The sequence below is a fragment of the Homalodisca vitripennis genome, chromosome 3 (assembly GCF_021130785.1).
Source record: "Homalodisca vitripennis isolate AUS2020 chromosome 3, UT_GWSS_2.1, whole genome shotgun sequence".
In the NCBI taxonomy this organism is placed as follows: Eukaryota; Metazoa; Arthropoda; class Insecta; order Hemiptera; family Cicadellidae; genus Homalodisca; species Homalodisca vitripennis.
In genome coordinates, this window is record NC_060209.1 from 84,408,663 (window position 1) to 84,480,751 (window position 72,089).

The 72,089-nt window shown below is 33.5% G+C and overlaps 1 protein-coding gene across 2 annotated transcripts; it reads left to right on the forward strand.

The window, feature by feature from the left end:
• Positions 1-38,525: 38,525 nt before the first annotated feature.
• LOC124357132 lies at positions 38,526-58,263 on the forward strand. 2 transcript variants are annotated; one of them, XM_046808612.1, is made up of 2 exons: positions 38,526-38,721; positions 55,558-58,263. In XM_046808612.1, the coding sequence occupies exons 1-2, from the start codon at positions 38,706-38,708 to the stop codon at positions 56,832-56,834; spliced, it is 1,293 nt and encodes a 430-aa protein (XP_046664568.1). In that variant the 5' UTR covers positions 38,526-38,705; the 3' UTR covers positions 56,835-58,263. The 2 variants fall into 2 exon arrangements, with proteins under 2 accessions (XP_046664568.1, XP_046664569.1); XM_046808613.1 differs by having other exon boundaries at positions 38,575-38,594.
• The last annotated feature ends 13,826 nt before the right edge of the window (positions 58,264-72,089 follow it).

The following is a 72,089-nucleotide window of genomic DNA, read 5'->3' on the forward strand; positions in this document are numbered from 1 at the left end:
TTTCTAGCGTTCACTCGACAAAAATGAAATATTAGTTTCTGCATCAGGAAAGTACATGGGATATTGTTTGATTTTGCAACTTAGTTACTTGATAATAAAGTGAAATATTACTTTGAAATGCCTTTCTTGAGTTGTAATTTTAATGTTCAAAATATATTTATGGTTTTTAACTTTTATACTATAAATATATTATAATATAAATATTTATTGACGTTCCTTAAAATACGACTTCTAATTTTTGTTATATTACACTGTTCAGTCGTTTAAAAGGCGCTACTTCAGAAAAAGAGTATAATTGAAAAGTAATCCTAAAAGAAACGATGACAGTCTTCGTTTAATTTATACTAAACCAAGACGCATAAAACAACGAAAGCGGTCGTTTGTCTGGCGTCAGTCCCAGCCCGTGAACTGGTAATGGCTTGTTTCGTCCTCAGTGATTTTATTATTTTTCGTGTCAGGAAAAGAAATATGCAATTTGTAGTTCTAGTTTACATTAAATTATAGAATCTATGCATTCATCAAACCTGTTCATGGGGTTTACTGACGATGTTAGTTATGAGTGTAACACAAATGCTACTGACATTTTCAGTGGAAACACGTAGAACCATTAACTTCCACAAATTTTGGAAGAGCAATGTTTGCTGCTCTGGGAGAATAAGTGGCGAGTTACACGTAAAAGTATTTTTATACTCTAATTGGCACATCTACTGTTGTGTTGTATAATATTAATGCACATCACAGAACCAAATATCTTACTAGTTTACCAACATTTTTAAAAGTTACTTGCCAGTAACTCAATGCCTTGATTTGATTTGATTTTTTTTATCACCATATTCAGTAAATCAGGGACGTGAAAGTTGTGTTAAAATGTTACGTATTTCAAAGTTTAACATGCACTTTCCACTCCGTTTAAAGATAAGGCAAGTTTTTAATCTGTCCATAGCTCTTCATATAAGGTGAAAATATAACTATGCTATAATGTGATATAAATTATATTCAAATGATTGAGAAGTTTTTATATATTAGAGCGTTTTGAAGATTTAGAAGAGCGTTGAGATGATTGTCAGGAAACATTTTTAAGTACCCTATTTTAAATAAAGGTTTCTGAAGAAACAGTGAATTTGATTAGAGAAATGAGATTATAAAAATGTATACAAACTATCTGTGAGGGATCAGTGAATAATGTAGTTGGGCAAAGCATCTTAAAGCATAGAAAGTGCAGAGATTTGTGTGTTTCCGTAAACGAGAATGGGCAAAAGCGAGATCATTTCTCATTGAGTGGAATCCTCTCAATAACATCAGTAGTATTGGTGAGTGGGCATACATGAGATGTCCAATTACTTCGAGTGCCCTCAGGGTTTAACTCTATTGGCACTCTAGAGGAATTATGAATGCAACCAAAGTATTTGAAAGATCAAACCAAATATAATGTCTTGTACTTTAAATGTGTCATTAAAAAGACTCGACAATACAAACTGATTAAGAAATATACTTGAAACTGCATGAATTTGTGGTGTAGTAATCATTTTTCATCAAGGTATTAAGTATTACCAAAACTCTAAAGACTAAGGCAGGCAATATGTGCTTTATACTATCATATTGAGACACGTGATGTTTACATACCACACCACGTGTTGCGTAACAGGCTTCGCTGAGGATGCATACTAAATTTCAAGTCCTACAGCCAGAATTACAAATACACAACCTGACGAGACAATGAGAATAAATGTCCATCTGTATTAAACTATATCCGCATGAATCCTTCAACAATCTCATATAAGTTCATACATAAGTAAAATTGGACAGTTTTTACCTTAGATGTTCTACTACGCGGTGTTTCTAAGCTGTATTATGCTTCGGCAAGTATTATATTTTCAAATAAAAATTTCAAAAATTTTGATCTAAAACCTGGTGAGAATTTTGAAGCCACTGAAACATCTCGAAAAAAGGGAATTCGTAAATGTGAAAAGCAGCTTCGGAACTTATAAATATCAGCTTAGTCAAGTTCACTGGCTAAAAGGAAGCTGAAAGGTTCGTGTTAGGATGATGAGGATACAGGCAACTCATAATTTGTTGTCGTCGTTATTAAAGGAAAGTATTTTAAATTTAACTATATTAATGTTTTTCTTTATTTAATTCATTTTTTATTTGACCAATAACGAAAAATTAATGTTGATAAATAGATCAACACGCTAAACTAAAACCCAACAATATGTACAACAGGAGATGTCATTAGGAATCAAGATTAAACGTATATCTTGCGAAAATAAATATCTACCTAATTACTATTAATGGTATATGGTAATAGGCTGTTGCTGCTATTAAGTAGATTGTTATATTTGATTATTTATTAGTTGATCATAGATTCTTAGATTTTCGATATTTTAAAATTTAGACACAGTTGATCATGTATCGCAAGTGCTAGTTCTGTACACATGTCTTCTCAGTTTTACATTTCTCTCTCAACCAATAAGACACAAGATCGGCAGCTATATAAAATTCTACAGATAAATAAATAACAACCAGAGCTACAGGAGCTACGTATGCAGAGTAGTACGTCCACCTTTCCTACATCTGTGAAACGTATGATTTATCCGATGAGACGGTATTAACGTCTTAACATGTAAAAGTTGCAACTGGCCAGATTAAGATCGTATGCTTTTTACGCCTGTTTCACCTAATCTAGGCTTCACTCAAGGTTCTGTGCATGTGCAGCGCCAAGTGCAGGTGGCGGGTACAACATTATGAACGTCTCTTTCTGTTAAGAAGTTACATAGTTCGTAACATTTACAAGTAACAGATGTTCTAAGCATCCTAAGAGTACAGAGAATCTGTGTGGGATAGTACACCATAAGCTTAAAACTAAATAGAAGTTCTAGAAAGACTTTGGCTAGTCGACAAACTTCTGTTATTTAAAAAAAGAAGATAATATAACCACACATAACAATACGACTAAAAAAATGGTACTAAATTATTGCAATGGTATGTAAAATGTAATAATATCTATATTCACACATGAATAATAAATTATAAATTATTTTGATATCTAGTTGCATAATAAAACAGCATGTGAACATAACGCTTTTGCTGAATTCAGAAAATCGTTGTAGTATAGTAAACAAGTGATGTATTAAACAAGAAAACAACAATCTATTCATGTTAATGTTTTAAGTCGTATTTTATTTTCGATTTGAACTTTTTGTCGAGGATTTCAGTGCTTTTTACTGTTAATGGCGCAGACAAAATTAGTAAACTAATAGATCACTTATTTCAGTCTGCAGGTCACGTCCAATCTAGTGTTAGTTGAGGGGTACTATTTTGACAATCAGCTTTGTTCTACTGCCCGTGCACGCTGATTATTAACTTAATTTGCTTCAGTTGCATGCCTTTATTTCTTAACGAAGTGTGTACAGTTGTGTCGTGTGTAATCATCAGTATGTAATGAAAAATGAACAAAGAAAACACGCAAAAAGTAAGATTTTAAAAGTAAAAACTTGCACTTTTATTTTTATAAGATGATACCTTTTACAAAACTATTAACGTTTCATTTTTGATTAAAAACAATAGTATTTTATTTAAAGATTCAGTTCACGCCAATTCGTTGCTGTAAATGTTGAATTCAAAACATGAAGTAAAGTTCCATGAAACGAATTTATCTAAAAAAACTGGGATGATTGAGTAAGAAATCAAAACTTTCACAAATAAAGATGATTGGGATTTCGGCCAGATGTTTAGTTTGTAGATTGAATTAGATATAAAAGCAAACACACACACACACACACACACACACACACACACACACACACACACACACACACACACACACACATATATGTATATTATTAAAAACAGTTATTACAGGGAAACATAAAAAACCCTCTCGGGAAACGCCGTTTTTATATCAAATGTGTCATACAGAAAAGGTTTTCTAGTAGGTATACGAGTAAATAGTAAATACGCATCACATGGGATTAACAAATAGTAATTAAACCCAATGATAATATGAAATAATACACATTCGTCTTCATTTAGTTCAAAATTAATTAGTTAACATTCAACCTACATGTTCTGACACAGAACCATGTAATAATTGGACCTTAATTGTGTTATCATATATATTCGTACAACACGTTGCGCAATGCTGTATTGCCGCCGGCTAAACATCAATCACCGCGACTGTGTTATTGCGTTTGTCCATGATTTATGTACACAATTAAAGTACAATTAATTGTTAGATATCAATATTTCGGTGTTATATAATTTATTATAATCCTTAGTATTGGATGAGTTTCTAATTTAAATATCATAAAAGTCTGAATATTCCCATACAAAAGCCCATATATCACGTTTATGTTTGTGGGTGCGCATCCGGTAGGAGTTATGTCAACATCGGAAGAGTTTAACCGGCACTTTGCATACTATAACTCTTATTCAAATAAAGATATCTTTAAAAACTCATTTGTGTTTTTCTGAGAAGGAGACAATTTACAATGATGTGCCTCATGTCCCACTTCCCATTTTAAAAATAATACTCAATCCCATGTTGGATTTTAAGATGGCCATCGCTGAGGCCATAGCTATTAAAAAAGTGTCTTCGCCTACACTCAACACATACCAGAGGTTATTATTGCTTGCAAAATTGAACATTTATAGGGATGTATCCTGAGTTTTGCCTGTCGGTTTAGACTTGAACACGTCACAACTCCTATAAAGAGAAAGGTCTTAAAACAGACAACATTATAATGAGAATTTTTAACATGAATGGGCTCATGAATCCCTTCCCTTTTTGAGAAATTCTATCCACATTCAAGATGGCCTTTTTCAGGTGGCCACTACTGTGCCATAGCTCCTAATAGTAGCGTCTCCATCTACTGACTACACATACCAGTCGCAATCATTATTGCTTGCACCTTTCGATATTTAAAGGATTTATTTTATTATCAGACAAGCCTATTACTCCTTGTTGGATCACGGTTTTTATCGCAGGATATCATCTTACACGTTAATAAGTAAATGAATGGCGAGGAAGATTTCATGGCATCTAGAAATGGTAGAATATAAGATCACATACTTTTATTTAATAAAATTCATTGAAACATCTCCTGCATTTTTGAAAAAAAAAATTAAACACCTTCTATCTATAATGTATTCTATTAAATAAGGAACGTTGATATGAAATCTCTTCTTTCATAAAATATGACATGCTATGTTCATCCCCCCTTATTGGTATTTAAATACACAATAATCTTAATTCCTCACGAAATATTTTAAAACGCAATGGTTTTATAAAACGACAGGAGCACGTGACACCTACTTGTATTGATGATTCCAATTTTCAAGCGCTTAAAGTTCAAATTGGTTAAAGAAACCTCATAATTTGTCTACAAAAGTCTTTATTAATAACAATAATGGTAAAACGCAAGTACTCCATATTTACTTGTTAGAAGTATCCCTCACTACGTGTCATAACAGGCTTCGCTAAGGTTGCGTTCAAAATTTCAACTCTATCGCTCATTTCTTTGTCCTGATGTCCTGCGGACATATCATACTTTGATACGAAAATGAGGCATCATATAACTCATTCTCGTATAAATAAAGTTCATGCCAAATTTAAAGTTTACACCTGAAGACCTGTGTCCCACCAAACATATTACAATTTTAAATATGCAATATTTCTCAACATATATTGCCACATCATTTTTTGTTCTCGTAGGACAAGAAGCTTATATCCATGAGGAAGAATTAGGTTACTAATCTCAAAGCCATGTCCCCCCCGGAAGAAGGGGAGGCCAGCTCTGAACCAGCCTCTCCAGTCAAAGCAGGTAGGGGGTTGATGCTACCCTAGTGATGTGCCGCTCCTGGACAACCTTATGGATGTCCAGATTTAAGTGACACATCGGTTTTTGCTGTGCTCAGTGGTAGGTTCAACTGGAAGGTATAAACTAGCCAGAAATTATCCCTGCTGGGGTCTTGCCACATTATACATACATTCATAGCAGTTTTTAAATAATAGTCTACACACCGAGTCCCAGAAATATGATAGTGTATGTGTTGGGATAGTTCAGATACATATGTCACTATGTCACACGTTTGAATCTGTTATTGGTGTACTCGTATTCAATTTGTTTACAAATTGATTTATTCTGATTTTTCTCTTTGTCAATATGGTTATCCATAAGAGCAACGTAAAGATATTCGTTAATGCTCAGCCAAATCCCATGGAGTGACATGAACCATCACAAATATTGTTCCTCAAATAGAAATGAAGCCTCAAGCAAAAGCCACAGCCTTTATGTTAATCCGTTTTCGAGATATCTTGCGGATAGACAGATAGACAGACAAACTGAAATGAAATATTTCAAGCCCCACAAATGTTAGGTTTTGCTAACCCTTAGCTACTATAAGTTATTTTATTGTAAGTGATTAAAAAATATTAAATATAAAAAGTTAAATTTTGTAGTAAATAAATATTAAAATATAATACACTTTTGCTACTTTTCACTAACGATAACATAATTTTACATGGCCACGTGATTTTTTCTAACTCTCTAACATTTTCTTTATTTTAATGAATATACTATTATTGTAGAAAATATTTGGTATTGAAACATCGCGTTTGTTCTTCTTTAAAAAATAGTAATTATTTGTTTAGTATTTCATCGCATGAAATCAAGTAATGATCCCAGTTGATGCATTAGGAGCGTAGCACGTTATTTGCAACTGACAGTAAGCTAGAACAATGACATATCCAGGCTGAAGTTGTGGTAGCGACACGCTGACTGCTATCATACAGCCCGTGTTTGCAAGCCTTGAATATCACAGATAACAGTACATTTAATCGCTCCAATACACAAATACAGCAGTTGAAACTCAGAGTAGATGATTCTTTCTTAACAAATGTATTTGATTATATCGAATTTGTATGGTTAAGGTTGCTACAGACTTGGACACCTTTAAGTGCTAGAAAAAAGGTGCATTGCGTTTTTCAGAAGGGTAACCCCATTTCTTATTCTCAGAACGACGAAATGCTACTATAAGAAATGTTATAAAAAAGTCACATGTAGACAGTTGCTATTTTTGAAATCGAAGTAATTCTTTCAAAAAACGTACTGGGCCGAAAAAGAAAATAGGTAACTTCCTTAAACTTATACAGGCATGTGCAAGCGTTCACTTTAGGGTGGTGAAGTCCCCAGTGAACATTGAGGATTGATACCAAACGGACGAATCGAGCATGTTGAGTGCAAGGAGTAACAACGTCTGTAAGATGAGGGCAACGTGACTCATATACTTAAGTGTTTGAATCTATTTTTTTATTGTGACAGCTACTTCAGTGAACAATTCTTGAAACTTTGATTAGATCTGAACGACTTATTGTTTATTATCGAAACTCCATTACTTACAAATTAAATTATCTTATAGCTAATCCGTTCTTATATAAATGAATCAAATATCAACAGGAAATGTTATGAAGTTCACCTACCATAAAAAGTGATCCCTTGAACTTTAAACTTAGTGTAAATCGTTCACAGCCTTCGTTTAGTAATAGTTGGAGGAAGTAGATAGATTTTGAGATAAATGAAACATTGTTAATTAATTCTCACGGGATGTAAATGTACTAAAAAATTCCAAAACTGTTCGAGAAACGAAACAATTGCTCATAACAGAAAGTCTATGAAATGTTTTAAGCGTTCTCGAACACGGTTTAATTTAATTTGTTTTATAAATAAAGTAGTTTTTATTTTTTTAAAGTTTGTAAGACCGCTGTAATAAAACAAAATAGCGTATCAAACTGGCCTTCGAACTAATTCCAGATATTTACAAGATACATCTTTTCTAAGTTAGTACTTGTTTCAGCATTTGTTTTGTACGGTTCTTGGTGATATAAAAATATGTATTGATGAAATATACATGTAGTCGATATTTCAAAAGTATTCGAGATAGAAAGAGATTATTAATTAGTAAATGGTTTGGAAATGTTATAAACAATCCAGAAGAATTTTTGGATTTCCTCTTGGTTAAAGGATAAATAACGGAGTTGTAAATACATAATCTGCCTAAAACGTATACAATTTAAATTCAAACAATTTTAACCGAAACAAAATTGTTAACAAAAACAGAACCGAAGGTGAGGTTTGTATTTTGTTCAGTATGTTATAAAGGGCCTTAACTTTCAAAACGATATTTAATTTTTGCAACCTATTTTTTAACTTTCTGTAGGAACATATTTAAAATTATATGCAAATAAATCACCTTATATGTCAACTAACAACTACAACATTTTCCTGAACTTTTCTATTTCTCTGTGATTAGTAATTCTTTTCAATGTTTTGAGGTTTGAGTATATTAGTATAACAGATCCAAGCTACTCACTTAAGTGTAGACTTGGCGGAAACCAAAATATATCAGGTTAAAATTATCAGAACAGAATAGAGAGACAAAGTTTGGATTGGTGTAACTTCCAGTCCAGTTTTAAAATTCATTGATTTAGAACAGATAATATAACCACTTACACAATGATACCACATGATGCTTTGAACAGGTTAAACAAAACCATTCACTTTTGTAACAACTAATTAAATGTAATCAAACGTTGATCTAAACCAAGCGTCTATTAGAGTCAATGAGTTAAATGCTGCAACTTCAATTAAACGTCACATAATGAAAGTCAAGGGTACAATGCTGGGACGGGAGCCTATACAAAATACATCCATTAGGTGAATGTAACATATGTGACTTTGTGATCAAAGCCGATCTAGAAGTGTTGTCAGAACATAAGCATTACGGTTTCGCTAATCAGACAACCTTAGGGTGCATGGGTACAGTGTGATGATTGTTATGAATGTCGTGGTCTAACAAGACGTTTCATTCTACGGATATTAAATCAGGAGTAGTTGTTTATTAAATAAAATATATTGCAACGTATATTCAAAATTGTATGTTAATGTTAAGTGTATTGATAAGTTTTACGGAATACTTTAGCAGTAATTATGATATTAGAATCTTATGTCAAGATTAACATTTGCATATAAATTACTTTAAACTTTAACTTTTAAATATGTAAAAACATGATTATTAGATTAATATTAAAGAATACAGTATCTGTCAATGAATATGACACTCAGTATTTATTTTGTAGTGAAATGAATGTTGTAAATAACTTTTAATATTTATTCTTATACACAAACAAATTTAAACCCATCTAAAATATATTTTGCTACCAAAAATACATTTAGTTACATCTAAATATTTATTTTATATCGAAAAATGTTTAATTTTTAAAATATTTTATGTATTGAAAGATAATATGAAATCAACTACAAAAATCCTTGTATTCGTTTTATTTGGAAACAAAACTTAGTTAACTAACCATATTTATCTGATAAAGGAAATTCGTATATATTTTAGTTTTATAAATATATATTATTTATTGAAATAATAATAAAAGAGTTTTCTACATATTTGGTATTTATTGAAAGAATAACATTATTGTAATGTTTTTATTAAATGCACATTAAATTTGCAGCAAATACTTATATTTCAATATAAGTGGCCTAAATATTATGTATTATCTCCAGAAAAGTGTAAAAATGCAGTACATCTTTATTTGCATTAAAATAAATATTTGAAAGTATAGTTTATTAAAAAAATTAAATGCTACAAAATATATAGTTTTTATTGAAATAAAAATGTTAATGTCTACTATAAGTAGGGATATACAGAGTGTAAAAAATAACATAGGATAGACTTTTATATTCGGAACATAATTTTACATGTCATTTTTATATTTTCATCAGTAAAAATTAATGAATCTTTGGTAAATGTTATTGATTTGTCAGTAAGTAGCCCTTCATAATATTTTATTGAAAGTGATAGTCGATCTTACTAAACAAAAAGTATATGCTATTTCTGACAGATGGGTGTATGTGGTTACTATAATATTATAAACAGAGAGCTGGTCGTAATGACCATTATTTTATTGCTTGATATTTGTTCCTTACTTGAGACTAAATAATACAAATTTAATTGTAGGGAGTTGAAATCTCATTTACTAACCTAATTTGACGAGAAACCCATAACACTACTCCAAGTAATCAAAATGCAACTGAAAATGGTGCGAAATCTATATTATTGAATTTTTAGCTAACAGTATGTACAGTTAGCTAAATTCTAAAATCTTGTTTTGTAATTTCTATTTTAAATATGAAATACAAAGTCAAAAGTGTTTCAACGTTTAGATCTGTATTTTTCACAATCAGTCTAAAATTATTTCAATAAATTGCAAATACTACCTTATACAGGTTTTTTATTATTACAAGAAGAGTCTTCTCTGTTATTGTCTGACGCTGTGTTATTAGAAAGTATTTTATAACCAATAACAGTGAATTGAAAAGCTTATAAGCCTCTTAAAGAACGGAATTACATCAAAATTACTTGTTGCAAGAGAGCTAATAATCTTCATTCTGTGGCGTGTTATTGTACGAGTATTCAGCTATTTGTTGTCAGAACTAGTATGAGGTAACGATATATTAAAATTAATTAGAGGTTTGTACGTCGAACCAACTTAATGCTTAATAACGTAGTTATTGAGTTTTTTAATGACTTAAACAACGTTTTAAACTTTAAAAATGACTACACAAATATAAAATCCATATGAAAGGCAGACGTATCAATTATACCGGTCCTCGAGTGTAAAATTATATTCGTGGATCTTATTACTTGCTAATAAAATAAATACACTTGATATTGAAAATAAAGGACTATATTAAAATAAAATGAAACTAAAATTTTAACACTTCCCTATAAGAACGTTTAATGAATGAAATAAATTGAAATTAAAAGTCACTTGTAATATCTCTATTCAAATCTAATAATTAAAATAAAACACATTCCACAAAGCAATAATATACTTAAATATATTGTTTGCTATAATATATTTATTTATTGCTACTTTACTGGCTGGAATAAAAATTTGTAGTTATTTAAAAACTGCTTGAGATTACCTATGGGCAAAAACAACAAATTATGAAAGGTTTCGACAATCTTACGCGATTTTAAAAGAGGAAAACTAGAGCTTTGTTTTAACTAATTCAAATAATATATTTGGGGCACCTAAAAATAATCAAAAGGTGAGAATCAATATACAAATTAATAATAAAAATCAGTAGTTTACTTACTCGGTAAGGTTCAGTACCGGTCAAGTCACCAGTCAACAAAGTAGCAGCGCGTCACGTAGTCACGTGACTCTTTCATTAAGTTCAAGTCTGATTGACCCCCGAGGCGCAGTTCCTCACAAGGAAGCTTTTCAATCAAACTGCAGCTTTGAAAATGTATAACTCGTAAAATCTTAAGCCGATAAAAACCTAAATTGATGTACACGATATGTACAACTTTACTTTTTTGAGTATGAAATTTTAGAATTTGATGAAAGTAGATTCTAAACTATCGTTTTAACTGTTATTATTTACAGGTTGGTTCAACAAGATTCAGTACTAGCCACGTTACGCAGCTCGTAATGACAATATCTTGGGCGTGAAATTTGTTTAGCCACTAATTAACCCGTTTAATTGTTAAAACAGATTTAATTGAGTCGGTTTTGCTCATTTACTGCTGCCGGCCCGACCCTTGCTCATTTGAACGCTCAAACCACCGGACTGTCCAGGGCGGTGTTGTTTATACAATGATGTTTCTGTTTTATACAATCATAAAATTACGTAATAAAAACAGTACACCTCTAGTGTATACATTTTTTTTTTAATCGGAAACAATTTTGGAGTTAAGAATTTTTAAAGTTACACTTTGGTTGAAAACAAATTTGTACCTTTTTACGATATATGACTATGGAAAACATTCCCTACTGCCGAACTACTGAACCTGTATACATATACTGTATAATAGGAAAAATAAAAGCTTGGTCTAATCGTTAGGTAAAGTGTTTAATGTATGTTTTCAATATTTAAGACAACTACAAGTATTCATAGATTTATGGTGCACCCAACAACTGAAATAATATAAAATAACGTATTATTGATGTAATGTTTTTTAAGTGCACAAATGGAAAGAAATAACTCTTTTCAAATCATGCCTGTCGAAAATGTAATCAAGTAATATTTATCCCATGAAGTAATCTAAGTACGCTAAATGTGAAGAAAACGTTTAAAGTAAAAGACATTAATCTCCTCCTTCTGACATTTTATTTCTTAACCTATACATATAACGATAAATTTGCAGGAAACATACTAATTAATCTTCTTCTTAAGATGATTTTTATATTAAAGAAAATAACACAATTGTTTTGAGTTTTGCTGTTTTTGTGGTAAAATATTTGCAAAGTATGGTGTCTGTAGATTTACTAGTTCTTTACCGTCTATTCCTCCTAATTCTTCATTCATCTAGATAACGACTACTGACTGTCGCTGATCTTTGTTAAGTAGCAAGTACTTCATTTTGTCTAAGTGTATATTTTTAAATGCTATCTCCATTCTACCATATAGAATTAGATAAAATTTATCTAATGCAAAAGTCTTTTCGTATTGATGTACACGAGTCACATTGTCGAGTCACAAATTGCTCAGTTTTTGAGTTCGAACTAAATTTTAGTTAAGCTTAGTTTCTACTGGAAACTTAGTAATGAAAGGAAAATACAAATATCTCAAAACTAACAAGGATATTGGAAAACGGATTGGGAAATACTCCATGTCTATTGCAAAAATATTTAGTAAAACCGTGTGTCAAAATCACCATTCCATTAAAAAAATCGATCTTATTCCAATATGGCGGCAGAAAATAAGAACTCAATGAAAATTAAGTACTTGGTAAGTTAAGGTTAGGTTAGAAAATACGAACTCGAAATACTAATAAAATATCAGCGGTATTCTTAATATCTGAAGAAATATGTGGAAAAAGTAGAGGGGAATTTAATACTCGCCCTATATAGAGTTGAAATGAGATTATATAAATATGTCTTTTCCTTATCTTGAAAGGAGGTTAATAATCCCTAATTACACTAGCCTTGAACACTAGAGTAGGCCTGTCGGAATGAGATTGTGCCAAATAATTATTATATCAAGTTTAAATGCAAATACTGCCTTTCTCTTACTCCTAATAAATTTAATTCATCATATAAAGAAAAATTAGTGTAGTTATTTGTGTGTACTTTCCACGGTATAATTTTAGTAATCTCGTTTCTAGACAGAATATGAATGGAAAAACCAACTCTCCGGTACAGACTAGTTCCACCAAATGAGACAACTCACAGTAACTCCACAGGAATGTCAATGTAGAGTTTCCTGTTTGGACATTATCTTTATACCGCTGTATGATCAAAGCCAGCAGTTTCTAACAGCGAGGACCTGACACAAACACAGGTCCTCCAATTAACTAAGTAAGCTGCTCATCTCCCCCTCCCTGCACATACTGTGATTATCTACTTTCTGCACGCCAAAGTCGATTTGTTCGTGTGAACTAATGAGGTAAGTAAAATACTTACTTTGCCCCTCTTTTCCTATTTTATCATTCAATTTGAAATATATTGTTTTTTTTAACACCAGAAATGTTTGAGAAGACTTGTTAGAATTTGATACGGTATTGCTAAAAAAAGCATATTGATACATTATTTTGCTCTTTATTTTCTTCTTGATCTTTAAAACCCACATTAAAATATCAAAAATAAGGTCGATCAAAGAGACACCTAAAATACTAATAATACGTGCACTCTTTACTATTATATTTATAGTACTTACACGTAATTGGCAATTACGTAAATATGAAATGCCCACATAAATACGCATAATTAAGAAGCGTCTACCGAGATATCTAAATGAATTTCTTTTAGATAAAGATTATGTTTTAGGGTGTAAAATTAATGTTATTCTGACGAATTGAATGTTATTAACTTATTATGGTATTAGTAATCTTATTAAGTACAATGTCAAGAATTTTCTTGAAAGTTCTAGTACAAAACTCTGAATTTACTCCTAAAGAATGCGTAGATGACTCATAAAGCACTTTTAAAACTTAGCAAATAAAATTTTCTTATTTAATAAATACCACATTTTACCTATATACGTTTAGATGTACACACGAGGCACGTCCAGACCGAAAATTATGTGTAAAAAATTTCCATCTATGTTAATTGTAAATGTTTTATTGAAGATAAATAAGAAGGTTCAGTTGAAACTGAAGCAGTAACTATGTGTTTCATTTGATAATTTAGTTTGCAAAAAAATATAATGTTTAAATTACATACAAATTATACTCTAAATTTTTATTTTACACTTTTAAATACTAATAATATTTTGATTCAGAATTTCAGAGATAAAACTACCTTGGATTTGTTATAAATGTTTTTAAAATGTACAAACCCTATAAATCTTTATACATATTTAGTTTTTTTGTGTTGTGTAACCACGAGTTTACATATCTAGTTTAAATTACTGTATTTATGTAATGAAATTAACCTCGTAGATCTGAATATAATTAATTAATAATGTAATATGATATTAGATTGACATATTGGATGGATGAAATTGCACTGTATAATGAAATGGCCTCTTTGATCGTTTTAATCAATGAGCAAATTGCATCCTAAAAACGCGGATTTAGTATATAAAGTATACGTTACAATCAATATAGTTTTAAAAACAATATAGTTTTACATACTTGTAACGCTCCTGTATGCTGTAACGTTAAGACGAGTAGTTAGTTTTTTTTACTTATTTTCCGTATAATGTGGCAACCTGGAATCATGACACTATCACACCCTGCTGGTCTAAAATATTCAGTAAAACAAAATAATCGTCAAAAATGTTTGATTGGGTATATCTGCGGTCATATCAGCACTGTGACGAGAATTCAATAAATTCATTGGCAATATTTATTTGACGGCGTATCCCTTGGAATTATGGGGAGTCGATATTGCACTAGATTTGTAACTCGATTACCAATTCAAATGAATGTTTATTCTGGATTCTATTTAATACAAAATTTTGAATCAGATTCGAAAAATTATCGGGAATTGGTTTTTTTAACATTGTGGAACGATGGATAGTTAAAGAAACTAAAACGGAGGAATTGGGCACTATAATCATTGAACGAAGCCCTCCATAATGTCATTCCATACTTATGGAGATTAGTAGTAGTCTTATTCTCCTGACCTCCAAAAGGGATGTCATCATGCAATATTCTTTTAGATGTCGAATAATAGGGTTTTTAAATTCCTAAATATTAGTCTAGGACAGGATAAATAATAATCATTACAAAGTTACAGTATATTGTTTGGGTTTTTTTTAAAATAAAAGTTGTCCTTGTTTGTATCTTATTTGTTATGTACTTTTGAAATATTTGATCAAAGTTTGGAAATTATGATACAGGTACATAGTTAGTTTATATAGTGGGGAAGCTAGTAAATGAGTCAGCAGCTGCGAGAGGCTGAGAGTGCTGAGCAATGGCGCGGGCCAGTCTCAGGTGCCGAGGGTCCAGGAGACAGGTTACATCATATAGACTATAGTAGGAGTTATGGATAAATTCTTGCTTGGACCAATACTTGCACCATTTCTCCGGGTGTAATGGGATTTTGAGACCAAATCCACGATGTTGTTGTGTAACTCAGAGACCTCTACACCTTCTTAAGGAGAGAGGGCTAAAGTAGATAGTATTTAATCCAAAAATAACTTTAATGTAATATAATAAGTTTTACGTGAAAGGTAACATTTTGAATTTTAATGTTAAAAACTACATACTTAACACGCACTTTATCATTATTTTGGTGCTCAAGATATACTTATTTGTAATTTAAATTATGTTTATATTTATTTTATTATACATATAACAAAATATTTGAGTTATTAAACTGACATTGTTTTTGCTTTTTAAATGTTTTTCAATCAACATCAATTGTATTGGTTTATATTGAGTAAAACAGTTTAATCAATTTAATAAAACAACATGCGAGTAATAAGCAAACCAATTAGCATTGTAATTTGATATTTAAGAAATAATGTTTTGACCTTTGATTAGGTCAAAATGTCCGTTACTGCAGCAACCGTATTCGAATCCTCTTTCACAATTTTTTATCGTCATATAAATAAAGCAATTTTATTTATTTATTTTCCCAACGGAATTACACCAGTAGTACACGTAATAAGTTAAAAAGAGTAGAAATTATTAATATCGCTAATAATGTATACATATATAATTAAATAACAAACAGTCTTAAAATAAATAATCAACAAAACAGCGAATTAGTAATAAATATAAGTAAGTATAATACATAGATTGAAAGATCACATCATTAAGAACATGCATTCAAATAACGCTGTCCAGATTTCAGCCTGCCTCATTCATATTCTGCTGTCATATTGGCCATTTCCAATTGGCTGCTCAGAAAGGGACAGAGCTGCGCCATACGTGGGCATTGTACTCTTGGACTTGAGTTCACCAATAATTCTCTTCACTTACTGCTTGCATTTTGGCGAAACTAGTCATTTAGAATATCTTTGGGTATTCACAGTTAAAAAATAAGAAATACACACCACACTTTATATACATATTTAAACAGTAATTAACCCTCAGATCTAATAACCAATCCAAAATGATTGAGAGATATGGGACTGGACGTAGTTATCGGTTTAAGGGAAAGGAGTGAAAAATTTCTATTAAAAACATTTTTTGCAAGGAGGATTTAAATTTAAGAAATTTTATAAAGGCCTCCCTAAAAATTAAACTAACTAAACATTGTTAGAACTGTGTATTTTTAGTGCAGAAAGGAAAAGTGATGTAGAATTTTTACATGTCCTAATAATATGATGTGTGTTTGTATGTTTGTTTTGTTTCCACTTGTAAACTGTTAAACCGATTGTACTGCAAATTTACATGGACATTCTTAGGGCTCCTAAGATGAACATAGGTCTATTCTTATTTCGTAAGTTCTTCCGTGCCACTCCCTACTAGGTTTTAAAGCAGAAAAAAATTCCCATCTTCGTCTCTAAAGTTGTATAATGTGAATTTAAAGAGCCAGTGAAATGTATTAAACTGTAGTGTGTAAACATTGTATTATGATAACACGACTATATGTTTATTATTTGAAGCAATATTTTCAATTTTTACATTTATAGAGTGTAAGCGTAACAAAAGTAACAACACTTATTATTTCAACATCGTGGCTACAAGGGAAACCAATTTATTTATTCTGGATCACAAAGCAACTCAATTTTTATGAAAATAAATCGTCGAGTTGACATCGCACCCATTTCTCACTGGAAGAGATACATGTAACTGATTGGGTATGCAAATACTGATATAATACAAATACTGGACAGAGGAGATAGTAAGATATCGCGGACATGTATTGGGAAGCAAGAAATTTACAGTATCATGTAGTTTACTTGTGGATGACGACTGTAAGTGTTCTGTAAGTATTGAAATGTGTTAGTATTATTGATATTTAATTTAGTTTTTAATTTTCAGTAACAATATCTATATTCATACAATTAGAAAGCTACTGTATTTTGAGTCCAAAATTAATACATATAGGTCTTCTATGTAAGGTATGGTTCCTCAGGGCCTTAAAATGGGCACCTTATGAACGATATATGACTAATTCTAATTTTAAAATACCATAGGCCCACTATCATATTACACAATAAAATGCTTTCAATAAGAAAACAATAAACTTCGCCTTTGGAAGGTCCTCTACATTAATATAAAATAGTTCAAGAGATACTCGTAGAAATCGTGGGAGCTATTCAAAAAAGTACACGGAATATGGCAGGCGAAGCCGCGGGTGGAATAAATCTAGTGGTGAATACATCTGAAACTCTAGAAGTATAAGGTAATTAATTATATTCGACTTCAAGCAGCTGATCACATTAAAGAGTATAACCAAATGTTAATTAGTGTACTTTTTTAAAATTCCCGTCAGTCACATCCGTGTTTTTAATCACGAATTTAAATGGCGAAAGTTTCTGTTGGAATGGAAATGTGTTATTTTGACAAGGATGTTTCAAGAAACTTGTTTGCACACTATTACGTTTCTCAACCACAAACATAACAGGTCGATATCAACTGTCTGTGGATAACTAAGTCACTGTCATAGCAACACCGGAGTGTATTTGACAGCGTATTTTTCCGACTTATCGCCTGTAATTGAAAGTAACTATGTTGATTTCATTCACACTAACTAAAGATCTGTTACAATGATAAATCTGAGTTACTTACATAATAAAAATCCAAGACAAATTATCAATGAACTGTTCCAACTAAGAAAAAAATTCTTTCCTCAGTAATAAACATAACATGAAGCACTAAGAATTATTACCAAATTAATGGAAAAGTATTAGTATGCCATACCACGTGCCACTCAACTGACTTCGTAAAAAGTAAATTAAAGTACGTAACTAATTTTATTAGGCTGATTCTGCCACTAAGACATGTTTTAAAATATGTCATATGGCTGTATTACATTTCGTTACAAGTTTATATTTTCTGTGACTTTTTTGTTACTATCACGGTTACCCATTAAAGTAATATAAAAATAATCGCTGACGGTCAGGTAAATCCCATAGAGTGACATAAACCGATGCCGCTTAAATAGAAATGAATTGTAATAAAAAATTTCGAATCTACAGTAGAGTTATCAAGGTGTCTCGAGAAATCGTGTGGACAGACAGATAGACACACAGCTATGAAATTATTCTAGGCCACCTGAAAAATAGCCTTTACCATAATTATAACAATAAAAACCGCCATGTAAATTTAAAACTAACAACAATAACCTGTTTGGTAAAAATATAAAGAAGTCTATAGAAAGATAGAAACAAAGAAGGAATGCACCACACCAAATACCGCGTAAAAAACATCATTCAAGTCTATACCTCATTTCATGATCAAGACGCATTCTGCAGAGATAGAAAGACAGGTAAACAGACAGAAAAATGTGTTGCATCCCCGAGACTGACAAGAAAGAAAATCTACCAGCCTACTGACTTCAATTACGCTCAGTCTAATCCAATGTATAGACAGGCATCTTCATCAAACTATTCTTGTCTATGTAGAGATGAAGCTTTATTTAAAATGTAAAGTATACAGATTAAATATTCCTGCGGCCTTTAAGTTACGTAAAGACCACATGGCCAACATCAAACATGACATTGCCAATGTAAAAATTATGAAACAAGTATAATTTCAACTCCACACTTACTTATTCTTGAGATGTCAAGCGAAAAACAGACCTGCACTATTACAGGTCTCATGTCATTTTTGAGATATCGTGTGGACTACCAGAGAGAAATGAAATTTTCTAGCTCCTTGAGCCTAAAATATTATGATCTAATGTAGATAAATTTCTTGAATGTAGCGCATTATAAAATGTTAATATTTAAAGTGTAGGATAAAATGTGGATACAAAATACATCTGTATTCTATATAAGACCACTTTTACAAATCATCAATGCTTAAACAAATTTATTCGGCACATCAACACACATCGCTCAGATGCTATCATTGAACTGACTGCGGAGTAAAGCTCATATTTAACCTGGTAAGTACAAGGGTTTGAGAGGGTTCCTGTTGTGAAAGCACCATAATACGACACCTATTGAACCACCTCTATTGAACGCTGCTTTCTTACGATTGAGTTTAATTTCATCCTTCTTTGGAAAATGTTGGTTCTCATGACAAATAATGGGCAGAAGATAAGTTTTTCATGGTTAGAAATGTTTAAACATTATCTAAAAATTGTAAAGGAAACTAAAAAACCACATAGACTAATCGTTTTTACGGTGTATCGTTTCATTTAGATTTTCCTGTACTGATGTAAGATGGAACTTTGCAAATTTTATCTGAATAGTCCTTCAATTTTAGTTTTACAACTTCAATGCTGGGTTACATATTACGTTATATGAGGCAGAACAGGGCTCACACAATGCACTATATAGAGGTACAAAACTGGTTAAATAAAACGAAAAATGTTGTAGAAATGGCTTGAGTAAACGAGAATGATAAGTCTTTACATTCCTTCTAAAGTAAGGTCGTGAAAAGTATTTTTTAACTGAGCACATATTTCTAGTTGACAACGCAGTTGAATTAATGATTATGGCAACTGACAGAGCGTAATAAAATATGGTATAACATGTCGCAAATATAACATAACTTTAAGTAGCATATCACTTATTAGTTTCTTAAATTAAAATTAAATATAAATAAGAAATTTTGAAATGAATTTTCAATTTGAGTGATATAGTTGAATTAGAAAAAATACTATATTATATTGATAAGAAAAATAATTAAATAAAACATAACAAATAAAAAATATTTAATTTTTTTCAGCACTACATAAACAAACATAATAACGTGATATACATCTCTATAATTATAGATTCAGATATATTTCTTATGTTTTACTCTAATTTATTGTAGTTTCATTACAATTTACAACAACAAAACTAACAACAATCCCAATAGTAGGAAAGCAGCTTATTCAATAGAGATGCTTCAAATCTAACAGCGTTCAATAGGCACTCACCAAAGCTGTTCTGAAGGAGCCAAATATTACCAGCACTACAGGATCACAGCGATGTATATTGTCATCATGATGCTTTCATAACAGAGACCCTCTCAACTCCTTGTTCTTACCGCGTTAAATATGAGCTTTACTCCACAGTTCAGTTCAGTGATATCAGCATCTCATCGATGTATGTCTCATCATAATGCTTTCATAAAAGAGACCCTCTCAAACCCTTGTTTTTACAACGTTAAATATGAGCTTTACTCCACAGTTCAGTTCGGTGATATCAGCATCTCATCGATGTGTGTCGTATTGTGGTGTTTTTATAACAGAAACCCTGTTGTAAGAAAATTAAGGAATATCGTAAGGTAAATTAATAACATTTTATTCAAAGTTCAATATTGGTATTTAAAGTTATAATAATAAAAAGTAATAAAGCTAGGTATCATAATTTAATATCATCTCATAGTATAGCTAGAGCGGTATCATAGTCCAACTACATATGCTATAGCTAGAGCTGTATTATTGTTTTATATACTTTCTGCCTCTTAAACAAGAACATAGATTATTGACATTGTTTTGTACAAGTTATGTTATACTTCTCAATTTCTTTGTGTTTATTCTACAACTTTTGTAATTCCATAAATTTTAGGCACAGACCATTTATACGAAAGCAAACACTCTCTTTATTTATTATTATTATCATTTATACTTACAGCTTTAGGATAATGTCTCAATTATATTTGTTCCTTAATTTTAGGCCATTGATTGGAGTTGGATGTGTCAATGTTATTTAAAGCGCTATTTAAATTCAGACCGGACCGACGCGACGTTCATACTCGCTCTTGTGTGCTCAGCAGAATTGAACGCTCCCGCTTTCTATCGTTCGACTTCAAACATTCTTGTAAAAGCACTGGCTCATCAAAAAAACTGTTCTACTTCAAACGGCAAATTCGAAATCCTTTCAATCCACCGGATAACTATCAACTATGTGTTAATGCTAGATACGATAAGGTCTGACTGTCAGTGGTCAGTTAAACTCTCGTGTTCCTAAAAATGTGTGCCATCTTTAGAGACTGCAATGGTATTTTGTTAAAACAGTATAAATCAACGCGGCCTCAGTAAAGTTCCCAAAATAATATACTACAGGTAACAATAGGTTTTCCTTATTCTATTGTGGTAAATGGCCTGCTATGGCTATTCTGCTCGCATATAACATCACAATACACTTTTTAAATCCACCAACTGTGGTGCAGGATAATTTGCTGCGATTAATTTTCACCTTTGGAAAGAAGTTTTTGTCGTTTCTACCTTTTTCCCTTTTACTATTTTTAAGAGAGCATAAATTTCAGCATAGTTTTTTTATAATGTTTATAAGAAATCTACACAAATTAACTGAAATGTTTGTCGTTGTTTATGTTTTACATTATCCTTTCTTGTAACATTCGTATTACATAAGAAACATATTTTCTCAAGCCAACACAGCCCAACACAGTTCAAGTCTACTTCTTCTACAAGTCCTAAATAACTTATTACTCAATTTTATAATAAAGTAATATGTTATAAAAACATTTAGAGTGGAAGAAAATTTTATGTCCTGAAGTTCTTTGCCACAGTTATCTGAAAGGAACTCACCAACACTTATACTTTACAAATATGGTACAGAAAGATGTGAAAACCATGTTTTATATATACTGCATAAGAGAGGAGATTTATTAAGGTAAATAATTGTGAAATACGTTGCGTCGCTTAGGTGTAGATAATATTTACGAGAGTCTACTTTCGAAATCTTTATTCAGATCGGTGTAATTCACCAGTATTAAAATCATTATTTATTAAAAGGACGAGCTGGAGTAGCTAGAGACGCTTGGCTTAATATTCCTTAGAATAGCCAGTTCCTGAATACCCTTTACAGACTTCATTGTATTTTCTGGGAGATAACCTATTTGTCGTATATGTCCAAATATTTACATGGTTGGGATATGTAAGTGTTAATTTGACATCAAAATCCACAGCCTTGTTTAATTTAGAAGCAAAAATGTATGGAACATCATTGATGATATTTAGAACGTCAGACAACTTTCCGGAAATACCTGTATTTATACTGGTATTTAGTTCCTCGAACGGAGGGATTATCGACACTTTTACATCAAAATAACACATATTGTCTCTTTCAACTAGTATTAACTGTGTTTAGCTTTTTTTTTAAGGAGAAGCCGATCCCCTTTACAAATCTTACTTAAAAATCTAGAACATAGGATTGTGCCCTAATTTGTTCAATCCAAATAAAAAAGTCTCAAGCATTATACATGACTGTAATGTGCAGCATATTCAATCTGAAGTTTATTTACATAGACATTTTTAAACTCATAACACTGTTTACTGATTATCTTTATTAATATTACAAGATATAATAAGCATTTAATTTTATAATATTACCAACCAGTGTCTCAACTACTGACATAGTGTTTGCAATATTAACATCCAGTTTATTGCTAGGCTTTTTTCATGTTAGTCAATCTATTTGTTACAGGTGTATATATTTTACAAGGTAGACGTACGCCACGCCATGTGTTGTAACAGGCTTCGCTAATGTTGCTGGAAAAATTTCATATCTGTAGTTAACTTCAACTTCGAGATAATCTGCGAACAGGTAGACAAATCATATAAAAAAGAACATTATAGAACTTATTCTTGTATAGAAAGTAAAAAAGTAGAATGATTTGTTTATCAAATATTTCTCAACTTATCTTTCCACATGGTGCGTTCAGACTTTTCTTTAAATTATGTGTCTTATTAGTCTTTAAATAATAAAAGTCACCGAGTCATTATACAATGATGTTGTATGCGTTGGGATAGATAGGCTACATGCATTATCATGCCCCATGTTTAAATCTCTTATGGCGTATTGAGTTTGCTTACAAATAGATTTATTATGCTATTTCCACATTGCATCACGGTTATACATACCATCAATGTTAAAATCTTCGATAAGCCAAATACTAATGGCCGACATGTACAGTTTTTGTACTCAGTGGTCCTCATATTAAGCTTCATCAACAATTTCAAGTCAGTTCGTATTCGAGATATCGTGCGGATGGATTAGAGATTTTTTAACCCCACGAGCCAATTAAAATAACGTTTTTCTTTCTTAGTCGTCAACTTGTTCTAGTTTTGTAACCATAGGATAGCACCTTTCATAGGTTTAAGTATAGCTGTAGGATTTTCTTTTCAGAAAACAATTCTGGTGTTAAAAATTCATTGCTCTACTACTAACCAGATTTGTGGATTGCTATGACATTTGTTAGCTATATGGCTAGGTTTATTACAGATATAAATATTTTTGAATATGTCTGATTTGGCTAAATGGCGTTATTGCTAGCAACATGTTGCGAGTGTATGTTTTGTCGTTTGGCACTCAGAACATGTCGATGACGTGAGCATAGTAGGATACATTTTGACTGACCATACTCAATAGAACCATTGAAATCGGATTAGTTTCAAAGATTAATTTCTTTCTAAAGAGCAGATTCTTCGGTTTATAAATTACATCCTAAAATATCATTGTTATATTTTATGTTGTAGGCATACATAATCTTTCCACAATAAGGATAGGGAAAATGTTAATGTTGCGAAGAATGAAATGTTGCGAGTGTATGTTTTGTCGTTTGGCACTCAGAACATGTCGATGACGTGATCATAGTAGGATACATTTTGACTGACCATACTCAATAGAACCATTGAAATCGGATTAGTTTCAAAGATTAATTTCTTTCTAAAGAGCAGATTCTTCGGTTTATAAATTACATCCTAAAATATCATTGTTATATTTTATGTTGTAGGCATACATAATCTTTCCACAATAAGGATAGGGAAAATGTTAATGTTGCGAAGAATGAAATGTTGCGAGTGTATGTTTTGTCGTTTGGCACTCAGAACATGTCGATGACGTGATCATAGTAGGATACATTTTGACTGACCATACTCAATAGAACCATTGAAATCGGATTAGTTTCAAAGATTAATTTCTTTCTAAAGAGCAGATTCTTCGGTTTATAAATTACATCCTAAAATATCATTGTTATATTTTATGTTGTAGGCATACATAATCTTTCCACAATAAGGATAGGGAAAATGTTAATGTTGCGAAGAATGAAATGTTGCGAGTGTATGTTTTGTCGTTTGGCACTCAGAACATGTCGATGACGTGATCATAGTAGGATACATTTTGACTGACCATACTCAATAGAACCATTGAAATCGGATTAGTTTCAAAGATTAATTTCTTTCTAAAGAGCAGATTCTTCGGTTTATAAATTAAATCCTAAAATATCATTGTTATATTTTATGTTGTATGCATACATAATATTTCCACAATAAGGATAGGGAAAATGTTAATAACAATATAGGAAATTTCTAACGTAAGTCATGCGAAACACACTTCAGTCTCATAAAACGTAACGTAAATTTGCATGCATTGTTACTGTAGTATCATTACACAATTGCAAATCAATGAACACGAGAATCTCATCTTCAATATTGTTCGTTAGTCTTTTCCTGTTTTCCACTCACGATATTACTTAATGCTCTTATTAAACTATTAAAAACTTCCATTTAATCTTTGAATCTAGATACTTTGTTGTCAAAATTTGTCCTTCGTACTTTTTCTTGATAGTTCATTTTGTATATTTCTAGAGATCGTCTTATTAACGTTTTGTAGTTTGGTTCTCCAACATTTCCTTTTAAATTTGTTTTTGTTTAATAAGATTTAATATTTCCTACTCGATCAATGAATTGGCTTTGGGTACTTCTGATTGTAAAATAAAAGCGTACCTGATATTTTATAATTTAATTTATTCTTAGGCATAAAAAAGGAGGAGAATAACATAATTGTCATACATTTTTTATCAATATAATCTTTGTTACAAACTAATTTATTTGTATTAAATGTTTTACAGGCTCACTGTTAAAATAATGAGTCAACATATTTCAACACAAATAAAATATATTTAAAAAATCAAATTAAGAGCCATAATTTCTAAGTGTTGTTACAGTCAAGTAACACTAGAAAACACTTATTCCGCATGACCTTGTTCCGATTCTGTTTGTTGGCACTCATTCAACTTGATAAACTAAAAATAGCAACATCGTCATATTGCATAACCTCATTCAGACCTATATCTACAACTGACGAGACATTCCATTTCCATCCATAAGGCGACGGCTTCCGTTTTTCTCATTCTATTCATCTACGTTTTAAAGAAATTATATTGTAAAGTGTTGCGTAAAATTATATTTGAAAGATTACTGGCATTACATTTAAAATAAAATAACGTACCAGGTTATAACCTTTTTATTACTTATTTAATAGAAGCCTAAACTATAAAATAATTTTGCAACATTATAGGATATAGACTAGTGTATATTTTAGTGCCATTTAGTTTAAACTTTATTCGCCACGAAATATTGCTGTTTCACAACATTATATTTGAAAGATTACTGGCATTATATTTTAAATAAAATAACGTACAAGGTTACAAACTTTTTATTACTTATTGAATAGAAGCCTAAACTAGAAGATAATCTTGTAACATTATTGGATATAGACTAGTGTATATTTTAGTGCCACTTAGTTTAACCTTTATTCGCCAGGAAATGTTGCTGTTGTTTTAGAGAAAGGAATCTTGGTTATAATATGAAATACCTCGTTGCCAGTGAATATAGGATAACATTTCAGCTACCATTTATTATTTTCATCGTTGAGTGATCTGTAAAGCTAAGAGCAAAACTAATGCTGCTCAGCAACCTAGCAATGAGTTACAATCTGCAGGATCATCTTATAAACTTTCATGTCTAGAAAAGCTCAATTCTGGAAGGTAAAGTTGGGAATTTGGATAATTGTGTTGTCTGTTATAAAAATATATAAATAATATTGTACTTGAATAGATAAGGGTCAAAGACTTAACCAGAGCAATGTATCATTAATGCTCGATTACAAATATAAAGCGTGTATAACAAAGAGCTTTGTTATTATTATATTTATTTTATTTTATTCACCAACGGCATACACCATTTTACACTATTACAAAAAATAAAATAAAGATGGCCAACAAGTGTAACAAGATTAAAAGTAATTAATTTAAAAAGTAATTAATTAAGTATTAATAATTAAATTATGAATAAATTATTTGAGACAACTATTATATAATAATGGAGTTCATGCTAAGAAAGCAAGCAACAACTACTAAACTATGCAAGCGAAAACAAGAATTTAAATGTAAAATCATTAGGAAAATAACTTTAGAAAAAGTAACAATAAGTTAACAGTATAAAAATAAGCAGAGAAACAAGCAAATAACTGTAAAAATATGTAAATATTAACAGAAAAATAAATAAATAAATAAATATATATATATATATATATATATATATATATATGTAAAATAACAATGTAACGATATAACAATAGACAAAGATAACAAGGAATAAATATGTATGAACAATAACAACGTAAACTAAATGACAAGCTAATAGACAAGCTAACAACAAAATAAATTATAAAAGTAGCACATTGGAGGATGAAGCAACACTGATCAGGCTTTCATCAGCAGCAGCTCGCCGAACCGCACCCAGGGCTGCAACAAAGAGGTCGACTGAAGAGCCGATGTCGTTCCAAAAACGCATGAGTCTAGGTATGGGACTAAATCGAAGATAGTTGGTCCCAGCATGGTCAGGCTAGAAGAGGCGCTGATGTCTGGTGGATCTGGCAGGAACGCGGAAGTTGATTGACTCCAGTAAGAAGGGGCTGCTGACTTGGTTATTGAGAAGCTTGGAAAGGAAGATACAATCAGCCACCCTCCTCCTGCGTTCAAGACTCAGAAGACTATAAGCAGCTGACACCTCATTGACTGGAACTTCACGAAGTCAAATCCCGCACGACATCCCAGGAACCTGATGAAACGTCTTTGCACCGACTGGAGATGATGAATCTGGCAGAGCTGATATGGAGACTAAACTACAGAGGCATACTCAAGTAACTTGCGGACAAGGGACTTGTAGAGAACCGTAGAGGCATGGGTATTCAAGCCATGTTTTGAAGAACGGAAGACCAAACCAAGCATACGAGAGGCCTTGGCGCAGATCTGACTGATGTGGAGATCAAACTCAAAAGAATAGTCGATAAGAACACCAAGGTCCTTGATGGTATTGCATCTCTCCACCCGGTCGCCTTCGAGAAAGTAGTCGGCTAACACTGGATCTAATTTCCTATTGAACGTTATCAACTTGGTCTTGGAAGGATCCACAGTCATATCATTCGCACGAGATCAGTCAAAAAACATCGTCAAGAGCATCCTGCAGAGACTGGCAATCATTTTGAGATGCAACTTCCACGAACAGCTTGATGTCGTCCGCAAAGAGAAGAAAGGGGACCTTGATGACATGTTTAATATAATTGATAAAGATTGAAAACAAGCATGGTCCAAGGTGAGACCCTTGTGGAACACCAGAACTTGCAGTAAAGCTAGTTGAGACGCCAGCACCAAGGCGCACGGCAAGTTGACGATCGGTAAGGTAGCTGCTGAACCATTGCAACATTGTGCCAGGAAACCCGTATTACTCATTGTTATAAAAAAATACAAGCACTCATCATAAAAAGACATGAATCATAACTTCTATAAAAGTTTCTCCAAATAGATTACAGAGAAACAAAGATGTTAGAAGAAAATAACACTACAGTAGAGACAATAAAACAAAAAAATCATTTAATTTGGATGTTGCATAAAGATCATTGATACTACATCACAAAAGAAACTACAGTTACGACTGTCAGATAATTATGCTTCTAATAAATGATCAAATGTATATACATTTATTGCTATTGCAATTTTGAATAATAATTTTGTATATTTAATGAGACTTTGTGTGTTGTACCAAGCACAAGATTAATGGTGAGATTAAAGTGGTGTTATAGAAACTACAGTTACAACCATGAATATTTTGTTTATTTAATGAGACTTTTTCTGTTGTTTTAAGAACAAGGTTAGTGGTGAGAATAAAGTGATCCTTTAGAGATGGAGGATCCGGCTCGAAGGACCAATAAAATGTCTAATATTAAACTCACACTTCGATAGCTGAGCAGATGGAGCCCATACGTTGATTTTCTAAGAATAACTATTAGTCGAATGGGGAAAAAGAAAAATACGGAATAAGATCAAAGAACATAGTATTAGAAAAAAGGCACACAATTAAATCAAGAATACAGTGTGTTAAAATGGTTTTCGTTTCTATTAAAAAATGTCCAAAAATAATGTCCGAATTAGTTGAGGCTTTTAAATCTTGGTTGAGGAGAAAATTGTCTCTAATTACGAAGGACCATAAGAATGATGAAGCACTGTTACCTTGCACCGTCCATTGTCTGATACCTTGACACAAATGAAGTTGGCTTGATTGCAGTTCGACCTGGGTTGCTTCCAAGGAACGTTGCACTGTTGGAGTTCTTGTTGATGTATGAAGATTCCACATTCACTAGACACTATCCTCGGTTCACTCACGAACGCTGAAGTTCCACAGGGACAAAGTTACTTTTGGCTCGTTAACAAGATAAAGCCCGGCCTGGGGGTGACGGATAATTGCCATAGAACGGCTCAAAGGTTTACAAAGAACAAGACAAGGGGGCACGGCCCAAACTAAGTTAAAGCTGGTATTGATGTACGACCGAGCGGTACGGAGTCTGTAGAAGAACTGCCTGAGATGCCTCGGAGGGCTTTTCTTGTCCGCGTCCTGGACACCTGATTGGTCGACAGAAGTCACCTCATACCACGTGAAAGTCGGACCACTATAATTTGGGATGCAGGTGTGTGTGTGTGTGTGTGTGTGTGTGTGTGTGTGTGTGTGTGTGTCAAAGTCAAAGTCAAAAATCTTTTATTCAGAAAATTACAAATCTGACAATGTTTCCTACACCCAAGCACCCAAAAGGGCGCGCGAGGGTTAGGGCAATATGAATATACAAATACTATATCTATTTCATCCTCGTGGCAGCTAGCTATTTGTATCGTATTTAGATTACTACTAGAAATTTAAAATTTTACAAATATGCCAAAACTCAACTACACAACCAACATACAAATATCACCTTATACAACAATCATAAATAAACACACAACTTCAAACTTACACCAACAACGTGCTATAGAAAATTTTTGCCTATAAAGTTAAATAGTACTAAATAACAAGGAAATAAAATTTAACAATATACAACAATATAAAATTAAACAATTATTTATAGGTTATATAATTTATACCCCCATAACCGCGCCAACATCCTGTTCTAGACCATGCACTAGGAGTATGCTCCAACACTCTCTTAAAAATAATTTTTATAAAACACAATCTGTAGACTTTATATTAATTAACAGGGATATATTCTATAATGTGATAACAGGGACGTAAGCTATAGTAATAAGATCAGTTAGACTATGTAATAAATAACAAGGAATGTAATATAACAATATAACAAGACATAAACTATAAAGTGATAACAACAGATAGACTATTATAATGAATAACAAGACATAAACTATAAAGTGATAACAACAGATAGACTACATAATGAATAACAGGACATAAACTATAAAGTTATAACAACAGATAGACTATATAATGAATAACAGGACATAAACTATAAAGTTATAACAACAAATAGACTACAGCGATATAACATATACAATACTATAAAATGATAACTGATGAAACAGTTAACAGAGAAAACTTACAGTACAACAGATTGTGGTTAATTAAGTCTGCCAGTCTGTTATATATTGGATTATTTTCATTTTGAATTTAGGTTTACCTACAAATACTATTTCATTGCCAAAATGTTCTACAACTGCATTATACAGTTTTGGACCCAAGTAACAGAACTGGTGTTTACTAGTTTCTTTGTTCCATCTTTTAACCTGTAGCGTAATATACTGTGCAGCTCTAGTTGATCTTTGATATTGTTTTAAGGGATAGTTATTAAAATGTTTGTGCACATATTGCAAACAACAAAACTTGTGGATCTGAAAAAATGTAAAATAATTGTATTCATTAAATATATAACTCATTCTTTCCCGACGGAAGATTCCAAAAATTATCCTCAAGGCCTGTCTCTGACACATTATTACAGGACGCAATACCGTAGGGTAAGCCCCACCATAATGAATTATTGCATATCGCAACGTACTCTCGAACCATGACAGATACAATTGTCTCAAATGTTGGCTATACAAGCAGTTTTTCATGTGGTATAGTGAGTAATTTATTCTTCTTAATTTTTTGACAACATAATCAACATGTTGGTCCCATTTCAAGTGCTGATCTATATACAAACCAAGATATTTAACCGAAGCTACAATTTCAATACTAGAACATGTGCATTCATAATTGCATCTATGTCTATGACAGTAAAATTCAAAATCCTGCTCCAATTTATCTTTCTGCTGATTATAGTAAAAAAACATTCAAACATTTTGATTTTTTTGCGTTTATTAGTAATTTATTATTAATAAGCCATGTCGAAATCCTCTCCAGGTCGCTACGAACTCTAACCTTGAGAGCTTCTCTATTGTAGGCAGAACAGACTAGTGCCGTATCGTCGGCATACGCGAATATGTTAGCGTTTAACTGTAAACTTAATAGATCATTAATGTAGATCAAAAATAGCATTGGCCCAAGGACACCACCCTGTGCTGTGCCATACTTCAGCTCAACCATCTCACTATGTACATTGTTGATTTTAACAATTTGATTTCTTCCTCTACAAAACGATTCCAACCAAGATAGAGCCCTGCCACCTATTCCGTATTTTTTAAATTTAATAACAAGTAGGTCTATATCAAGGACATCAAACGCTTTTTGAAAATCAAGATAGATAGCCAATGTGTATTTATGATCATCCAAGCTGCCAACAATCGTGCTAATGTGTTCATTCAACGCCATGTCTGTACTTCTCCCGGGCAAAAAGCCAAACTGGCTAGTGGAAAAAATTGATCTAGTAGTAAAATAATGCATTAACTTTTCTTTTACAATGTGCTCAAAAACCTTAGCCACTGTACTAATCAACGAGATCGGCCTGTATGAGGACAAATCTTTGGTATCCCCAGTTTTGTAAACTGGGATGACAGTTGCTAACTTGAAGCTTTTTGGTACTATCCCATCCTTTAGTGATTTTTTAAAAATTGAAAAAAGCACCGGTGCAAGCACATCTACATTTTCTTTAATGACATTAACACTGATACCGTCAAACCCAGAACTAAGTTTTCTTACACGGTATCGATATTAACCTAGCTGATTACAACATCAGCTAGGTTAATATCGATACCGTGTAAGAAAACTTCATGCTCAGTGTTGTCCTCATAAAACAAGTTTTCTCCAAACTCCTCATACCTTAAATTGGATACAATGCCACTGTAGTATTCATTAAAAGCATTTGCAACCACTAATTCATTGTTATTCACACTCACTGTAACACTGTTAACTGTAATTTTATCTAAACCCTTCTTTTTACTCTTAATTAACTTCCTAACAACATTCCAGTACTTTTTCGAGTCACCCTTGCATTCTTGAATTAAACTTGAATAATAATTTATTTTAGCATATTTGATTTGCCTGTACACAATCTTAGATATATTTCTATATTCAATTCTTAAAGCTAAGTTATTCATATCTCGGGCATAAGCCTTATATATGTTATTCTTGTACCTTATTAACTCAACAAGATAATCTGAAACCCATTCGCTTCTTTTCCTATTTCTACTGTTAACTTTTTTCAAAGTGCATGATGCAAGGTGACATGCATTATAAATATCATAGAATCTTTTTACAGCCTCATCTACATCAATACTGTCCATAACCAGACTCCAGTCGGCCCGAAATAACTGTCTCTTCAGAAGACCATTATTCAGAATTTTACAGAACTTAATTTCATTTTTATTCTCCCTGAGATCGTCAATTTGAATATCCAAGGGAAAATGATCAGTCAAATCCAATTCCAAAACGCTACACATAAATTTAAACCCCTTAGTATTTCTTACCAGTGCATGATCTAGGCAGGACGCTGACTCGTTAACTATTCTATGTAGTTGGCGTATTTACTAAATTCTCAAAACCATAAGAAAAAAGTGTACTTAGATATTCAATGCCAGACCCTTTATTTTTTAATGTGCAAATATTCATGTCTCCCACTATTAATGTAGGAGGATCACGATTAATGTCTCCCACTATCATTTTTTAACCTTAAAATATTTACAAATTCGTTTTTAAATTGATTATAAGTAAATCTACAATTCCTATAAATTGAAAAGAGCGAAAACTCAAGACTATTATTCAAATGGGGGAGGAGGAGTGTGACGTGGATCAGCTCGGCAGTGGGCAGTAGGATGGGCTCGAGAGTGTACACGAGAGCAGAGTCCAGGTAGACGATAACGCCACCGGCTTGATTGTCAGGTCTCGGCTGGAACAGCATGCTGTAACCTGCGATGTTGTAATTGACCTCCTCTCCGCTCTTGATCCATCCTTCAGTTAAGATAATAATTTTATAACTATAGTTCAGTGAGTTTAAATAAACTATGAGTTCATTGTAGTGTTTCCTTATACTTCTAATATTCAAACAAAATATTTTAAAGTCATTAAATACATTACTGTGGGCCATGACCAATACACAATTACAACGATGTCTGACTGTCTGTTAGCCTTATCCACATCACACTTCAGGTACCCTCGTCACCAACCCATCAATTTTCAACAATTTAGCCAAATCGTCCATTGTTGATATTCTGGTTTTCTTATCATCGTCCGATTTTTTCACCCATATTTTTCCCTCAACCACCCATACATATTAAAACCGATTTCTTTGAGTTTTTTTGCATTGAAAAGCAGGTGTTTATTATACGGTGTTAAGTGTTCATTGATATAAACGTTGGTCATGGGCACTCCCTGAACGAAATCAGAAGACTTTAATGCCTCTGTTCTTTGATGCAATTTTGCTTTTTTTCAAAACTGCATCTCTCTTTTGCCGGTTAGAGAACTGCACAATGATAGGCCTTGGTCCTCTGAGATTTTTTACAGGTATTCTATGTATGGCTTGAATATCGTTATCAAATTCAACAGACTCCCCCACCAGACCAGCAACCTTCTGAACAATGGAAGTCATCTGTTCACCATCTACTTCTGGGATCCCCTCAATTTGCAGGTTCCTATTACGGTTGTACTGCTACAGCTCTTCAAATTGAATTTTAATTGTAGCCAATTCTCTCTTAAAATTTAAATTTTGAGTCTCAATAGACAAATTTGATGTTTCAATAGATTTAACTGTCAACTTGAGTTCTTTCACCACACTGTCATAATCATCAATCTTATTTGAAAAATATTGTAAAGAGGTTTGAAAGTCATCAAGTCTTGTTTTATAACAAGCTTCAAATTCTGAAAATTGTTTTTTTGATTGTATCCTCCATTTTTTTGAGGAATTCATTCTGCATTTTTGTAATAATATCCTGTGAAACGGTTTCTTTCGATTTGCTCGACTTACTAGCACCAATACAGCCCTTGCACTTCCATCCACCTCGTCTGGTATCACCCATGCGGTTCCAGTTTTTCTCAAGAATATCAGCACATTCCAGGTGTAGTCTAATGTCACACGAGGAACATACAGCAAACGAAAGCGGTTCACTAGGCAAGGGATCACTACACGACGAGCAATCACTCATTTCGAAGCGACAGAAGACGGAGCAACAAGGAAAGACGTCTGTACCGTTCGGCTGCCACGACACAAGTCGTGTGTGTGTGTGTGTGTGTGTGTGTGTGTGTGTGTGTGTGTGTGTGTGTGTGTGTGTGTGTGTGTGTGTGTGTGTGTGTGTGTGTGTGTGTGTGTGTGTGTACAAAGATACATGAAAATAGATTGCTTATAATTAAAATGGTATCAAACAATGGTGGAGAAAGAGCAAGTCTAAATAAAATACAATTTTGGTTATTAGTAAAAAACTATATTAATGTGTAAATTTGATTTATTATTATAAATAAATATGAAAACCTAACAAGAGAACACAATTTTAACCATGATTATTTTGAGGGAGGCTAAACAAAATCAACATTAAGTAGTTCTTTATTTTTTTAGAGTATAATCCGCAGCTGATTTGAGCGATTCTGTAGATAATTGAGTATAAATCATGGCTGACACATATTTTCTGATACAGGACACGCCAGAATGGCCAATAAATGAAATTTTATTTCATGGTATGGATTTAAAAATCTGCATGTAGAATAAAATTTAAAAAATGGTTAGTAAAATTAAGAGAAATAAGAAAATGTAAGTAACTTACTTTTATCATTATTCTTTTTTAACAGGACTCTTTGCACTTAGAACCTTCCGGGCTTCGCGTAATAACAGCCCAAATATATATGTTCCTATCTGGTAGTTCACAACAGAAGTAAGTAAAATATATGTTGTGTTAGAGATTTTTGTAAAAGTATACAGTTCCACACTCAAGCTATTCTCTGTCAATGTTTAATATAATGGTATCACTAATTAAAAAATATTTCATGACCAATCTTAAAATCTAGTTTACGTACTGATTGCGAAATAATTACTCGTGCTTGGAATACATCTAGGATATAATTAATGAGAAAAATCATGTCTATTAGTAGACGTTCCATTTCAAAAATTAAGTATATTTACTCCTCAGAAATATTTCAAATGAAATTTTCCCACCACTCAATCATTATTCTCACTTATTTGCAGGTTTAAATTAGAAAAAACACAATCAATAGAAAATAGTTTTAAATTAAAATAGACAATGTTATTGAATATAAAGAGATGTCATTCTGTGTTGTATTCAAAGTTTTTCAGGAATATGTCAACAGAAAACCTGCAACCTTTTTATATCTTTGGTTTTAAAAATGTATAACTAATTTTATAACCTTTCTCGAGTCCAACAAAGAGAACTTTGGTGTAATTACTGGATTCTGCTGTAACACAAAGGCTGGGACACGGCTTCAAACAACTGTACCTCAACGAGATAAAGTACTTCCATGAGTTTATCTCTGAAACGGTCAAACGGAGCAAACATGGAGCAGTCCCTAAACATTACGAGTACAAATCCCTAATCCCACTGTGTCTGGTAATTGAAGATTTAAATGCATCGGGCTTTAAGATGGTTGATTGTCACAAATTTCGAGTTTTGGACCACTGCAAACTGTTCACAGAAGATTGAAGCTATTGAGATTTTTATTTATTTGAGAGACAAGCTGGACTACAAGAAACAATTTGGGGTTTTTAAGAAAAACAATAAGAATGATGTATGTTGAATACTTTATAACGAAATAATTTATTCTTTTAAAATAAAATCCTTCAAGGCACTGATACACAATGATCCTTGGTTCACGATTGTGATGTTTAGATTCAACGGGAAAGGAAAACATGTGTCTATAAGAATTATTGATATCTAACATATTAAATTGAGTCCTCCATTCTAGAGTTTGTAACATTCTTATGAATGTCCGCCAACCTACAGGTATGTCAAGCCTGTTTGAATGATCTGTACCAAATCTATTGTGATTTGCTAAATATGAATCCTTTCAGAATTGAGCCGTTAGTGCTTATAAAACTAGTTAATAGATTTGACTTCCTTGGTTTTGAGGAGGTTTCTTCAAACAGTCGCAATTGCAGTGTTTTATATACAAGGTAATTCACGAAGATATAAACAAACTGAGGGAGCTCATTCTACAAGTAAAATAATGAATAAAGTTTATATAAACATTTGTTCGGAAATGCTTCGTTAGCGAGTTACAGCTGGCGAACGATTTCCCCGCTATTCAGCTCACCGTGTGAAATGAGGTGTTCCTAAAATTCTGGTAAGGTAAACTAAGGGGCGAATTCAATCGTTCCTTATAGTTTTTAAAACTTGCATATGATATTACTTACAAGGACTGACACTCCATTACCACGAACAGGAGAATATGCACATAAACTGAAACTCAGTTGTCAGGTCTCAAAATTATTTAAATTCTACAATTACAGAACATCATTACACATATTCGCGACTTCAAAGATTTCTGTATGTGTGCTAGCATCATACTGTATTAAATATATTATAAACTTCATCAGGGACTCCCTGCCTTCTGCCAGCATCAAGAAGATAGTAAGATTAACTTCAACGGCTGCTCTCTGTTTTCTACCAGCAGCAAGACGTCATAAGGCATGTTCTGCACTCCACCAATCGTACGTTTTCTTTTCCCATCCTTAAATCGTTTTAAGTGTTGTTGATTTCACCAGCAGATCTTTGTTAATCTGTCAATCCCATATCATTGTCAGTTAGAAATATACTCTATATATGTACATGTAAAGTTAGGTACTCTTGAGTAATAACTAATGTTTTGTATACGTATACCTTTGCGACTTACAAAAGCTCCTTAGGTTTGTTTCTAGAGTACACAAGCTACATGTTTGATTTATATATATTATATTATATATAATATTTAACATTAAACAGTTCAATGGACAAGTTTAAATCTTCCACAATATAATAATAATAATCAGACTTCGCATAAATTTGGACAGGTACTAAAAACCAATTAAATACGTAATAAATTTTTTTTAACTATTTGGATCGAAAAGCACACAAAATTTTTAATTCAATCCATCTGTGAATAGCTGCCATTTCGGGCTCGGTTGCACGTTTAAAGTCGGATTTCTGGCATTGTATTCTACTAATAAAGACCTTTAATTTGATGTGCATATCAATCTATGCTTCTGTTTAAGAGTTTCCTCCGACTCCTTGTGGGCCGTCCCCCTGAAGTGGTATCAGCTCATTGAAATTATAGTAAAATATTCTTTTATGCCTAATAACAGTGTACAAACTTGTATAGTTCCATCTGTAAGGGCTAAAAATATTAAGCCGTCCCGGGGTGACCCTATTAGGTCATCAACCCTATATATTTCATAAACCTCCATAACCATTACAAGTAAACGATGTTGTAGTATACGTTTATAATGTTTCAAGAGCATAGTTATAATATTCCAAAAACAAAAATAAAAATGTAGTTTGATTGTTAATGTTAGGTATTGTAAACTGGGAACATGTAATATGATAAGAATTTTACAGACTTTTTTAATAACATGTAACATTTTAAGTAAATCATAAAATTCTTACCCAAGAAGTGTCTTTAGCGTTGGGAGTTAAATACACTATTTATATAACTAGAACAACAAGATATCTAAACTGTATGGATGTTGAATTTCTTCTGATAAAAGATTTGTCTGAGAGACAGAATGGCAAATCACGGACCTTATGCCATGTTCCATGAAACGTCCTTTTTTGGAGGCCACCGTGTGGAATAAGTCTTGAAAGAGTGAAAAACCAGGACGAACAAATGGGATGTTTTATCATGACGATTTATTGTAATGTTATATGTTATAATAATGATAATATTATAGTGACAGACCAGTGATTCCAAAATATATGTCGTTTATGTAAGAGGCTCTTGTAAAAAGACCGCTTGAAGCGTGTTGTAGAGTAGTCAACAAATCTTATATGCAGAACGCAATATTTCCTAACTGCAATGATTTGCCTTGTCTGTGTATACCTTTAATTAGGAAAGTGTACGGTATTATATGGTTAAATTTCCTAAAAAATCTAAAATAATATTTATTGAAAAAATAATTGAAAACTAATTATGTATAGTTTAATAATATACTCGATGATTACAAATAATTTCTAACTAAAATTTTAGTTGATAAGAATGAACAGCTTTTAGTATAAATAAACTGTTCTTAAATAAGTAAACTAAGTCCACCAAAAAGTGAAGATAGTTTTTGAAGATTAATTTTGTTATATTCAAAAAGTGTTCTGTCATGACAAACAGAGAACACATGTTGCGCAGAGTGCCTCAATCTGACATCAGCTGACTGCCACTTACTTCCTCCACTTTCCACTTAATAGATTAAAACGCAGTATCACCACTCGTATCATACGACCTCGCTCACATCTACAGACTGACGCTCAATTTAAACCACTCGCTCCCACACGTCAGTGAGTACTACTCTCTTCATTGTGATCATGTTAGTAGTTTTAGTGTTGAGCTGTTGTGTCAAATTGCATTTTTAAAAGTATTATTATTTATGAAATATAATAACATACTTGGGTAAACCTTTTGTCTGCAACCGAGAAAGATGGCGACAGTTAAAGGTACCGTAATTAATTAATATTATGAGATACGTAACATGATTTAGTTAAATGTCATTTAGTTTAAACATCAACTAAACCTTTTAAAACACAGATTTGTTCAGTTAACCTTACAAATATATACATTACACATAATTGTTGCTGTATCAAAGTGGTGTTTAAAAAAAATATCTGGTGGTTGTTTATAAATACGTCCAAAACAATGGTAATGGCATTATTACTGGAAACAGTAGTTTTTGTAAACATAGTTGCATTCTCAACAACGACCATTATAAAAGGAATTTATATGAGCATGAAAGCTTTAGATTTGCCGAAGGAACGCAACTAAAATACAAAAACAGTAATCACGTATCATATTTAAGAAACTTTATTCACGTGGTGTACTAAGCAGAATCTTTATGTCACATTTCATATATATAGATATATATATGAATATATATATATATATATCTGAATATATGAATATATATACAGATTCATATATATATGAATCTGTATGTCTAATTTTCTAGGAAATGTGACATAAAGATTTGCTCAACGTGTTTCACAGTTCATATATATATATATATATATATATATATATATATATATATATATATATATATATATATATATGAACTGTGAAACACGTTTTAAAGAAAACATTTAAAGAAATTTAGGCACATTTTGGTTTATAAGTTGTGGTTTCAAGATGATTGTTCATTCTAATCGATTGTAAAAGAGAAATCATCTCAGGTAATAGGCTTCATAGAGTGAGAAATCTTTTTTCAATTCTCATTCATTTTGAATTCATGTCAATGGCCGCCACCTTGAAGAGTTTTATTAATTAAGACATTATAACGAACCCTATGTATAACGACAGCTATGTACAAACAGTGTCTATATACTAAGTTTAGTCTAAATCTATTAAGAAATACATTAGTTATCGTGTTCACAGGTATTCCCGCAATGTTATAGACTAGTTGAAACTTTGTACACACGCTATCTTGACACCATACGTGATATAAAAACACGTTAGATTAAACTTTATTGTAAACTAGCTGACCCGGTGAACTTCGTTTCACTTACCTCTTGGCCATGTCGCTACATTTGTTAACATATTTACATATGTACTTTATCGATTTGACAGAATTAGAAAATTCCACATTGATGTGAGTTCCAAAAGTTTTAGACAATATTGGCGAGTACGGTACAATCCAACGATTGTCTACATCAAAATTTTGTTCTTTTATCTTCACAATTACAGATCGCCCACCGTCCTCAACTGATTTCCGACGATAAAACGGGTAACCATCATTTCCCGAGATGGTTTCAGCAATCAATGCTCTAGGGTATCACTTAGAACACTTGCCGTCGACAATACAGGGTGAGTTATTGTTGAAAACTCCGCAAGGTCCATGTATCATATGTTTACTTACTACTGCATGCAATTTTGGGTCAAGTTTTTCATCGGGAATCTCGGCTGAAATTATGGAATGAATGTTTTCTGGCCTTAATTTATCAACTAACCAAACTAATATGTGCGCATGTGGCAGACCACGCTTTTGCCACTCAACAGAGTACATCCAACACCGTACTTGGCCATACACACGATGCTTTATAATGAAATTCATTAAAGATTTTAATTTTTGCTTAAACACTCTGGTAGTGATGTCATGCCTATCAACTGGTGTTTGGCCGTGTAGCAATTATTTCTTAATTTCCACCCATTGTGGGTTACAGGTGAATGTAATAAATAGGTCTGGACGGCCATATTTTCTAACATACGACATCGCATCTTGCGCGTATTCGTGCGTGTGGCGCGGGCTTCCAATGTAAGTGGCCAGCAAAATTGTCATTTCTCCCACATTTTCTGCATTTGCATCGGCATTAATAGCATCACGAAGGTACATGTCAACTGCAAACTGATGAAAAAGCCGTTGACACATCAAAATGTAATTTACTTCACCTTCACGGATCATGAATCTGTATTAATAAAAATTCATAGCACTGAATGTTTGTTGGTTTCAGCACCTGGAATCAGAAGTGATAAACAATGACATTTTTGCATACATTAAATAAAACACATTTATTGTCAAATTATCATCATTATCATATCGGACAAAAGGCAATCAATACAGTTAAAAATACAGGTAATCAAATTAAAGCTTTCTGATAAACTATATTTTTTGTCTTTTTTGCGGTGCGTAAATATATAAAGATATACTTTACCATGTGTAAAAAAAATCTTCGACATTAAATATTGGGTGCTGTCAGGCCCAAACACGACAGTATTTTATTTGCCATCAATAAACACATATCTTCTATCATGATCAATGTCTCATTGTAAATTTCCGCATTAATTAGTTGTGTAGGATTCGAAGTTTGACATCGCACACGATGTAGCACATCCTCAGACATGTCATCCCTATATTTCATCCACAAATATTCCGGATTCGAAGGGAAACATGTGGATATTATAATCGCAAACAATGTTCGAATTTGATGTGGTGATGAAGATATGATGGAATCCTTGAGCGTATTATCCCAATGTAAATCATCCTCGAGTAACTTTAATAGTTGACACGCCTCACGGTAAGTAGCACACAGATGTCCATCAACTTTTCTCAAAAGTTAGGAGCTAAGAACCCCTCTAAATATCGTATCCTATCTAAAGATTTCTCTGTGGGTATATATTGTAAATAAGATGAGTAAACATTTTTTATCGAATGTAAATGGAGGCCATCTTGAAACATTTATTACACAGGTTTACAAAAAAATATTTTTTTTTCTGTAACATTGATCAAAATAGGTGTTTCTTATGTATTTTGCCTTGCTAAACACGAAAATAACAATAAAAAGTATGTAGGACGTACGGATTTTTTGATACAAGACATCCTAAGAAACTTAAGAAAAGTATAGTTTAACAACTATGAGAATAGGGATTTTCAATAAATTGTTGACAGAAATGTTCCAACCAAACTTAAGTTTATTATTATATACATTAAATTGAATGAATAAAGAACATTTTCACTTCAAGTTGACACTAAAGGCTGTTATTATTATTTTACTTCTTTCTCTTGTGGGGTGTGAAATCTTCCCGTTTCAGGAACCAACAATAGTCACCCATCATGGAAGGATCCCAGCGGCCTTGATATCTGCTTTCAATTGTTCTGATGTCCTGGTGGAACCTCTCGCCTTGTTCGTCACTTACGGCTCCCAGATTTTCCGGAAAAAAGTCCAAGTGAGAGTGGAGAAAGTGTATTTTTAAAGACATTCGACAACCCATAGATTGGTACGCTTTCAAAAGATCTTGGACTAATTTTTTGTAGTTTTCCTCCTTGGTATTTCCTAGAAACCCTTTCACAACCTGGACAAATGGTTTCCAAGCGGCCAACTCTTTTTTATTGAGTTTTGTTTCGAACTCAGGATCTTTAATCATTTTTCTGATATCTGGACCAGTAAAAACACCTTCTTTGATCTTAGCTTCGCTCAGCTGAGGAAACAAACTGGATAGGTATGCAAATCCTTCACCTTCTCTACTCATTGCCTTTACAAAGTTTTTTATCAATCTTCACTGTCCATTTGCTGGCAATCATCTTCACTAATATTGGGAATAAAAAAATTTTCCCAGTCAACTGGAGGGGTGGGAATTGGCAAATCGTCTCCATGTGGAACTGGCTTGATTACTGAGGGCACGTCTGGGTACTGGATTTTACATTTTTGCTTCTTTGAATATCCCTCAGGGTTTGACAAACAAAAATAACAATCATTGAAATGGTTGCTAGGCTCACGCCAAACCATTGGAACAGCAAAGGGCATTGACCTTCTGTTCCCTTTGGCCCATTGGATAAGGTTGACCGAACAGCTAATGCAGCAAATATGTGGGGCCCAACTTTTATCCTGGTCCCCCACCTTGCAGCCAAAATAAAGGAAGTATGCCTTTCTTACCTCTTCAGTTATAGGCCTTCCTTGTGATTTAATGATGTACCTTCCACACACGTAACAAAACTTGTCTGGAGGGTTTTTACAAACTCGACGTAAACTAGACATTACAAAAAAATACTTAAGAAGTGTTGAAATTAAACTGAACACACAACCTCTCTCTTAAAATACCTGCTCACTACTGCTGTGCTGCTGTGAGTCACCAGACACAAAGGAATGTTTATCTTGCCCCCCACCACTGCTCTGCAGGGCTGCCAACCACTTTCAGCTTTTAAACACAAATTATGGTATATGACTATGACAGCGGTACTATAACATAAAACTGATACGTGGTAGGCTATTTATGCTTTCAGTTTTGGATTTTGTAACTTAAAAATAAACAAAAAAACCTTATTTAATGAATGTTACATTTTGTGTGTAAACCTGTGTTATTGGTTAAGACTGAATAATGTTCATGCAAGCTATGTGGAAGTACTACTTTTGTACCAGAATAAGTTTGATGTTTAAAAAAATACGGCAGTTACCGTGTTCAAGCTCGCGTTATATGATGGTATACATACAAAATACACACACCCCCCCACGTAATCTTTATATATATATATATTTCTTGTGTGCGTGTGTATGGGGCAGAACTCCTCCTAAACGGGTGGACCGATTTTTATGAAACTTTTTGTGTGTCTTCAGGTGGATCCGAGAATGGTTTAGATTCACAATTTGGTCCAATTTAAATAGTTTATTTAATTAATCTATATATATATATATATATATATATATATATATATATATCAATGCAAATGTTTGTTTGTATGTTCCGTTATAACTCTGGAACCAATGCACGAAACATCGTGAAATATTGTACAGTGATTCTACATGTTCCTGGAAGTAACATAGGCATACTTTTATACACTGTTACACACTTTATACACTGTTATATACTTTAAACACTGTATGGGCTAAACATCCACTGTCGAATGTTTTATTTATATTTTATTTATGTTTTACCTTCGGTCCGGCAGACTGCGCTACGACACGTAATGCAAAGTGAACTGATACTTAAACAGCTGTTAACACTTTTAGCTGAAGTTATTCAAAGAGGAAAAAACATTTGTTTAAATTTAAAATTTAGAAAATTATTATTTTAAAGTGCTTGATTAGTAGTGTAATGCAGATTGCATAGGAGACGTTATTGCCTAATTTAAAATTTAGATTGCACCAATGATCAATAAACTATCTAATGCAATGAAAATACTATGAAACGCCGTTATAAAAACCACCTCATTGTACAAAAACCGTGAATGTTTGCGCATAAGGTAATTAATTTCGTTAGATCGAAATATAAGTCTGGAAATATCTTAGACAGACAACTAATTTTAACAGACCGAATTTGATTCTTTTTATTTTAATTAGTTTATCGAGAATCATCCATATAAAAACACCTAGCAAACACCACGAAAGATAGAGGCAGGAAATATGGTACATACCTTCGTAATGCGCCCAAGAGGCTCACGAAGGAACGACTATCAATCATCTCAAGAATGTTTAAAATCTGATAGAAAATGAATACGTGAATATAGTGTAATGTTTTTCAAGAGGAAATTGCGTGCGAAGCCGCGGGAAACTGCTAGTGTTTTAATAATAAATTGTTGTTGATGTTGGAGTGTTTTACATTGGATCCGGCAGACTGCGCTACGACACGTAATACAAAGTGAACTGTTACTTTTTTTTCTTCTGGTTTGCTCAAAAGAGCAGGCTTCGTAAAAAACATGCAGCCTCGTAGTTCCATAATATATGTTATGTCCAATTTTTTTTTATTTTTATTTTTTTTTTTATTCAATGTTAATGGAGTGGGATTTACATTAATGTTGTGTGTTTGTTAGTTTTAAAAGAGGAATGTGATAATTAAGGGAGTGAATTTAAAGGACAGGGCTTCTTTTGGAATCTTCATGGCCAGGGGTCCATCAGGCCAGCTTCCTAATCCGAAAAGATTTGGACTTCGGTTTTTTTTATTTTGTTAAAACGTTCGGATTGTTTTTATGTTTAAATGTCTTTTTTAATTTTAACAAAAATGTTGCTAGTTCCTTATATATATTTAAATCATTGGTTTTAAGAACATCCTTTATGTCATAGTTAACATGTTTGAACTTACCTGATATTAGTTTAAAACATTCTTTTCTGGCATATTCGTAATGTGGACATTGTAGTACTACATGGTTTATTGTTTCTTCTACACCTAAAGAACAGTTTAAGCATAATAGAGTAAACAATTTTTTATTGCAAACAACTTACTGTTAACTCTGGCATGCCCCAGTCTCAATCGAGATATTGTGACGATTTCCTTTCTTAATAGTTTACTATTTTATGGCTTGTAGGTTGTGGAATGCCCTTCCCCAAACAATTACTTCCATCGATAGCAGTTCCCGGTTTGTGGCGAAACTGAAAGATATGTATCTTGAACGGTTAGCCGGGGCAGTTCCGGTCTGAGATGCTGTGGGCGTGACACTGGCAGAGGGATGAGTGTGAGATTGTGTGTGAAAAAGTTCATTTAACAATAAATACTTTAATTTATTTGTATATTAAAAATATAAATTTATATTATGTTTTAAGAATAGTAGAGATGGTTAATTTATTAATGTGTTAAATTTTAATTATTATACGTTAAAATATTACATTAATTTCACTACTTTGTGTAAATGTAATTATTTCTTTATTTTATTATCTTTATTATGTTTTGTTTTATTCTTAGGTAATATTTATTATTAATGTTTTAAATTTTACATTGCAACAGGTTAAGTGTAAGAAAGGGCCATGCGGCCCTAACTTTGCCTGTAAAAATAAAGAATTTTTCATTTCATTTTTCATTTTCATTTCATTTCATTTCATTTTATTTTTAAACCAAGGAACATAACTTACCTTTTTTACAATATTTTTATACCAGTGAGCTTTTGGAGTTAATTCAAAGATTACCTGCTAATGTTCCATTCCCTTTCTTTTTCTTGCTACTTCAAAGTCCTCCAACGGGACATTAATTTCTGGAATTTTTACACCTGTCGTTATTGCATCCCTGGCTAAATTGTCTACTCTTTCGTTAAAGTCCAGTGAGACATGTCCTGGAATCCATACGAATACTATATTTTTATTCAAGGCTTTCAACTCATATACTATGCTTATAATTAATTGGTTTTTACTCTTATCTTTGCCATAATTAGATATTGCTGTAACAGCAGCTTGAGAATCTGTACATATAACTACGTTATCATATTGGGTTTTATTGATAAATTGCACTGCTTTATGTATAGCTATTAATTCGGAACTATAATTAGACATATATTTGCTAAGAGAATACAACGCAGTGGTATTGGTCCGAGGAATAAGGAAGGCAGCGCCACAACCATCGTCAGTTTTGGATCCATCAGTATAAACATATACATAACCTAAATATGATAGTGACATTTTTTCTAACCACAATTGTTTTAGAGTTTCTTTACTCGTATTATTTTTACTTACTTCTAAATTTGGTAATCTAGTATCGCCTTTTATACTATTTTCTTCCCTAAATAAAGGTAATTCAAAATCCCAGTCATTTTTAAGTCCCTCAGTTTCCATGATGTTAGGCATCATTTCAGTTACATTAATAAATGACTTTATAAATAAGGGTAACTTTTTATTTTGTCAATAATCATTATTTTGACTTAAGATATTTAAGTAACACATATTTCTAAATGCTGGATGACTGTTTTCTAAGAGTATCTTATATACTAAGTTATCTGTAAGAATACTTCTTCTGATACCCAATGGCATCACAGCGGCTTCAGCTTGTAGGGCTATAACTGGTGTGGAGCAAAAGGAGCCTAAGGCAAGTCTGAGTGCCTGATTTTGAATTAAATCTAGTTTACCCAAATTACTTTTTGATACATGACCAAACAATGCACAACAATAATCTAATTTTGATCTTATTAGGCTTTTATATACTTGTATGGCGAAATTAGGGTTGCAGCCCTTTGTTCCACAAATAACAGACTTAATAATATTAAGATCTTTAGTGCCTCTATTTACTAGGTCCATAATATGTTGTTTAAAGGTTAATTTATGATCCAGTCTAACCCCTAAGATCCTAACATTATCTCTAATTGGAACCAGGTGACCATTAATTTTAACTTGTTCAATATTGTCTTGTCTTTTCCTTGAAAAACATATAGTGTTGCATTTTGATTCATTAAAATATAATTGTAGGCTATCAAAAGCAGTAATCAGTTTGTTTAGTGCACACTGTAAGTTTTTACTTACCAATTCTCCTTTTTTGTGTGAAAAGTATATGACTATGTCATCAGCATACTGCAAGGACTTTATTTCATTGGGTAGACTTACATTAGTTTGAGAAATATATATATAGCGAATAACAATGGTGATAGCACACTACCTTGCGGAAGGCCCCTTGTTGTAGTCCTGGATAAAGATATATAATTAATTGATGCATTTACCTGTCTGTCAGTTAGCCAGCTATGTTACCTTATAAATTTACTGGGAAAATTAAGTCTAATCATTTTATTGCATAGCTCAGGAATATATACATTGTCATATGCTCCAGTGATATCAAGTGAGGCTACCATGGTTGTCTCATTATATGTTAAAGCTGTTAGAATATCAGACATAAAATTTACAAGGTAATCATTACAGCCTCGTTTTCTCCTAAATCCATATTGGGTTGGAGGGATCACTCTTAATTTTTCAGAGATCCATTCTAGCCTATTTTTTATCATTGTATTCGTTATTTTAACAAGACAACTAATTAAAGATATAGGCCTATATGAAGTTTCTTGTAGCTTATCTTTAGTTGGTTTAAGAAGGGCTATTACTTTGACTCTTTTCCATTCTTGCGGAATATTTGATATTCCATTCCAGATGTCGTTAAAAATACTTAACATAAATTCTAGTGCACTATCAGGTAAATACTTTATCATTGTATAACTTACCCCATCCATTCCAGGAGATGTATTTCTGGCTAACTTAATTTCATTTATTGTAAAGTTTTTTTCAATGGGCTATTTGTCAAACGGAGATTTGGACTATGCAATTCATTGTAGTGGGGTACATAATCAGCTGCATCTCTGGCCATTTAGGTTTTAGAGATCTCACATTAAATTGAATAATGTTTAACTCATTTATTTCCATATTCCTTCAAGTACTATGTGTGTGTTTTTTTAAAATTACCTGTTGTACTGTTGAGTTTTCCCTGTCTGTCTGGTGGAACTATACTCTGGATTTTTTTAGGCTCATGTTCATTTAAATATGATTATAATACCTCATCTATCTGTATTTTAGTTTTAATATTTGAACTTTGGATCTTCTTCCTAATTTCAGCAATTTTTTCACTGATTGTTGCTTTCAATTTAATTTTTTCTTGTAATGTTAGTTTGGAACTGAGTTCCTTACTAGTTGCCATATTTGTTTGATTTTTATTTATACCTACACCACCCTGCTTACCTGATATAGGATTTTTTTTTAATAGCGCCTGTGTTACTTATTTTTCTAAATCTGGATATGCCTATTTTGATATATGAGCTGTTATCCTGGCCTTCCTCATGTTCTTCTATTTCCTCTATCTCTCTTAGGCTATTAAAGCTATTAGTAGTGGATATATTGTACTTACTACCTGTCTCTGTCGGGGTTAAATTTCTTAGTGTGTTGTTTTTTAAGTTTGGGAAGCTTACTTTGTTTGTAAAATCTAAGTGAGATTTTGTAACATCAACATAAGTTTGTAATCTAGCGTACTTAGTTTTTTTATAAGTAATCGGAAAGTACTTACTAACTGTAAAGTAATCCTCCCGCATAGTGCTCATGCGCTCCTTTATTTGTTTTTGCCTTATATATTCAGAACACTGCCTGGAGTTACTGCTATGAGGGGCATAGCAATGCACACATTTTTTTGGCTTGGAGCACTCTTCTGAATGATAATTATCACCACAATCCCGACAAACACGTGTTTTATTACATGGCGAGTTCATTACTTGGCCTTAGGAGAAACAACGAAAACATTGTTTCACCGGAATTATATAAGGCTCAATTTGCATCCTGACATAATTTAAATAGACTACTCCTGGCAGCTTGTCTGTTTCAAAGGTTATTTTAACAAAACTAGTGTCTACTAGAGATCCATTAACTCTTTTTTTTAGTCTTTGTACGTCTAAAATGGGGGTACTCACATTTTGTCTTTTTTAGGATTTCGTCTTCTGCAATATCTCTTTCAACAAATGCTACACCTATTGTATAAATTCTAGTTGTTGGTACAAATACATTGAATTGGGTCAAGTGTACTAATGTCACTATATTATTAGCAGCAAGATAAGATTTACAGGTTATAACTAAATTCTTACCTGCTCTGGTGATAAAATCAACATCGTTATGATGGGATTGAATTATTTTGCCTACACGAAAAGGATTGATTTTTTGTTTATTTTTGTCTTGAACAATTAATTCAAAAGGACCAACATACCACTCATTATACAGTCTGACAATATGTTGTTTTTTATTTTGTGAAAATTCTGGTAAGGATTGTCTAGTTTATTTTGGCTTATTACATCAATAGGGTCATAAATATTTTCTGTCTGATCACGTTTTCTTTTATTTTGTGTCTCAGTTACGTCCATGTTAAGTTCAGAGTAATTATGGTCAATAATAAAACTTACCGCTATTTTGATCTCGTCACCCTCCGCATTTTCAACATTCATGTTGTCTGGGTTGGCTAGACCTGCAGACTTGTCAGGTCCAGCCGTAACAGGTTTGTGAAAAGGTTACCTCTCTCTTTTGATATTTTATAGACTAAGGATATGTTTAAAATGTATAATATAAACTAAGAATTTCACTGATACAAAACAAAAAATAAATGTTAACTTTTTACATACTTAATACTATATTTACCACACAGTGACAAACAAGGGATGGACACTAATCTCACGAGGCTGCAAAGAAGTTCTTTAACAGTACGTTGACTACCAATCAGAATGACGACGAAACTCGAACTGTACTGTTACTTAACAGCTGTTCTGCTGTTAATACTTTCAGCTGAAGTTCATCAAAGAGGCAGAAATATTTGTTTACATTTAAAATTTAGAAAATTGTTATTATGAAGTGCTTGATCAGTAGTGTAATGTAGATTGCAAAGGTGAAGTTTCAATAATTTTTCTATGTAAACATTACAATATTACAACATAGCCATAATGTTTATCTATTTTAATTCCAAGTTGTCCCGACATCCGACAGTTTGTGCTGCTATCAAATTTGTGTGTTTTTTGTAACATCGTGTAATTATTGTACTAAGTGCTAATAATTAGCAATTAGCATAATTACAATTATTGTAATAATACATTAATAGAGATTGAAGATGTTTGAAGTGCATAAAAAACTATAGTTATTTATTGAAGTTAAAGTTCAAATTAAGTAGCATACAAATCACATGCGTGAATAACTATTGTTAATAGTATAGGGAATTGGTTTTAAATTAAATTCTGTTGGCCAGTTCTGATACTATACTGTAATTTTAAATAACTATAATGAAATTCGGTAGTTTAGATAGGCTAATCAAAAATATCAATAATTCGATTGTGATGGTGGCCGCTTATTATACTTCAGCCCTATAGGGAGGACTTATTTAGTAATTTAGATAAATTATATTCTGTTGGCCAGTTTCGATACTATGCTGTAATTTTAAATAACTATAATGTAATTCGGTTAAAAATGTAATAGAGGTTATCCAGATATAAAATTAGAAGTTTTAGTAAAATATACTATTAACTGAAATTCCTAGTAAATATTAGGTGTGCAGCGATTGATCAGTTAATTTTTTATTCATAAATAAATTGTTGTTGATCTTAGAATGTTTTACATTGAATCCAGCAGAATGCGCTACAAGCGCAGTTTCAAATGTTTTTCTATTTTAATTCCAGATTTTCCCAACAGTTTGTACTACTATCAAATTTGTGAGTTGTTTTGTAACATCATGTAATTATTGTGTGAGTGCTAATTGTAAACATTAATAGAGATTGAAAATGTTTGAAGTACATAAAAAACTATTGTTATTTATTGAAGTTAAAGTTCAAATTAAGTAGCATACAAATCACATGTGTGAATAACTATTGCTAATAGTGTAGGAATTGGTTTTTAATTAAATTCTGTTGGCCAGTTCTGATACCATACTGTAATTTTAAATTACTATAATGAAATTCTGTAGTTCAGATAGGCTAATCAGAAATATCAATAATTCGATTGTGATGGTGGCCGCTTATTATTCTTCAGCCTTTAAATAACTATAATCTAATTTAGATCGTCATTTTAGTAGCTATTCAGAAATATCAGTAATTCAATGGTGATGGTGGCCACTTATTATACTTCAGCCATATAGGGAATACTTATTTAGTATTTCATATTAATTAAATTCTGTTGGCTAGTTCCGATACTATACTGTAATTTTTAATAACTATAATGTAATTCTGTAGTTAGGATAGACTAATCAGAAATATCAATAATTAAATTGTAACAGTTCAATTCAATTCAATTCAAAAAACTTTATATAACAAAAAATGTTTTTAACATTTTATCATTCCCCATGTGCACTTGCACGTGCGGGGTTATTATAATTTAATTATTATACACTTCATTCTATATGGCTATATGCAGTCTTTGTTGTACCACCATCTCCCTGTATTTTATAAGCAATATGACTTTATAACAACAAACTATACATATATAATAACTTACAAGAAGGAATAACAACAAATTAACAATATAACTAACATAACAATAACAACATTAATACATAACAAATAAACTTATTTATAACTCAACTGTCATAGAACTTAATTTTATACATTCTAATAAATATTTAATATTTTATTGCAACCTTTCAATAAATAAGCATTAATAATAAACAAACAAGCTAAATTAACAATATAAGTAACATAACAATAACAATTAGTACATAACAAATAAACTTAAATATGTCAACAATCATAGAATTTAATTTAATAACATTATAATTAATATATTTACACATTTCACAGCAACTTTAAATAAATAAACATTAGTAACCAAACCAAAAATAAACAACAAAATATCATTATGCATTGCAAACCATGGCCTTGATTGTCCTCTTCAAAATTGGCAAGGTACTGCCCCGGACAACATTCAGAACATTTGAATATTTATTAAATATTTCTAACAATTTATAATTCAGTTGTTTTCTGGAAATTTCCCGATTATAGAATGGCATAACCAGAGTATTTGTAACGGATGCTCGAGTATTTCTAAGAAAACCCTTATTTTGAAACATTTCTTTATTGTTCACTGTATACATTAATAGAGAAAAAACATAGAGTTGCTGTAAATTTAAGATGCCTATTTCCATAAACATATGTGATACACTTTCATATCTAGTCATATTACATATATTCCTAACAGCAAATCTCTGGATTAATTGTAAGGGCATCAATATTGTAGGATGAGTTCCACCCCAGTGTGTGTGTATAGTGGCCGCTTATTATACTTCTTCAGCCTTTAAAATAACTATAATCTAATTCAGATCGTCATTTTAGTAGTTTAGATAGGCTATTCTGAAATATCAATAATTCGATTGTGATGGAGGCCACTTATTATACTTCAGCCCTATAGGGAATAGGTACTTATTTAGTATTTTAGATAGTCTACATCAGCGGTTCCCAAACTGGGCGTGGAGAAAGTCCAGGGGGGGCGTGACACCCAAATGAAATAAATAAAAAAAATTACAAAAATAATTTCCTCATAATAATACTCCCCTCCCGCCATCCATGACCCCCACCACCCGTTACCTCCATTTGGCCTTGGCGTGAGTGCGAGTGTCCCTCCACCCCTACCACGCCCGCCTACCACTACCCCCACCGCATCTTCAATCCAATGTCAATAACCTTGCACTTTGTTCAGTGCTTGCGTTGTAACTAGTCCGTTCGCCAGTCCGTTGTGCCAACAGTGCTTTCCGTGAATAATTATCGTCAGCGTGTTTGCTGTATTGTGGGTGTTCTGTAATTGCTGCGACGTTTGAATTGGAGTAATTGTTTTTGTGTTGTGTGAGTTCTGTGTGAAGCTGAATCAGAGAAGATGAACACGGCAAAGAAACGCAAGTATATTGACGATTATATTCAATATGGGTTTGTTTCCTTGCTTAAAGATAATGTTGATCACCCTCAGTGCGTTATTTGCTATGAGGTATTAAGCAATGACGCGATGAGGCCTAATCGTCTTCTGAGACATTTGTCAACCAAACATGCCTCTTTAAAGGACAAACCTAAAGAGTTTTTCGCTGCAAAATCTAAGAATTTAAAGCGCATGAAGTTAGATAGCACTGGATCTGCTGCTCAGTCATCTCTAAAAGTGCTTGAAGCTTCATATGAATTATCTGTTATTATTGCTAAGGAAAAGAAAAGTCACACTATTGGTGAAACGCTTGTTAAACCGTGCATTTTAAAAGCAGCCGATGTTGTCCTTGGAACTGATAGTAGGCAAAAGCTATCACAAATACCACTTTCAGACAACACCGTAAAACGCCGCATTGATGATATGGCCAAGGACATTAAAAACCAGGTGGTTGATGCAATAAAAAAATCACCGTTTTTTGCTATTCAGCTTGACGAGAGTACAGACATAGCACAATGCTCTCATTTGCTTGTATATGTTCGTTACATTGAAAATGAAAGAATGAAGGATGAACTGATTTTTTCTACTGAGCTGTTGACCACTACTAAAGCTGTAGATGTGATGGAAGCAGTATCAGACTTTTTTAAGAAACACGAACTTTCTTGGCAAAAACTTATTGGTGTATGCACAGATGGTGCTCCTTCAATGCTGGGTTCTCGTTCAGGCTTTGTGCAGTTGGTCAAAGAGAAGAATGCTGAGTGGTTGGGATTCATTGTTTTATTCACCGCCAAGCCTTGGCAGCAAAAACTCTTCCTAACGAACTCAATGCTGTTTTAAAGCTTTGTATTAAAGTAGTCAACTACGTTAAGAACAGTGCATTAAATACTCGACTGTTTAAAATTCTGTGTGAAGATTTAGGAAGTGATCACAAAACGCTGCTATTTCATACAGAATTACGATGGCTATCAAAAGGCAATATGTTGGGAAGACTATTTGAACTCCGTGATGAAGTGATAACGTTTTTGGCACAGCAGAAACAAAACGAGCTTAGTGCAGAGTTCAAAAAACCCTGGAACCAAGTGATTTTGGCCTATTTATCAGACTTTTTTGACACGTTAAATAACCTAAACTTGAGACTGCAAGGTGCAGACTCAAATATAGTAACACGTCGGGATGCCATCAAGATGTACGTTGAGAAACTACAACTTTGGATACGTAAAGTGTCAATGAACCCCAGCAACTATTCAAGTTTCAGCAAAGCAGTGTCAGTCTCAGAAGAAGTATGTTTTGAGGACGTTTTTGAAGGACCGCTTTTGAAAAACTAGATAATTGACCATTTGAAGAACCTCAAGGAGGAGTTCAGCAGGTACTTTCCTAACTTGTCAGAGGAGTTTTACAAACTATCAACTGACCCGTTCAACATGGACATACAGTTGCTGCCAGAAGAGTTGCAAGAGGAGGGAATAGAAATAAAAAATGACTCTGCTGCAAGATACGATTTTGACAAAATGGACAAGCCCTCATTTTGGTTAAAGTACTTAAAAGTTTACCCCAGTGTTTCAGGGAAAGCTGTTCGGATGTACTTGCCTTTTTCAACAACATACATGTGCGAAAAAGCGTTTTCAACTCTTGTGGCGATCAAAACCAAGTACCGCAACAAACTTGATGTCGAAAGTGACCTACGCTGTGCTTTGTCTGAAACTCAACCCAGGATCTGTCAGCTTATCCAGAACATGCAAGCGCACCCATCTCACTAAATTACATTTAATGTTTTGTTTTTGTAAGTAGTTAGGCCTATTGTTTCACCTTCCTTAAATTGAAAATGTATCTGTGTTACAATGTTCAATTTTGTATCAGTTATTATATTCGTTTTTCATGTAATACTTGTTTAAATTTTCACCATACGTACAATTATTGATATGTGTAGGGGGGCGTGGGGGGTCTAGAAATAACCAGAGGGGGCGTGGTACAAAAAAGTTTGGGAACCCCTGGTCTACATTGTTATACATTTTTATCTAGAAGTAACTTAATTAAAATTACATATTCTGAAGTTAGATATTGTAATAACTTTATAATAGACATTTTTATCAAAACAGCCCAGGTTGTTACAGATTAATCAAATTTTAAAAATTAGAGACGTGTGTACAGGACAACGTCTGTCGGGTCTGCTAGTATATATATATATATATATATATATATATATATATATATATATATATATATATATATATGTTTATATGTACATAAATGTTTTGATTGTGGTGGTTTTGAATTTTGGAGGTAATAAGAAACAATAAAAAAATCTCTCGGAAATTCCGTCTTGTGGATCATTGCAATATTTACATTTCTATTAAATCTATCTAGGTCTAACCTCGAACACGAGACCTGTTTGTTATAATGTTCATAAAGTCATAACAATCGCCTTGAATTATAAAATGTCATACCTATGGCGTTATGGGACTTCTAAAAATAAAGAACATCTCACTCGCTACTATCACTCCGCTCAAATTAATAATTTAATAGTGTCTCAAATATTTTTGCTCATTTATATATAAAACATAAATTCTGTCAGAAAAAACTAAGGCCTCTAAAGGAATAAATATACCCTTTGCCGCTACTCTTAACCCCTAATTCGCATGGTAACAAATAATAAAACATACTTTATATTAATTTTTATTATAAACAAATTGTTATTAAAATAATATTTTTTGTTTTCTTACATTATCCACAGTTTACAACAAAGCATATCTGTTTCAGGAAACATGACAGCAGAGAGCTTCCCTGAGTGGTTAACTGCCGATTTCTTTAAATCCTGCCTCGAGTCCGACAAAGAGAACTTTGGTGGGATTACTGTGACAAGTCACGAGCTCGAGTGTGCCGTCGCTCCTGGGAACAACTATGGGAGTAATATAATCAGGGCAAATATCCGGTATAAGAAACCCAACGAGCAGACTGCTGAACATACAATATCCTTAATCTTAAAAGCACCTCTGTCTGGAGATTTGGTTGTAGTGCAACAGATGGGAGATGTCTTGCACCAACTGTACCGCAATGAGATGAAGTACTATTGTGAGTTTATCTCTGAAACTTACAAGCTTCTTAAACATGACGTAGTCCCTAAACATTACAAATCTCCAAATTCATTATGCGTGGTAATGGAAGATCTTAGTGTATCGGGGTTTAAAATGGTTGATCGTAGCAAACTGCTTGATTTCGACCACTGCAAACTTTTCACAGAGGCTTCAGCTAAGCTTCACGCTCTTGGAATTGCTGTGCACAGAATTAATCCTGAATTGATTGAAAGTTTTGGTACGGAGAGTGTAGTAGTAAATGAAAAATTAAAAATGTCTATGCCTAATTCTCTTGTTTGTATGGCTGCTTATTTGGAAGATAAACCGGACTACAAAAAACAGTATCAAGTCATCAGAGAAGCCAGTGAGAATGATGTATTTTGGACTATTTATAAGAATATGTTGGACGATTGCAAATCGAAAGCTCTTAGAACTATAACACAGGATGATCCTTGGTGCACGAACATGATGTTTAGATATGACGACTCGGGAAGAGCTGCGGGAATAAAAATCCTGGATTTCCAGTGCATCAAACTGAACTATCCACTACTCGAGTTTGTTATGTTCTTAGTATCAGCAGCCAACATGGAAGTACGTGAACATAGGTTAAACGACCTGTACAAAATCTACTGTGACTCACTGAATGGCAATCTCGCAGAACTAGGATGTCCTGAAAAGTTGTCTATAGAAGAGTTGGAAACAGAAATCGCTCATCTCAGTCCAATAACGCTCCTTTGGGTTTGCGGTTTACCAATAACTTTAACTGACTCTGCTGCGGAGATGGAAGAATATATAAGTGTTAGATTCTCATTTGAATCAGTCAAGGATAGCCGCTTCTACAAAACTACTTACACTGGCCTTTATTTTGACATGTATTATCCAAATATTCTTGATGTGTACGACAAGCTAGGTGTTTACGATTATATATCGGAAAACGTTAGGGAGATAAAATCTAAAGTGTAACATACTTTTCTAGGTTACTTTGCTTTATTTGTATTTTAAATATCTATTGGCCTCTCGTAAATTGTAATGTACTTCTACAAATCTATACACACCACACACATATCTATACGTGTTCTTCTATTGTGTGCTATTTCTTTTAATTTACAGAAATATAGTTTTAGCAAATTCCTTATAGTTTTTGTTAAATATTATTAAGTAAATAGATAAAAATAAAAGCAATTTTTATACTCCTGTTTTAAAAACTATTCATATTAATGTTCCCTGTGTAGGAGAATTATTGTTATATCCCAGTAAACTAATTGATTTATGCAGTGAAAATATTCAAATGTTGAGCTGAGCGTACTTAGACCTGACCATAACAAGTCAACTGATTGAATTTTTACGAGATTGAAAAAGCAGGTATTTCGAAATTAAACATATGAATAAATTATTTAAAAAAACATGTCATAATACACTCTTTTATCACACTTTTACTTTACATAATAAGTGATTGGTTATTAATTTGTTTATGATTCAAAATTGAGTACAATAGTTCTGATTTGGAATGGGTCCCAAGTATAGATAAAGCAAGTTAAACCTTTCAACCTTCTAGCAGACAATTATTTTTGCTTTTTATGATATGGTTAGAAATATCATAAAACTTATCTGCATGACATATTTATACATTTAATTTTGAATTCGTGTGAAAACGTGCTTAAAGCCAAGGACACAATAGAGTTCCTAAACTAGGACTTAATCTCTAACATATCTATAATTTTAATGTTAAGACAAAGCCATTTTTTGTATGTAAATCCAAACGCCAATATAGATTTGCTTGTACCATTAAAAACAACAAACATTTGTCTCCAGAGCTCCGCACTAGTTATCTACTTAAAACACGTGGGTTAACTTATAAATGTATTAATCTTTTCATATTTAAGTTTTTTTAAATTTAATTATGACCATATTTGGTAGGAAAAGGCATTAAATGCTTTTAAGGTTACGATAGTAGGCAATAGTGTTTCTAAATTGGTCTGATGTTCTCTTTATAAGTAAGTTGAAAAGTAACCTTATTAAATCATATGTTTTGTTACTATTTACTATACTGCTAAAGTACGCTACACCTTGTGTTGCGTAACAGAGATCACTGAGGTTGCATGTAACATTAACAGTCCAAAGTTTATTTTATTTGGTTAAGATTGTACTTAGTTTGATTTAAAATTTATTTATCTTACAAGTTTCTCATTTCCATTATAATTACTTATAAGAATAGTGTAAAATATTTGCTGATGTTCAACCAAAACACATGGGTCACTATGCAGCCATATGTAGAATGAATCTTCCGCCAAAACTTCAAGACAATGGATTAATTCGTTCTCAAGATATCTGCACACAGATAGAAATGAACTTATGCTGGTCTCTGGAGTAAGCATACTACTACTTAATTTAAACAAAATTATTTTAAACTAAGAAAATATTGGTAAACATGTTAAAAAAATGAACAAATTATTAAACACTTTTCGATGACAGGAAACAAAATAACTAATCTAAAAAATCAAGTTAATTACTTTATAATGGTAATTGGGATTAAATTCTGGGATATTGATTGGGGTGGGAGAATATTCATAAGGGGTTTACACACATTCTTAATATTTTAGTTTGTATATATATAAAGTATCAGGATGGGACACCGAACTGAATAATTTGGAACTGATAAATGATTACAAATGAATTAAACTATTTTGTATATAAAAAATTATATGTATTTCCACGAAAGAGGTGTGTGTAATATTTGTTTAATAAGTGTTCATAGTTTCAACAATCATCTGATACTACTTTCAAAAATATCTCCATCACTTTCATCATCGGGATTATGGAAACGCTTATACATTCTACTAGATATTTTGTTCTCTTCGTTAGAGTTGTAGTAGTCGTGATAATTGTTGGTGACTGCAAGGCCTGCCATCTGAAACAAACAAATAAATTACGCTTTTACCAAATTTTGTTAAAAGAAGAAGAGGTAAAAAGTTCTTTTTTTATGTAACTAGACAATTGTTACTAACAAAATAAACATGGTTTGATTCTGTAACTACCAATGTCCAGAAAGATGTGTGCTTTAAGTCTTACAAAGGTCTTTTACAAATTAACGTACAGGAAAGGGTTAACAATAAACTAGCAAGACAGAACATTCAGTTGTATTAAGAACAGTTCTTAATTTTTCTTTCCTATAAATCAGTTAAGTTTTAATTCCCGTTCATTTTATTGGAATACTCTCACAGTTATCTTCTAGCGATGCGTCGAATAGTCACTAGTGTATTTTGCTACAATAAACGAAAATATAAATGAGGATTTGTTTCAAGAACTGATGTAACAACTTGACTTTAGAGAAATATTGCCGTTGCTCATCATAACTAAGATGAGTTTTATGACAGTCCTCAAATTTATAGTAAACGATAGATAGTAACTTTGTCTTTGGTATCTGAGTTAATATTTTAACAAAACTTTACATTTTTTATCTGGATTTTTTTACTCTGTACTTAGCAGGGGTAGCCAACAATATTGAAATAAGAAATTATCAAGCTTACTCTATGATTTCCAGACTGTAAAAATTGAAAATAGTGGTAAATAAATTAAACGTATGGTTGTTCTGTAATAGAACAACTTTTACACAGAAAATAATTACATTTAACAGGCTCCGTCAATTAATATTATTTGTTTGCTGTAATGCTACTTTAGAGACCAATGAGGCGTAGCAATGACGGCCTTTCGAAATATTAATTGGATTATATATGAACCACGGATCCTAGAATTTCCATGTAAAATTTCAGTATATCAGCTTTTACGTGATTGAGTGAAACACACTCGTCACAAACAAAACACACACACACACACACACACACATTTAATATATTTAAATGTTTTCCACGCGTGCTGTGCCAAGGGCTTGGAATTCTAAATTTGTTTTGGAAATGAAGGATTTAAGAAACATAAAACAAAGACAAACGGTTTATTAGCAATGGTTTGAAAATTTGAGGGTGTTAAAGTGTAGTTTAAGCTATTTTAAATTGATTTACCAAATGAAATAAATTAAGTTAAACTTTAATTACTTACTTCCTATTATGAATATTTATATTTTAGCTTAAATTAGTAGGCGTTACATTTTGTTGATTTTATTTAGTAAATAAAATCATTTAAAATTAGAAGAAATATAGTTACAATATTGTGTAAACTAACTAAATATATTATAATTAAGCAGTATTTAGTTGAAATGCTCAAATAAAGCGAAATTTTAATAACAATTCGGGAATCAAATTTCAGAGCAAGTGCTAAAATGACAGCAACGAGTTGGTAATTTGAGCAGTGAAATGCAGCAATTAGCTGATTAATAATCAACAGGTTAAACAAAATTATTAACTCAATTATTCTATTTTAAGCGAGGGATGTCGTTCAGTAAAAAATTTACTACTTCGAATTATGTTTTGTCGCAGCGAAATAAACATGGTATTAAAATGTTTATCTAAAAGTATCTTACTGTCGAATGTTCTTATAAATGTTAAATAAAATATTCTTTTGAGCTAATGGAATTTTTAATGTGTTCCTACCGCTGTTTTGTAACCTAAGATGAATTGTTACGAATTAAAAACAGGTCTTAATTAGATTAATTTTTTTAAAGTTTGAGTTTTGTAATTTTATTTATTTTAAAGATAAATTTCTCCGAAAACACAAACACACGACAAAATCTATCGTAACTTTAGTTTGCAGATAGACGGCAAACTAGGCAAGTTAGATCTATACACATTGACGTCACACATTGATGTCTACACTTGACATCTCTTACTTATTTTGACCGGAATAATAAAATGACCAGAAGGTTTGATATTGTAATTTATGGACATCTTGTATATTTTATGTGCATTATAAATATAAACATGATTAGGGAATTAAAGAATACGACATCGTCACACATTAGATTATGAAACTCTCCAAGAACAAATCTAAGAACTGAAACCAAATATATGGGTTGCAGACGCAATCTCCTTAACTCTCTCACTTTATAAATATTCTATCTCTTAACGACATTGGCCGCCTTTTCCCTGGTCTCTCTGAACCATCTGAATCAATTCCCATATTGATATACCGTGAACATGTTCTATCCTGAGTTAATATAATAGTTTTTTTTAATACAATTAATTATTTTAAGGTCTTACAAAATAATGAAAACAATATTTTGTTTCATAACATTAGATAAACTTATGTATATTAGTGTTAACTCGATTATGTATTTCTGTGTACTACAATACGTAAATAACTGTGAAAATGATAAAATAATAGAAATATGTTTGCTATTTATTTACTGTGCAGTTTAAACATGCTTCGAATGAATTGTATCGTTACATCTCAACTTCTAAAGATTTTAAAATTATAATATAAAGTTTTACCCGACAAATGTTAAAAAAAATATATTTTTCAAATGTTACATATTTAATTAACATTAATATTCAAATTTTAGTGTATCTATTCGGCATAAAAGAATTTTTTTTAATTCGCAATAATCTGTGTGATTAATATACAATAATAATATTCATATGTAGTAAACAACTTTTTATAAAATCATACTAAAGTAGCGAAAATACAAATACTCGCAAATGTGGCACTGACTCGATGTATTAATTGATCATAACTCACTCTGAGGATCAATGAGTATAATACTCTCATTCAACATGGATATTAATTAAAAGTCTAAAGAATTGTAATTTCTCAAGTCCATTCATGCCTGTGTATTATAAGGTAGTTGTAGAATAAAAAAACCCCTGGTCACTGTTAACTTGGGTAACAAGTTTTATACAAGTATTGTCACGGTGATCTGTCACTGTCACCGTTACTTTGGGGAATACTTTCCCTTTCATTGGATATGTGAAACACCTCTATAACTTTTCCACTTTTAAACACGTATGTAACTTTTTCCATCGGACTTCGCTTCTAATAAGTTTTTTTTATTTTTTTATTTTTTTTTTTAGGGCAAAAAACACTTGGGTTATCATTGCCCGTCTAAGTTACTATGTAAATCTAAAAGTATATTTTTTTAAACGGATTCCAACTTTTAGTACTGTCAATTAATCTTTGTATTTTTATTTTGTGATTATTATTTATATACCAATATTTTCCAAAGTCTAAAATGATGGTGGTTACTTTCTTCTGGCGGATATATAATTGTGGCTGAAATTCTTTAGTTAATATTTATTATTAACTAGAGCTAATGTAAACGGTTAACAGGATATTATATATTTTACTTTGTTTAATATTAACATTTACAATGCATAATATTTTACATAATTTTATCCTTTTGATATTGCTTAGTAAGGCTGAATATGAGAAACAAATATTTTATTGATATGTATTGTTGTAACTATTAATTAATTTCAAACATAAATCTTTGTGCAGCATCTAAAATCTGTCGCGAACACAGACTTGACTCCTGAAATCTTTCGCTGTCACAGACTTGACTCCTGAAATCTTTCGCTGTCACAGACTTGACTCATGAAATCTGAAGTGAACGTACGTCTCAAGAGAACCAAAATAAGTCGGCGACGAAGAAGTTCAAAATGAACCCTGCATCGCCAAGAGGTTCAGAGAGGCAAGGGAAAAGGCAATGTCATTAGACAATATTTATAAAGGGAAGAAGTTAAGGAGTCTTTCGGAATCTGCAGTTAATATATTTGATTTGAGTTCTTAGATTTGCTCTTGGAAAATGTCATTATCTAATGTTTAATTAAGTCTTACGCTTTAGTTCTCTACTCTTATTTTTTATGCACATGAAATATACAGGGTGTCCAAAAATTTATCAAACTTCCTTATTTGATTTATCAGTTCAAAATTGGTGCTTTTGTATCGTTTCGCGTCCAAAAACTGCTAACACGATACAAATATTGATATATTTCCACCTCGTTTTGAAGATCCATTGTCCAAAAATGTTTAAAAATTTGGTTAGTACATTGACTGCGGTAGACGCACTAATGGGGTCTTACAACACGAGATGAAATAAAGTAACGAATTGTTTTGCAGAAGTGTTAGACGTGAATACAGCAACATAATACGATATTTCTACAAATTGATTGCATGCTAACAGTTTTGTCCTATGTATGACGTTTTAAAATGAGCATTTTCCGACCTCTGAGGGATATTCTTTACCCAACTAAAATAAGACGTTTTGCAGCATAATTATATCTTCGAAGAACATTACTGTACGCTTAGGTTCCTCCAGGAAGCTTTATATAATGTTGATTAGGAATTTATTTCTCCCTAGTTTTTAGGAATCATATAAAAACGTAATGAAATCAAACCCAATTGACATCTACTTTATATATTGAGATATATTTCTCAATGTGCTAGATAACAATATACTCATTTACATGCACATAACTAAGCTGTCAGAAGTGTCAATCATTATTGTAGAAACTGGAATTATTAGGTACTTGACCATTAAAGAACAACAGTCTATGATAGTGTTTGAATCAGCAGTAAACCAGCAACGTACTCGACTTACGGTGGTTCAACTATAAAAGATTCAGGTGAGGAGAGATGGATTAGCAACCGGAAAGAGATAAAACATTTATAAAGTAAAGCAGTTTGGACTGTTTAGAGGATTGCAACGTCTCAATCCATTTATTTCAAACCAATTCGAGAAAAATTTGGTATCGTATATCTTTAAAATATATCACATCACCGTATATTTGTGTCTCTTTTTCTATTAATTTAAATGAAATATCTATTATTCAATGTTAAATTTATGTCCAGGATAAATTCCTACCAACGTTGATAAAATTAACATGAACACTAGCAATTTAAAAAAAATAATAGGAAACACATGATAAACAAACTATACATTAAGCTCTCCATAGCTCTTTCTGTGTCTGACACATCAAAACGAAGTGAAAAGAAAAGAAATGATGGGTTAATCTTTGCCATCAAAGCACTTGGTTAATGGCCTTATCATTATTTACAGCTTTCAGGAACCATTTGATTCTAGTTGTAAGACGACACAGATCATTCAAACCAGTTGTACATACAATAAAACAGGTTACGAAAATATGCATAATTCATGTTTAAATTCTTTGTTTGCAATTTGTTTTTTTTTGTGTGAAATTTGGTTTTATTTGTTGAAGCTTTTTATTTGTAATGTTATTATAGTCTTCTTTAAAATGTGTCTGATGTTTGAATACAACTAACAACATTGAAAGTGCAGATTAGGTCTTGAATGCTCCTGTCAGCAGTTGTAACAAACATTTAAGAGTAGAGGTCAGTGGTAACAGGAATTCAGGCTGAAAATACGAGCATGTATTGTTTAGCAATTTACAATACGCACAGATAGAAAATAAGTAGCAAAGTTTCATACGATAGTTTAAGAATTAAATTGTTTCACTAGAAAAATAACAACTTGGCAAAGCAATGTAACCAACTCACTTGCGATTATTGTTATAAACTTATAATGTTCAAAAATACGATTGGTATGTATTACTGATAACCACACTATATTCAGTAATTCTGAAAACTACTCATTAATAGTGAATTAACGTTTGACTGAGAACCAAATATTGTAGGGCCTGGTCACAGCTATGAACACAGCTATCTGTTTCATACAATAGTAGGGGAAATGTAACAGAAAGGTACGTAAATGGCGCAGACCTCACCCATAATGGAGGAAGCGATGAGGGATTACTGCACCTCTCTTGTGTTGTACAATATTCACAAATTGGGGTTAATATAACAGAAATGTATGTAAATGGCGCAAACTTCACCCACAATGGAGGGAAGTGGCGAGGGATTAGTTTACCTCTCTTGAGTTAAGATTCATTCCTCTATTATTCTGATATAGTGTACACAATACACAATTCTGATATGTGTGTAGAGGTTTCATATAAATAGTGAATGGCAGTTTTGATCTCTGATTGAATAAATTTTAATTATTTTTTAATTAACTCCGAGCTATTGAAGTTTATTTTAATACTTCGTATACTGTTAATTTTACAAATATTTCTTTAATATTTTATGGTTATTTATTATCCATTCTGTAAAATCTTAGACTTTCCAAACGATTCTTAAGCCACTAGAACATGTTTTAAATTACGTCACCATAGTGACGCTAAATAATAGTAAGCGTCACTAGTTAGTGTGTTGGCTTTTAATAATTTTTCTATGCGTTTTTTGTATGTTTATGTTCTTAACTAGACATAGTTAAGAAAATAAAAAAGGTTTATCATTGAAGGGTGTGTATAGTCGATTATCTGCCTTTATATACATGAAGGAAAATCCCATAGACAGATCAAACTCGATTCACCGAGTGTTGAGAGTGAAGCCCCACCCACCTCTGTCGTGACGTAGGACAGACGGTTGATATACCGGCAACTAAAATCTATTTTTTAACAAAGGGTGGGGAGCGAGGCACCATAAACATCTATCGCGACGTAGAATAGGCAGGTTACGTACCCGAATTAATAATCTATTTACCGAGTGTTGAGAGTGAAGCAACACATACCTCTGTCGTGACGTAGGACAGGACGGTTGATATACCGGCAACTAAAATCTATTTAACAAAGGGTGGGGAGCGAGGCACCATATACATCTATCGCGACGTAGGATAGGCAGGTTACGTGCCCGAATTAATAATCTATTTACCGAGTGTTGAGAGTGAAGCAACACACACCTCTGTCGTGACGTAGGACAGGACGGTTGATATACCGGCAACTAAAATCTCTTTAACAAAGGGTGGGGAGCGAGGCACCATAAACATCTTTAGCGACGTAGGATAGGCAGGTTACGTGCCCGAATTAATAATCTATTTACCGAGTGTTGAGAATGAAGCAACACACACCTCTGTCGTGACGTAGGACAGGACGGTTGATATACCGGCAACTAAAATCTCTTTAACAAAGGGTGGGGAGCGAGGCACCATATACATCTATCGCGACGTAGGATAGGCAGATTACGTACCCGAATTAATAATCTATTTACCGAGTGTTGAGAGTGAAGCAACACACACCTCTCTCGTGACGTAGGACAGGACGGTTGATATACCGGCAACTAAAATCTCTTTAACAAAGGGTGGGGAGCGAGGCACCATAAACATCTATCGCGACGTAGGATAGGCAGGTTACGTGCCCGAATTAATAATCTATTTACCGAGTGTTGAGAGTGAAGCAACACACACCTCTGTCGTGACGTAAGACAGGACGGTTGATATACCGGCAACTAAAATCTCTTTAACAAAGGGTGGGGAGCGAGGCACCATATACATCTATCGTGACGTAGGATAGGCAGGTTACGTACCCGAATTAATAATCTATTTACCGAGTGTTGAGAGTGAAGCAAACACATACCTCTGTCGTGACGTAGGACAGGACGGTTGATATACCGGCAACTAAAATCTATTTAACAAAGGGTGGGGAGCGAGGCACCATATACATCTATCGCGACGTAGGATAGGCAGGTTACGTGCCCGAATTAATAACCTATTTACCGAGTGTTGAGAGTGAAGCAACACACACCTATGTCGTGACGTAGGACAGGACGGTTGATATACCGGCAACTAAAATCTCTTTAACAAAGGGTGGGGAGCGAGGCACCATAAACATCTTTAGCGACGTAGGATAGGCAGGTTACGTGCCCGAATTAATAATCTATTTACCGAGTGTTGAGAGTGAAGCAACACACACCTCTGTCGTGACGTAGGACAGGACGGTTGATATACCGGCAACTAAAATCTCTTTAACAAAGGGTGGGGAGCGAGGCACCATATACATCTATCGCGACGTAGGATAGGCAGGTTACGTACCCGAATTAATAATCTATTTACCGAGTGTTGAGAGTGAAGCAACACACACCTCTGTCGTGACGTAGGACAGGACGGTTGATATACCGGCAACTAAAATCTCTTTAACAAAGGGTGGGGAGCGAGGCACCATATACATCTATCGCGACGTAGGATAGGCAGGTTACGTACCCGAATTAATAATCTATTTACCGAGTGTTGAGAGTGAAGCAACACATACCTCTGTCGTGACGTAGGACAGGACGGTTGATATACCGGCAACTAAAATCTCTTTAACAAAGGGTGGGGAGCAAGGCACCATAAACATCTATCGCGACGTAGGATAGGCAGGTTACGTGCCCGAATTAATAATCTATTTACCGAGTGTTGAGAGTGAAGCAACACATACCTCTGTCGTGACGTAGGACAGGACGGTTGATATACCGGCAACTAAAATCTATTTAACAAAGGGTGGGGAGCGAGGCACCATATACATCCATCGCGAAGTAGGATAGGCAGGTTACGTGCCCGAATTAATAATCTATTTACCGAGTGTTGAGAGTAAAGCAACACACCTCTGTCGTGACGTAGGATAGGCCGGCTATGTGCTGGAAACTTTAATATATTTACCGAGTGTTGAGAGTGAAGCAACACATACCTCTGTCGTGACGTAGGACAGGACGGTTGATATACCGGCAACTAAAATCTCTTTAACAAAGGGTGGGGAGCGAGGCACCATAAACATCTATCGCGACGTAGGATAGGCAGGTTACGTGCCCGAATTAATAATCTATTTACCGAGTGTTGAGAGTGAAGCAACACATACCTCTGTCGTGACGTAGGACAGGACGGTTGGTATACCGGCAACTAAAATCTATTTAAACAAGGGTGGGGAGCGAGGCACCATATACATCCATCGCGAAGTAGGATAGGCAGGTTACGTGCCCGAATTAATAATCTATTTACCGAGTGTTGAGAGTGAAGCAACACATACCTCTGTCGTGACGTAGGACAGGACGGTTGATATACCGGCAACTAAAATCTCTTTAACAAAGGGTGGGGAGCGAGGCACCATATACATCTATCGTGACGTAGGATAGGCAGGTTACGTGCCCGAATTAATAATCTATTTACCGAGTGTTGAGAGTGAAGCAACACATACCTCTGTCGTGACGTAGGACAGGACGGTTGATATACCGGCAACTAAAATCTCTTTAACAAAGGGTGGGGAGCGAGGGACCATATACATCTATCGCGACGTAGGATAGGCAGGTTACGTACCCGAATTAATAATCTATTTACCGAGTGTTGAGAGTGAAGCAACACACACCTCTGTCGTGACGTAGGACAGGACGGTTGATATACCGGCAACTAAAATCTCTTTAACAAAGGGTGGGGAGCGAGGCACCATAAACATCTATCGCGACGTAGGATAGGCAGGTTACGTGCCCGAATTAATAATCTAGTACCGGGTGCTTCAAAAAAATGTATACGCACTTTAAACTATCGTAGTTTTCCCGCTCTACAAGGCTAATGTTATATTTCTTCGCCAGGTGGCAGCATAATCGTCCCTTTATGTTATATTTATAGTTGGAATTTGTAATATCAACATGGCGGACGTACGTTTGAGTTTTGAAGAACGTAAACAGGTTATTAAGTGAGTTTGAGAATGTAAATGAAGTTCAAAGACAGTGGAGAAGGGATTATGATACAGAACCACCTTCAAGATTAACAATTACACGCATACGAGACAAATTCGAAGTTCATGGAACAGTGTGTGATGTGCATAAAGGTCATTCAGGTCGACCTCGAACAGCTACAAGTGATGAGTCTTCAACGGCAGTCTTGGAACTGTTTCAACGCTCTCCTAACAAATCTTCAAGGCAAGGGGCACGTGAAAGTGATGTAAGTGCTAGCAGCGTGCTACGCATTCTGAATAGAGGCAAGTATCGTGTTTACATTCCAAGGCTGGTGCAACAGCTCATTGACGACGATCCAGATCGAAAGCTGCAGTTTTGTGAATGGGTTCAGGAGATGGTGATACGTGAACCGGAATTTATGGGTAGCATCATTTGGTCGGATGAAGCCCAATTCAAACTTAATGGAACTGTCAATAGGCACAATTGTGTTTACTGGGCTGAAGACAATCCTCACATTAATTGAAAAAGCTGTAAATTTGCCTGGTGTAAATGTTTGGTGCGGTTTGTCTTCAAGGGGACTCATTGGACCTTTTCGATTTGAAGGTACTGTAACTGGTATTAATTACCTAACAATGCTCGCTGATTCCATATTTCCTGCCATTCGTGCATTATACGGTAATGATAATTTTTATTTTCAACAAGATGGTGCCCCGCCGCACTATCACAGGGACGTACGAGCTTACCTGGATCAAAACTTGCCGGGCCAGTGGATAGGACGCAGGGGGCCAATCGAGTTTCAAGCACGCTCTCCAGACCTTACACCACTGCATTTCATATGGGGCACAGTAAAAGATGAGGTGTACAAACGTAAACCACGTAACCTAGACATTCTTTGAAATGAGATTCAAGCTGTGTGTAGAGAAATCTCATTGGACGTTTTGATACGATGTACAGAATCAGTGGTGACTCGTACTCGGAATTGTGTTGATGCTGCAGGTCAGCAATTTGAACAGTATTAACATTTGATATTTACGTTTCATTTACATTGGACTTTAAGCTTTCTAATTTCCTAAAATTTTACTTTGTAGAACGGTAAATAAATTTTCTATGGAAGTTCAAAGTGTGTATACATTTTTTCGAAGCACCCAGTATTTACCGAGTGTTGAGAGTGAAGCAAACACATACCTCTGTCGTGACGTAGGATAGGCCGGCTATGTGCTGGAAACTTTAATATATTTACCGAGTTTTGAGAGTGAATCAACACATACCTCTGTCGTGACGTAGGATAGGCCGGCTATGTGCTGGAAACTTTAATATATTTACCGAGTTTTGAGAGTGAAGCAACACATACCACTGTCGTGACGTAGGATAGGCCGGCTATGTACTGGAAACTTTCGAGTTTTGAGAGTGAAGCAACACATACCTCTGTCGTGACGTAGGATAGGCCGGCTATGTGCTGGAAACTTTAATATATTTACCGAGTTTTGAGAGTGAAGCAACACATACCTCTGTCGTGACGTAGGATAGGCCGGCTATGTGCTGGAAACTTTAATATATTTACCGAGTTTTGAGAGTGAAGCAACACATACCACTGTCGTGACGTAGGATAGGCCGGCTATGTACTGGAAACTTTCGAGTTTTGAGAGTGAAGCAACACATACCTCTGTCGTGACGTAGGATAGGCCGGCTATGTGCTGGAAACTTTAATATATTTACCGAGTTTTGAGAGTGAAGCAACACATACCTCTGTCGTGACGTAGGATAGGCCGGCTATGTGCTAGAAACTTTAATATATTTACCGAGTTTTGAGAGTGACGCAACACATACTACTGTCGTGACGTAGGATAGGCCGGCTATGTGCTGGAAACTGTAATATATTTACCAAGTTTTGAGAGTGAAGCAACACATACCTCTGTCGTGACGTAGGATAGGCCGGCTATGTGCTGGAAACTTTAATATATTTACCGAGTGTTGAGAGTAAAGCAACACACCTCTGTCGTGACGTAGGATAGGCCGGCTATGTGCTGGAAACTTTAATATATTTACCGAGTGTTGAGAGTGAAGCAACACATACCACTGTCGTGACGTAGGATAGGCCGGCTATGTGCTGGAAACTTTAATATATTTACCGAGTTTTGAGAGTGAAGCAACACATACCTCTGTCGTGACGTAGGATAGGCCGGCTATGTGCTAGAAACTTTAATATATTTACCGAGTTTTGAGAGTGACGCAACACATACTACTGTCGTGACGTAGGATAGGCCGGCTATGTGCTGGAAACTTTAATATATTTACCGAGTTTTGAGAGTGAAGCAACACATACCTCATTCCGTGGGGGTATGGCATCCTCATCGGCATCAGCCACTGTCCCAGATGGGATCGTGGGTGATGTACCATCCTCGTCTTGTGCTGCAACTTCTAAGGGAGTGGCAGGGCAAGGGGAGGAAGCCACCTTCCCTTGTCACTATTCCAGTGACAAGGGTAGAAAACCTTTTCCCCCTCTTGGTTTGGCCCTGAAATTGAGAGTAGCTACCTATCCCTTCCTTTCCTGATAGTCCCACCCCTACTTTACCAACAACCCCAGACTAAGGTGTTATGCGACCCGTGCTGAGAGTCTCGTGGCACTGGGGGTATATTCAGTGTCTACAACGGAGCCTTCTGGGAACCAGGGGACACCCAGTCGTAATTACCCTTATCTTCCTAATCGGGTCACTGGGAAGATGGACCGCAAATACCCGGTTCTCGTGGGATCAGAATGGAGAATGAACTAAACCAAAACAAAACCAAAACTGAAACTCAAGAGGTAAGCGAAACTCAACCAGAAGAGCTACCGATTGAACAACTAAGAGTGTCTGAGATGACCCCAATGGAGGAAGGCAGACTTCTCTTGTCAGAAGGCGAAGTTCGGCCGGAAGAGCCAAAAAAGAAGCGGCTCTCGAGAGGCGAACTACGAAAGCGGAGGTTAGAAGAGGCTATCGCTAGAGGTGAGCCGATAATCCCCCGGAAAGAAAGGCAGAAGAGGTGGGAAGAGAAAAACCGAGCTCTGATGAAACCAAACAACGAAGCCGGTTCCTCAAAAGGGAACTTGGTTGTTGTTGGGGCCTCAGAGCAAGGGAAAACTCATTCCCCACCAGCCCAAAAACAACAAACCCCAAGCTATGCAGGTGTGAAGAGGCTGCGATCGCAGCTGACACCTGAAGAACAAGCAAAGGGAGGGGAGAAAAGAAGGAAGGGGCATGATGGAGGTGTCACTAAGAAGACACCCGAAACATATGCAGAAAGGATCTCTGTGGAGAAGCTGGCTATTGTCCGGCTCGAACACCCAGAAGTGAAGCTATCGACGGAAGAAGCCAACAACCTGAAGAAAGTGCTGGGCAAACGCGCCTTTAAGGGCAAAAACGTTAGGATGTCCAGCTGTCATGTTGAAGGTGGAGCGATAGTGGTCGGCTGTGTTAACACAGAAACAAAGGTGTGGCTGGAGAAGCAGGTCCAGGAGCTGAGTCCTTTCGAACGGGTTCAGCTGAAAATGGGCCCAGCTAAAAGCCTGGTAAGGATGTGTAAAGTATCCACTTTTATCCCTAAGGACATCGAGGTGGACGGCAAGCAAGAGCTGTTCGAAGCCCTCAAAAACCAGAATGACCTTGACACGGATCAATGGACTGCTGTTGGAGGGAAATCTAGTACCAACGGCGAATTCCTGGTCCTTCATGTGAACGAAGACTCCCTGAAGAAGCTGAAGACTCTGGCGATGCGCCCATTTTTGGGCAGTGACAGGATCACCTTCAAGCTGCAGGGAGGTAATGATCAATAATGGATGACAGCGGTGCTCCA